At 40.8% G+C, this 66,339-nt stretch overlaps 19 protein-coding genes across 19 annotated transcripts in view; 8 read left to right on the top strand and 11 right to left on the bottom strand.

Moving 5' to 3' along the window:
* The window catches only part of V1514DRAFT_336356 (uncharacterized protein), a 2,656-nt gene extending 960 nt beyond the window's left edge, over window positions 1-1,696 (bottom strand). The window contains exon 1 of the mRNA XM_066928523.1: window positions 1-1,696. This exon is cut by the window's left edge and continues 960 nt beyond it. Coding sequence (XP_066781509.1) covers window positions 1-1,582 — 1,582 coding nt within the window. The 5' untranslated portion in view covers window positions 1,583-1,696.
* Window positions 1,697-1,925: 229 nt separating this feature from the next.
* Window positions 1,926-4,978, top strand: V1514DRAFT_354133 (P-loop containing nucleoside triphosphate hydrolase protein). The gene is made up of 2 exons (XM_066929578.1): window positions 1,926-2,730; window positions 2,796-4,978. Exons 1-2 carry the CDS (start codon window positions 1,997-1,999, stop codon window positions 4,903-4,905), a joined length of 2,844 nt encoding a protein of 947 aa, XP_066781508.1. The 5' UTR covers window positions 1,926-1,996; the 3' UTR covers window positions 4,906-4,978.
* A 223-nt stretch (window positions 4,979-5,201) lies between these two features.
* On the top strand, window positions 5,202-6,302 carry V1514DRAFT_336354 (uncharacterized protein). Its single transcript, XM_066928522.1, has 2 exons — window positions 5,202-5,478; window positions 5,534-6,302. The coding sequence occupies exons 1-2, from the start codon at window positions 5,339-5,341 to the stop codon at window positions 6,189-6,191; spliced, it is 798 nt and encodes a 265-aa protein (XP_066781507.1). The 5' UTR covers window positions 5,202-5,338; the 3' UTR covers window positions 6,192-6,302.
* A 953-nt stretch (window positions 6,303-7,255) lies between these two features.
* V1514DRAFT_284873 (glycoside hydrolase superfamily) lies at window positions 7,256-8,541 on the bottom strand (the record flags this gene model as incomplete). The annotated part of the gene is made up of 3 exons (XM_066925153.1): window positions 7,256-7,416; window positions 7,471-8,198; window positions 8,255-8,541. Coding segments are annotated over 3 exons (1,176 nt in total), but the record flags the coding sequence as incomplete, so codon positions are not given.
* A 6,322-nt stretch (window positions 8,542-14,863) lies between these two features.
* V1514DRAFT_166105 (fungal-specific transcription factor domain-containing protein) lies at window positions 14,864-18,347 on the bottom strand. Its single transcript, XM_066924548.1, has 4 exons — window positions 17,955-18,347; window positions 17,826-17,882; window positions 17,738-17,753; window positions 14,864-17,675 (listed from the first exon to the last, which is right to left on the bottom strand). The coding sequence occupies exons 1-4, from the start codon at window positions 17,975-17,977 to the stop codon at window positions 14,946-14,948; spliced, it is 2,826 nt and encodes a 941-aa protein (XP_066781505.1). The 5' UTR covers window positions 17,978-18,347; the 3' UTR covers window positions 14,864-14,945.
* V1514DRAFT_166104 (uncharacterized protein) lies at window positions 18,348-20,200 on the bottom strand. The gene has a single exon (XM_066924547.1). It carries the CDS (start codon window positions 20,159-20,161, stop codon window positions 18,719-18,721), a length of 1,443 nt encoding a protein of 480 aa, XP_066781504.1. The 5' UTR covers window positions 20,162-20,200; the 3' UTR covers window positions 18,348-18,718.
* A 4,779-nt stretch (window positions 20,201-24,979) lies between these two features.
* On the top strand, window positions 24,980-28,171 carry V1514DRAFT_321919 (fungal-specific transcription factor domain-containing protein; the record flags this gene model as incomplete). The annotated part of the gene is made up of 3 exons (XM_066926083.1): window positions 24,980-25,260; window positions 25,306-27,728; window positions 27,789-28,171. 3 exons carry the CDS (start codon window positions 24,980-24,982, stop codon window positions 28,169-28,171), a joined length of 3,087 nt encoding a protein of 1,028 aa, XP_066781503.1.
* A 1,704-nt stretch (window positions 28,172-29,875) lies between these two features.
* On the top strand, window positions 29,876-30,937 carry V1514DRAFT_336316 (uncharacterized protein; the record flags this gene model as incomplete). The annotated part of the gene is made up of 1 exon (XM_066928521.1): window positions 29,876-30,937. A coding segment is annotated over one exon (1,062 nt), but the record flags the coding sequence as incomplete, so codon positions are not given.
* Window positions 30,938-32,489: 1,552 nt separating this feature from the next.
* Window positions 32,490-35,338, bottom strand: V1514DRAFT_321917 (uncharacterized protein; the record flags this gene model as incomplete). Its single annotated transcript, XM_066926082.1, has 2 exons — window positions 32,490-35,164; window positions 35,218-35,338. 2 exons carry the CDS (start codon window positions 35,336-35,338, stop codon window positions 32,490-32,492), a joined length of 2,796 nt encoding a protein of 931 aa, XP_066781501.1.
* Window positions 35,339-36,037: 699 nt separating this feature from the next.
* Window positions 36,038-37,013, bottom strand: V1514DRAFT_336309 (mRNA splicing factor). Its single transcript, XM_066928520.1, has 2 exons — window positions 36,622-37,013; window positions 36,038-36,572 (listed from the first exon to the last, which is right to left on the bottom strand). The coding sequence occupies exons 1-2, from the start codon at window positions 36,795-36,797 to the stop codon at window positions 36,125-36,127; spliced, it is 624 nt and encodes a 207-aa protein (XP_066781500.1). The 5' UTR covers window positions 36,798-37,013; the 3' UTR covers window positions 36,038-36,124.
* Window positions 37,014-37,062: 49 nt separating this feature from the next.
* On the top strand, window positions 37,063-39,032 carry V1514DRAFT_354122 (RAM signaling pathway protein-domain-containing protein; the record flags this gene model as incomplete). The annotated part of the gene is made up of 2 exons (XM_066929577.1): window positions 37,063-38,821; window positions 38,877-39,032. Exons 1-2 carry the CDS (start codon window positions 37,214-37,216, stop codon window positions 39,030-39,032), a joined length of 1,764 nt encoding a protein of 587 aa, XP_066781499.1. The 5' UTR covers window positions 37,063-37,213.
* A 566-nt stretch (window positions 39,033-39,598) lies between these two features.
* On the top strand, window positions 39,599-41,170 carry V1514DRAFT_336304 (Adenylosuccinate synthetase). The gene is made up of 2 exons (XM_066928519.1): window positions 39,599-39,807; window positions 39,870-41,170. Exons 1-2 carry the CDS (start codon window positions 39,709-39,711, stop codon window positions 41,043-41,045), a joined length of 1,275 nt encoding a protein of 424 aa, XP_066781498.1. The 5' UTR covers window positions 39,599-39,708; the 3' UTR covers window positions 41,046-41,170.
* Window positions 41,148-43,065, top strand: V1514DRAFT_336302 (transmembrane amino acid transporter protein-domain-containing protein; the record flags this gene model as incomplete). Its single annotated transcript, XM_066928518.1, has 3 exons — window positions 41,148-41,186; window positions 41,254-41,715; window positions 41,771-43,065. Coding segments are annotated over exons 2-3 (1,480 nt in total), but the record flags the coding sequence as incomplete, so codon positions are not given.
* V1514DRAFT_165806 (AEX-3 domain-containing protein) lies at window positions 42,977-46,940 on the bottom strand. The gene is made up of 4 exons (XM_066924546.1): window positions 45,666-46,940; window positions 45,014-45,603; window positions 44,908-44,956; window positions 42,977-44,857 (listed from the first exon to the last, which is right to left on the bottom strand). Exons 1-4 carry the CDS (start codon window positions 46,851-46,853, stop codon window positions 43,124-43,126), a joined length of 3,561 nt encoding a protein of 1,186 aa, XP_066781496.1. The 5' UTR covers window positions 46,854-46,940; the 3' UTR covers window positions 42,977-43,123.
* Window positions 46,941-48,820: 1,880 nt separating this feature from the next.
* Window positions 48,821-49,486, bottom strand: V1514DRAFT_344520 (uncharacterized protein; the record flags this gene model as incomplete). The annotated part of the gene is made up of 1 exon (XM_066929194.1): window positions 48,821-49,486. One exon carries the CDS (start codon window positions 49,484-49,486, stop codon window positions 48,821-48,823), a length of 666 nt encoding a protein of 221 aa, XP_066781495.1.
* A 2,704-nt stretch (window positions 49,487-52,190) lies between these two features.
* V1514DRAFT_369452 (mediator complex subunit MED14-domain-containing protein) lies at window positions 52,191-55,727 on the bottom strand. The gene is made up of 4 exons (XM_066929946.1): window positions 54,916-55,727; window positions 54,787-54,853; window positions 54,370-54,715; window positions 52,191-54,281 (listed from the first exon to the last, which is right to left on the bottom strand). The coding sequence occupies exons 1-4, from the start codon at window positions 55,356-55,358 to the stop codon at window positions 52,402-52,404; spliced, it is 2,736 nt and encodes a 911-aa protein (XP_066781494.1). The 5' UTR covers window positions 55,359-55,727; the 3' UTR covers window positions 52,191-52,401.
* A 38-nt stretch (window positions 55,728-55,765) lies between these two features.
* V1514DRAFT_369451 (uncharacterized protein) lies at window positions 55,766-58,462 on the top strand. The gene is made up of 6 exons (XM_066929945.1): window positions 55,766-56,210; window positions 56,278-56,440; window positions 56,513-56,643; window positions 56,719-56,922; window positions 56,983-57,310; window positions 57,391-58,462. Exons 1-6 carry the CDS (start codon window positions 55,885-55,887, stop codon window positions 58,402-58,404), a joined length of 2,166 nt encoding a protein of 721 aa, XP_066781493.1. The 5' UTR covers window positions 55,766-55,884; the 3' UTR covers window positions 58,405-58,462.
* Window positions 58,463-58,514: 52 nt separating this feature from the next.
* Window positions 58,515-58,760, bottom strand: V1514DRAFT_321908 (uncharacterized protein; the record flags this gene model as incomplete). The annotated part of the gene is made up of 1 exon (XM_066926081.1): window positions 58,515-58,760. One exon carries the CDS (start codon window positions 58,758-58,760, stop codon window positions 58,515-58,517), a length of 246 nt encoding a protein of 81 aa, XP_066781492.1.
* A 3,957-nt stretch (window positions 58,761-62,717) lies between these two features.
* V1514DRAFT_336274 (hexokinase-domain-containing protein) lies at window positions 62,718-64,767 on the bottom strand. Its single transcript, XM_066928517.1, has 2 exons — window positions 64,507-64,767; window positions 62,718-64,457 (listed from the first exon to the last, which is right to left on the bottom strand). The coding sequence occupies exons 1-2, from the start codon at window positions 64,543-64,545 to the stop codon at window positions 63,015-63,017; spliced, it is 1,482 nt and encodes a 493-aa protein (XP_066781491.1). The 5' UTR covers window positions 64,546-64,767; the 3' UTR covers window positions 62,718-63,014.
* Window positions 64,768-66,339: the final 1,572 nt, after the last annotated feature.

Below are 66,339 nucleotides of genomic sequence, written 5' to 3'. Positions count from 1 at the left end.
CTGCACTAACTAAGGGTTCACCAAGCTTGAAGTAATATTCTCCCAGTGAACGCTTTGCTCCGGCGTACTTTCCTTCTTGCCAAGCCCGTTCCCAATATTCCGGCTTGCCCGTAATATCTCCAAGTACGGAAAGAGCACGAGGATTGTCAACGTGATCGGATTTAATGTAATTTTCCAACAATTCGAGTGCTTCAGATTCGGAACCTGTAGCAGCCATGCAAAGAGCGTTTTCAATTGGAAGGTCCAACCGTTCATAAATCTCCTGCGCAGATCGAATCATGCCGAGAGAAAGATATTGAGTAGCAAGTTCCATATCCATTCTCCATCTCGGAAGTAAAGGCAAAAGATAAATATATCGCAACCTTTCGGCAGCCGATGCTCCGTCTAAATCGGAATGAACCACTGACGTGGCAGCCGATGACACTCCTAGTTCATCCACCAACGATGCCAATTGCAGCACGCCACGCTCCACGGTCTTGGCAGAATTAGACTCCAACAAACTGCGATAGAACAAAGCACGAGAAAAAATGTTCCAGTTGACTGATCCAGAAGACAAGGGGCTATCGCCAGTTGTCTTGGACGATGCAATGACTCTGTTAACATAAGCCAATAGTTGTTCCGCAACCAAAGGGTTCTGTGCCGGCGAATTTGCCTTTAATCGATAAGCTGTTAAAAGTAAAATACAAGCATCCACATCAGAAAGATGAGATGGTGAATTTGGATCTTCATCTAATAACTCTGGTGGAATATTTTGTTCATCATGATTGGCTGATGTGCTTCCAACGTTGGCAAACGCTGGAGTCTCCAATAATAGTTCTGAGTTTAGTAATAACGAATTAGGCAACAATTGCTTAGCATTCAGGTCAATTTCTTTTGTCTTGGCCGCAAATGATTTCGCCAACACAACCAAGTTGGAAACTTCTCTTTGCTGGAATTTAGTGCGCTTTGCCTTGACTCCTGTAACCAGAAATTTAAATCCCGATGCTTTGGTCGCATCTTGCAAAGCTTTTTGAGTGCGAAAATCATAGGAAAAAAAAATGTTTGCTTGAGCAAGTTCCAAAAAGTATTCGGCAGCTTCACCTGGTTCTGTATCTGAAGTAGGCACGGCCGCGGCCAAGTTTTCAAAAATTTTGTCATGCAAGGTTGACGTGGGGTAGTTTAGCAAGCTCTGATGAGCCGTGTATGCACGACCAAGCCATTGATGAGTTTTTTTATTTTGTTTAACTGGCAGTGAACGCAACAACTCTAGTATGGCGATTGATAGAAGAAGAAGGTAAGGTGCCTGAGTATGAGGATATGCTTCCTCTGAGTCAACTTCAAGTTCACGAATGCATGCATTAGTAAACTCGTTTTCGGATAAATCTGATAAAGATAGTAATTTGAATGGGTCATACTTTAATTGTGGACCCGTGACGTTGATTTGCAAAAAATCATTTAACGACCGGATTGCGATCGTGTGCAACTGTTCCGGTTGCAACGCTAAATGCGAAAGCTGTGAAGTGACATGATCGCCAAACGGAATCGTTGTTTTTAGTGATACCGAGTGCAAAGATAGTAGTTCTGGTAAATCCAATTCACTCATTATTTTGATGCTCAAGTTGAATCAACTTTGAATTAATCGAATCAATCATGATTTATTATTTACTGAACGCGCTGAAAAAAATTTGATATTTCATCATGATTGAGGGGTGGGATTGGGCTGCGAAATGAAGTGTCGGATCTATCAACACAAATCTCTGAGTACTCTCAAGCCTACTTTACACAATATCTATAATATAAATTTTCACTATATTTACATTCTAATTATTTCATGCTGTGTAAATCAATATTTTAATCCTTCAAATCAAATTTCTTTGGACATCTAAACTGAGTTTTTTTTTTTGGAAGTGCGCGATGCCAGTTGGGAGTTTTCTAAAAATTTTAATCTTTCAAGCGCAAAATTTGATTCTCGACACTGCACATCCTAGTCCAACAAAAGCAGAACAAGTTGTGAGCCATGTCAGATAGTGATTCTGAATATGACATTTCAAATGCGATTGCATCATTTAGAGAACAGGTTGGTCAATCAAACCTTGACGATGAGCCCGAGAACTTTGGCGCATCAATAGCAAAGAAAAAACCATCGGCTGCGAAAAAAAAATCTCGATTTGGAGACGATTCTGATTCTGATGATGAGGATTTTTTCAAAAACTTGCCTCGTCCTTCGTCAGGTGGTGTTAGTGTTGCTGGTAATGATGGCTCAAACAAAAAAAAAATTAACCCGGGCAAGTTCAATGCTCTTGGTCTTTCGACATTACTAGTCAAGAACGTTCATCGCAAGGGTTACAATACCCCGACTCCCATCCAGCGCAAAACCATTCCGCTTGTGCTTGACGGACTTGACGTTGTTGGCATGGCTCGGACCGGATCTGGCAAAACTGCCGCTTTTGTATTGCCAATGATTGACAAGCTCAAGGCTCATTCAGCTAAAGTCGGAGCCCGTGCCGTTATTCTTTCGCCATCTCGTGAATTGGCTCTTCAAACATTAAAAGTTGTTAAAGATTTTTCAAAGGGTACAGATCTCAAATGTGTTCTTCTTGTTGGTGGTGATAGTTTAGAAGAGCAGTTTAGCTGGATGATGGGTAACCCAGATATTATCATTGCAACTCCTGGCAGATTTCTTCATTTGAAGGTGGAAATGGATCTAGATTTAAGATCGGTTGAATATATTGTATTTGATGAAGCTGATCGGTTAGTTTTTTTTTTTTTTTTTTTTTTTTAAAACGGTATTTTCAAGGACTAACTTAATATTCTAGATTATTCGAACTTGGTTTTCAAACTCAGCTTTCTTCAATTTTAGCTAATCTTCCACCCACTCGACAGACGTTATTGTTTTCTGCAACTCTTCCAAAATCACTTGTTGAGTTTGCTCGAGCTGGCTTGACCGATCCAGTTCTTGTTCGATTAGATGCGGATACAAAAGTTTCAGACGAATTAGAATTATTTTTTTTTAGTATCAAATCAGCCGAACTTGACGGCTCATTAGTATGGCTATTAAGATCGGTTATTAACATGCCAATTGCTCAAGATATGCCGCGAAGGCTGCAAGGTTGGAAATCTGATTACTCAGATGCGGAAGACGAACATAACGGCAACAACGCAGACGACGATGATAAAAAAAAGCAGTTGAAGAAGAAAAAAAAGAAAGATTTTGTGACTAAAGGTAACGAAGCAACTTCACCACATGCAACCATTATTTTCACTCAGACAAAACATCATGTGGAATACGTCACATTTTTGCTTCGCGCGTTTGGGTACGCGGTCTCGTATATTTATGGTTCACTTGATCAACATGCACGACGCGACCAACTTGCTCAGTTCCGTGCAGGATACACATCCATCCTGGTAGTTACCGACGTTGCTGCTCGTGGTATTGATATTCCAATCTTGGCTAATGTGGTTAACTATGCGTTCCCCGGATCACCCAAGGTATTCGTGCATAGGGTCGGCCGTACCGCGCGAGCCGGTAAGCGTGGTCGTGCGTTTTCATTAATTAAGGAATCAGAGCTACCATATTTGCTTGATCTCGAATTATTTTTGGGCAAACCGTTACAAGTGCCTTCCCAACTACAAGGTAAAGCTCCAGAAGAGATTGATTTTACAAAATTAATGGCCATTGGAAGTTTCCCTCGTGATGAACTTGAACGATCTTGCGAAGATGTTCAGAACGCGTTGATAAAAGATTTTGATTTGCAATCAATGTTGCAAGTCGCAGTCAAAGGAGAGAAGCTTTATTTAAAGACTCGAGGTTCGGCTTCCAAAGAGAGCGTCAAACGTGCAAAAGAAGTAGCAGCCAGAGGGTGGGATTTACTTAACCCATTATTTAACAGTCATAAATTAGTTGAAAGAGAAACCATGCTTGAAAGGTTATCCAAGTTTAGACCATCAGAAACAATTTTTGAATTAACAAGAAAAGGTGGCGTTAATGCAGAATCAAGTGCTGGTTTAATGAAACGCAGACGCATTCAAGTTGCACCTATTCAGAAACATGCCAAAAAACAAACAGAAGAAGGCATGCTTAACCACGTGGAAGACGAATTGGCTGATGACGATATTAACGGAATCAACAACGACGAGGAGCAAGCGGTTGATTTGTCTTCTGCCAACGAAGACGAAGTCAAGCAAGCATTTCGAACCGTGCCCGAGTTAAACGGTAAGCGCAAGCGTGCTGAAATTAGTTCGACATCGACCAAAAAACAAAAATCGTCCTTTAGAGATGATAGTCATTATATTTCTCACTACGCGCCTAGCGAAATGGCTCAAGATCGAGGATTTGGCGTTAATATTGGGTCTACGTCGGTTACGTCTTTTATGGATGGTGCAGCATCGGCATCATTTGATCTAGTTAATGAAGACCCGTTGAAGCAAGGATCTGGAATCATTGGCAGTAACCGTACCAAGTTTACCAAATGGGATTCAAAGAAAAAGAAATACATAACCAGGAATGCTTTTGAAGAAGATGCGACTAAAGGTGGAAAGAAGGGCAAAATGATTCGAGGCGAGAACGGTGTCAGATTACCAGCTTCGTATAAATCAGGCCGGTTCGAGAGTTGGAAAGCTGCAAACAAGAAATCAAAATCATCATTCCGGGTGGGCGATTTTGAAAATGCGGCAGATAGCATGAATTTGCCCGGCAGAGGAGAAAAAAGATATCGTCATCAGACTCAGAAGCAACCGAAAGCTGCAGATAAATATAGAGATGATTTCCGAAATCGTCAAAAGAGGGTTAACGAAGCCAAGACAAGAAACGGTGGGTTTGGAGCACAAAGCGAGCTCAAATCCACGTTCGAAATTAGGAAAGCAAGAAATCTTAAGGACAAGAGAAGAGAAAAAAATGCAAGACCAAGTAGGAAAGGTAGAAAATAATTTATTGTACATGTTTTTGCTTTTGTATTTCTTTAAATTGTTTTTCAATATACTTTTGGACAAATGAGTTTAAATTTTTTTGCACATTTTATTACTGTACCCACTACCATTTGACTTTTTTTTTGTTTTTTTTTAACTTGCATGCATAGCAAATGCTAACAGCACTTTTCAATTTTTTGAACCGGGCAATTAAAAGTTGAAATATTACATCAGCAATCACGTAATAACGTTTAAAGCCTGCCCCTGAAAATTTTGATTTGCGGATGCCGATGCTGGTTGTTGTCAATAAACCAAAAAATATATATATTTTTTTTCTGGGTTTTTTCTTGAATAATTTGTGTAGATATATATTTAGACTAAGACAAATAGATAATAAAAAGAGAAAGAAAGAAAGGAAGAAAAAAAAAACAAAATAAAAGTGAAAGTTTACAATATGTTCGCATCAGATGAAGAAGATGGTGGTGGTGATGTTGATGTTCAATTATTTCAAGAACCGGAAGGTTATTATAAACCAGAAATTCCTCCATCGTTTGATTCATATGATCGAATTCCTAAACTTGTTAAACAGGGAGAGTAAGTTGATTTTTTTTTTTAAACTGCCTGGTGATTTTATTAATTGATTCAATAGGCCTTCAAGGATTACGCTTAGGTTAGTTGGCAAGTCACCATTATGGGGTCATTTATTATGGAATGCTTCAAAAGCTAGTGCCAATTATTTAGATCGTCATGGTGCGGAATTAATTTTAAACAAGAACGTGCTTGAAGTTGGTGCCGGTGCCGGATTGCCGTCGTTTATAAGTGGCATTAACGGCGCCAGCAAGGTCGTGATTACTGACTATCCGGAACCGGAATTACTTGAAAATATTCAGTACAATGTTGATCATGCACTCGGTGACTATGGCATTGGAGTATTTAACGTGGCAGGGTACGTATGGGGCGATGACGTGACCACAATCACGAAGCCATATCTGGATCAGGCAGCTGACGGGTTTGATTTAATAATCTTGTCCGACGTTGTGTTTAATCATTCCGAACATGACAAGTTATTAAAAACATGTACCAACGCATTATCACGTTCAAACAAGCAGGCCAAAATTTTTGTCGTGTTTACGCCTCACCGGCCTTGGTTGTTTGATCGAGACTTGCAATTTTTTGAACTTGCGAAATCGTCGTATGGATTCAAGGTTGAAAAATTATTTGAAGAAAAATGGAAGCCCATGTTTGAAGAAGATGAAGAAACAAAAGAATTACGGAGTATGGTATTTGGTTATTACTTGTATTTTTAAAAAAAAATGCAAAAAAATTGTTCGTTATATTCGAGAACACAAAGAGTCTCGTTTTAGTAATATGTACAAAAGAAGAAACAAAATAAATAAAATCAATCAAAGCATCGCAAATGTCATAAATATCGTTCATACATAATCGTAAATCATTAAAAAAAAAAAAAATGCAAGTACCCAAAAACAGAATCAAAATTTTTTTTTGTTTCCCCAAACTACCGGCCCTTAAATAATTTTAACCAAAATGTTGAACTTTTAAAAAAAAAAATTCAATTCTAAAATCCATTTCTGCGCCTATGGTTATGATGACGATGACGATGACGAGTGACTGAGGATTGTCGCTTAACCTTTGATGAAGTGGCGGTTCCAAATATTCTAGCCACGTCATCCTCGGTATCACAAGTAACGATAACAAGTTGCTCGTCACCATTAGGTAAGGCAGTGCAAATCGTGTCCAATGGGCATTCGAACGTGATCCAAACCGAATTGTCGCACTTGGCAAACTTGCCCTGCACGCATGCGATTGCGCCCTGAGAGCAAGCAGCAGTCGAGGTTATGGTCTTGAAATATTCATTTTGGCATGCCGCATATGCCGTGCCGGTTAACGCAGAGCAATCCGGCACGTTAGTATTGGAATCATCATTAACCACAGTCACGTTTGAGTCGGTAATGGATGACGAAGCCGCGGCAGCTTGCGAGGTCGATGTGGTGAATGAGGCAGCGGCCACCACGCTGGACACAAGTGTAGATAACACCGGCGCTGGCGATGACGTGAATGCGACGTGTGGAACGGTTGAGTAATATGTGACGGTTTGGTATTGAAATTCAGTCGCGGTCACGAAATAGCTGTTTTGGATGGTAACAGTCGATGTCCAGGGGTCGAGCGACGTAGATGATGCCGATACTGACGAGGACGAAAACGAAGACGAGGAAGAAGTAAAACCTGCAGCTTCAGCAATCACGGCAGTAGTAGGATTCAAAATTGGAGTCGAAACCTGAACTGGTGCGGTAGTTGGCACGATAACGGATGCCAGTGATGTGGTCCAACCAGCTTGTTGCGTGGGTTGAGCAGATGACGGAGTCGCAACAGGAACGTCGGTGACTACAGACGCAGCAACAGCAACAGCCACGGCCGAAGTTGGAACTGCAGTCACGTAAAGATTTTGGAATCCAAAAGATGATGTACCACCGATTGAGGTAATAGACTCAACGGTTGCAGCAGCAGCAGCTGCTGCTGCTGCAGTGACAGTTGAAGTAACAGCATCCGCATCGGCAACAAACCCACCGCCTAATGAGCTCGAAACTTGAGTGTTTGAAGATGAAGTAGATGACGAAGATGAAATTCCGGCCAACACAGACTTAATATCGGTAATGAAATTGTTTGCATCAACCTGATTAGTGAACGCTTGAGATGCATCCCAAATCATGACGCCTCCCAAGTTAGACTTGTCAGTAATTGCACCAATCAATGTTCCCAACACATCAGGCGTCACGTAGCCGGAACCAGCAGCCGAACTCGATCCAGGAACGCCAACGTATAACTTTACATTTTTATTTTGTGACGTGGAATCAACCCAGGCTTGCCAATCAGAGTCATAATTAAATTGGGCCTGATTATTAACGCCACAGTAGTTGTTGTAAAACTGAATAAACACGAAATCAAAATAAGCGTTATCCAACGCGTCGCCAACCGATGCATCAGGGAACGGGCATTGCGGGGCAGCTGATACGTAGTAAGTACCAGAGGATGAGGCATAGTATTGACGTAATTTGGTAACCAGCGCAGCATAACCGATCGAATTGCCGTTTTCAATATCCAAATCGAATCCGTCCACGACCGAGTCACCAAACGGACGGTTAACCGAAGCCGACGTGTCTGCGCCGAACGTTTGCCAAAGCGTTGTGGCAAACGATTCTGCTTCCGAATCAGACGTGAAACCGTATGATCCCGCAGCACCACCAAGCGAAAGCAAAACTTTCTTTCCAGCATTTTGGCAGGTTTTAATGTCTTGTCTGTTCAAAGATATTAGACCACAACAGGGAAATCATATACATGTATAGGAACATACGCAATTTGATCACATTGAAGTAAATCAGTTCCAGAAAATGTGCTAGTACAAGCACTGGCAAAATTAACAACCGGCGAATTATCGGATCCGAAAAAAGTAGTCAAAAATGAAAGCACCACGATGTCGACATTATCGCTTGCACAGTAATAAGCCAATGACTCCTGAGAACCAGCAGAAGCTTGACCCCAATATACAACCACGTTATCAGATGACGAATCTGAATAAGCAGCAACCCAATGAGTAAGTGAAAGTAATAATGAAAAGAATGTGAGCAAAAACAGCCTCATGATTTGAATTGGGTCGGTTTTTGATGATTTAAGAATACTATGCAATCTGCAGGAACGGCAAACCAAAAAAAAAAAAAAGACCGAGCGAATGCGTTTGACTACAACCGAACAAATAGAAAATAATCAAAGCAAAGGGACCTTGGGCCCCTTTTAACAAAATAGGTCCGAACGGCTTTGAACATGATTCGAAATAAGACAGGGGGTTTGAGCAAGTAACCGGTTAATCGTGAGAAATTATTTTTATGGTTCGAAGCAGGGGTTGTAACGCGATCCCGTAAGTGGGTAGTAAAACATTCCAACCACCGCGTCAAGGGGGTCAAAGCAGAACTCAAATGGACTGACTCTTGTGTTTTTTTTTATTCAGCTACTCCGGTCGCAACACGGACAAGCGTTTGAAATTTTTTAAAATTAAAAGCGTGTCAATTAATTCCATTTGTTTGTAAAACAGAAAACCAAGTTGGATTTTGAATCAGTTTTGGCCCCAGTGAAACGGGAAACGTGACAGGGGCAAAAAAAAAAAAAACGTTTAACTTTGATTGAATTTACACATTTTTGAGTTCAGTATATTAAAGCGGCTAAAAGCAGTGTAAGAAATGAGTCGGTTTGTTTTCGTTTTGACACGTTCATGTTGTGCGTCGCGCGTCGCGTGGCGCGTTGTGACGTACAAACGCGCACGCGCAAGAAACGCGTAACGAACGCGTTATGTTTATGAGCGTGACTACAACTTAGCTGTTAGGCATGAGCCTGGGAAAGATAAACCGATTGCTTTAAATGAATCGATGCCTGCGTTCCTCCGCCTGATTGGATGAAAGCGGTCTATAATGACAGAACTGTTGAAAATCGCCCGTCAAACCGATGACAAATGCTCACAGTAGTGCTATACTGATTATCTGCATGTATCTCATACGGTACGACAAGTCCATGGTACGATTGCCACATACGTTGATTTCCGGCCTACGCTAGATTTTTTCCAATTTTAAAATTCATGCCCCTTTTATAACGTCCAATACAAGGGACACTCACACGCGACGTAGCTGAGGTGAAAGCCAGAAAAATGTCTTTTTAACAACCGTTTTCACATTATTATCTATTTGTACGTAATATATATTATTCTTACTATAGTCTACCTGGACTATCGCCCGGCTTTATATGAGTACTCATATGCACGATCAAAGGAATCAAAACCGGCCCCGTCGAAGGCGAGTAGTTCGCTAAGGTCTTTAAATACATGATGCAGCATGAACTTGGCACGGCAATATTTCATATAATCGGGGTCGGTAGGCGTTGACGAGTAGCGCGGACAGAAACGGATGACATGTTTCGGGCCAGTGTATGGTCTGTAACTGTATATGCTGTACTGTTCAACCAACTCCAACAGAGTCATCCCCGCTTTTTCAGGCCGTATCGCCGGACGCAAGACTTTCCACCACGAAGCCAGGCAGTATCAAGATCAGCTTCTTAAAAGTCGATGGGCTTGGCCTGGGCCTCGAATGGACGGCAATCAAGGGTCAAACGAACGCCAAGCAAGATATGACAGGCCTCCTGGGCAGACACATCACGCTGACCGGGGTTCTTGCGGACAGCAGACAAAGCCGGATCATTGGGGTTAAGGGGATCGCTAAACTTGGATACTATTTCTTTAACATGGGCCGACTGCTTCTCGGGCTTGGAAACAGTACTTGACGAGATAGTTTAAGAGGGCCTGCATGCTGATACTGGGCTGAATATCAAAGTGGGACCATCCAAGCGAAAATAATGGCTGTGTTATGCGGCTACACCAATTCGTTATACCGTTTCGCTGCAAACCGACCCCGACCCTTGATAGACTTGTTGACGGAAGCATGGTCGGCCACAGGGCGCGGATAGCCAGACCGTCACTCGTTGGTCTGGGGGTTCGTTCGCGAGCAGTACGGCTTGTGGAGACATGTAGGCCGAGTTGTGAACCATGTGAAACGGCAGTGAGACTGGTTTCTAGCGTCTGCAGGACGACTCGGATTCGGGTTGTTCCGCGGTGATGACCTGAGACCCGGTACTTAGAAAACGCGGCCCTGGACTCGTTTGATGAAATGTTCATAGGCGGAGCACCCCTCGACCTAGAGAATGTAACGGCGACGGCGGAACGATAACGAGACAATAGAATAAAACGATACGAGAGCACGACACGGTAAGTAATGAACAACAGTTTATGAACGATAAACAAATAACTTATTACTTGACGACAAAACAAATGAACAAACAACCATTCTTATATTTCTTTACTCCTCCACTTCTCCATTCCTCCGTTCCACTTTGCCACTTGCCCACGTGTACGCCCAATGTGAGTCATTTCATGCATTTTTGGCTCATGCATGGTGATGTCATGACTTGGCCTAAAGTCGGCAATAGTTTCCATGTTTGTTACAGAGAATGCAATCGACGTGAGCACTGCAGCGAGACTGCCACTCGTACCGATAGTAAAAGAGCTTAACGTTAAGCAGGGGCGTTAAGACCTTTTCCAGTACCAGTTTCCAGCGTATTGCAGAAAGGACCCGTGCCTTGAATATTATTGGCCTGCTTATATACATTTCGCAGCAGAGGGTCCTCAGACTGCAACGGCAGACGCTTGACCAGAACCTCGGCGTCGAGGGCAACAACATCTGGGTGCGACCGTAGCCAATAACGACTACCACTGAACGCCATGGATCAAAGCCGGAGGTTGTAGAGGGCAAATCGCCATCGCGGATGACGACCGAATCTGCCGCCCTTATATCGCATCGCATGCACAGCATGCTCCGGCGTCGTGACTGTGATATCGCGACACTCCTTCAAGTCAGCAGCACCGGTTGAATAGCAAAGCAGGGAATGCCGCAGAGAGGAGGCGCGTCGATCTGCCGAGGACATTCAGCGGTTGCGATCGTATAAAGGGCACGTGAACAACAACACCTGCGCAAAAGCTCTTCAAGACGCTCAGTCTCATCCGCACGTAGATTAAAAACAACAGATTGCGAGGCAAAAACTGACGGGTGTCAGGATCGTCACTTACACTCGTGGCCGTAAGCAGAGCGTCATCGACTTCATTGGTCAGCACAATTGGGACAGCAGAAAAAAAATCACCACCATCCTGCTGAGTCAGGTTGAGAAGGAACTCTAGGTGCATCTGCAGGGGTGAAGGTAAAGTCGAGACTGCGGGGTGCGACACCCGGAAAAAGTAAAAGGAGAATAACAAATTATTATTTTTATCATCATCATCATCATCATCATCATCATTACTTGCAATATTTCCAGTGTGTAATCACAGTGATGGCCAAAGCCCATGTAGGTGATGAAAATAAGGTGTTGCAATCCATTTCAGACTGAACCATCTAAAAAATGAACCTCATTATTATATATTATCCAGCTTTCCTACTTTATGCACAGTCATGTACCGCCAAATATGTTACGTGGTCACGTATTCATGCGCAACCAGATAATGTCTTCCAATGCGCCTAACTAGAAATTATCTAATCCAATGACTTGCAGATTGCACGTTGTCCCAACTCGAGTAGCACATACATGTACAAAGATGTCGCAGATTTGTTATTCAATTGGTATAAATCGCTAGAACTGTTTCGATAATTTTGAGATTTTTGCTCGATACCGTCGACCGTATCGTGTAAAAATTATCGGCCACGTTAAATCAAGCCGGTCGACGATATCGCATCATCAAACCCATCATGACCAGCCAACATAGAACAGCCAGCCCTATTAAAAATTTCTCGGTTTAAAACAATAAAATTTTAAAAAAATAACATTTTTTTTTTTTTTTTTTTTAGCAAGAGCCAGATTGCCTTAGCAAAAAGTGATATTGAATGTTTTATGTTTTTTGTCTTGTCGCGTTGTTTTCACGTTTTGCTCCCAGACAAAACGAAAACGCGCACAATGCTTTCTTTCTTGTCGGGCATCCTAAGTTTAGTTCACATTACGTTCACACAGTCACATACCAGCAGCGTGATCTTACATTAAACTAAATAGCCGTGGCAAAAATATTCATGCTTTCTGTCACTTCGGGCTGCGGCTTTGGCTTTGGATGTAATGCTACGTCTACTTCATAACGTGGCCGTCCTTCCTCGAATATGCAACTGAGTAACTTTCCGTCGCAGATCAAACAGCTCTTTGTCCAAATTATTATGGTCAAATGTGTTTCAAACTCCTATTTTGCCTGAAAGAATGGAAGCGGCCAAATGCGCTCCATTCAGCAAGTCGGAGACAGTACGTCACGCACCTTGCTTTATTCTGTAATTATCTATAACTAACTCATTTGTTTTAGAATAAAACAGAAAAACAGCCATTTGCAATGCAAAAAGCGAATGCTGTCTAATTTGGACAAAGAGCTGTTTGATCTGCGACGGAGAGCTACTCAGTTGCCATATGAGAGAAGCACGGGTTACGTTATGAAGTAGACATGGCATTACATCCAAAGCCAAAGCCGCAGCCCGAAGTGACAGAAAGCATGAATATATTTGCCACGGCTATTTATTTGGCTCTTCAACTCATTCAAACATGTAATGGCATTCGTCCATGTCGTGATTAACATTAAATAACTTGTTACGAGTTGACGAAATCGTACGTAATCATTGCAGAGAAAGCATGGCTTTTCCATGTGAGGAGTGGGCCAGCAAATGGGAAGATTACGAATGTGAAATTTGCAAGAAAAAATGTCGAGATTCGTCAAACACGTGAAGACATGTTTACCATTGTTGCAAAAACCAACCATGGTTAGCATTGGGGTTTTGCCATTGTTCGCTGATTGCATCGAAGATCCTTGCAATCCCTCACGGACACGAGGAGCCGCGATTGCAACAACAACAACAACAATAGAACAATAACGATTCTCTATCATATGATAGCGTGGTCGAAGCAAAACAATTTGGATTTGATTGATTTATTGCGTGAATGCGATCGGACGTACAAGAAGTTTTGTGCGTTCGGACGGGTCTACATGTGATAGATTAGATGTGTTTTTGGCGCGAATAGAACCCCGACTTAATGGATTGCCGCCGTTTAGTTAGAGAGTTTTGTGCTGAACGACATGGCATATTATGATTGCATTTCATTGTGGGATTACTTACACCACGATGTTGTTTTAGATATGTACGTGACCCCGTCTGTTGTGGTAATTTAAAATAGAGACTAGACAATGGATGCAAAAGTGGGGTGATTTTAGAAAGTTCAGCCATTTATTAAAACAATGGCGGGCCCGGGTCAAGATTTTCGCTCAAAATTACCAGTTGCGGTGAATGCGCAAAGTGATTTTCGGGTCAGGGTGTACAGCTCAAGAGATGCCAGGATTTCACAGCGTGTCTGCTGATTATGAGACGGATCATATTATCTCGAATCAAGCTCTCAATCATGCACCCGCCGAACTTAACCGATTCAAGACTGGCAATGTTACCCTCCCAGTCCTGGTGAGGTTATTAAAAACGACTACTTGCCGTCGCCGTTGTTTCTCGAGGTTTTGGCATCCCGAACGTGACCGGCATGATGGATTACTGTATACCGTTAATTCACAGAAACTTTCAAGCCAATCATGAGATTGCTGTCAGGATGGCCAAATTGCGGCAACATGGGCAAAAAAATAGATGCATGTGTTTTGACGTCGAACACAAGTGCTTCTACACGTTTTCGCCTTCATCATGTGGTGTTTTGAGCGCGTGCATGCTCACCAACCAAGCACACTCTGCCAACTCGGCTTGTTTGACCCGCAACGTTGCACATCGGGCAAGCATCTTATTAATTTTTGACAGCATTTTAGATCAGCAAATCTATCTTGCACGCCCATCTCTCGAAACATAATGAGTATTGATTGTCAAAATTGCTTGCCTTTTTTTGTGCAAACAAAAAATTTGTCTGAAAAAAACGCAATTGATGACTGGTTATTATCTTGCGATGTTGTCAGTTTTTTTTTTAAAAAGAGTCAAGCCAGACATGAAACGGGCCAAAACAAAACTTTCAAGGATAATTTATACCAAAACCGGGTTTCAATTCTGCAAATCAACTTTTGGGCTTTTCGTCGGCCCGGACACTTCAAATTTTAGTTTATATTTTTTTTTTAAATTTTTGATATACCCTTGGCGTTCGCGCGTTGTTTATATTTCTGTGTGTGATTAAAGTAAGTTTGAACGAACCTCGTTCTATTAATCGTATTTTTTTTTTAAAAGTAATCAAATCATCAACCAAAAAACTCATAAAAGCAAGAAAAAAAAAGCATGAAATAAAAGACATGATCAACCTCGACTCCCTCAACCCATAATACACATTGCCTTTTCCATATTACAACCAACACTCCTTGTCGCCTTGTGTTCCAATTGCCTGATTTTTTTTTTACTAAATAATCCCCGTAAAAATACAAATACAAATACAAAAAAGAAAAAAAAAAAATAAAAAATTCAAACTTTAGAAGACACCTTGGTTTTCTGTTCCGTAAGCCAACTCATGGCATCCCATTTGGACGCAGTAACTAATGGCTCATGAACAGGTGATAATGATGATACCTTGGACTTGAGATTTAATGATGATGATGATGATGATGAAGATGATGATGATGATGATGATGATGTTGCTGTTTTTGCTGTTACTTGTCCCTGCTGGTCGTGATTGATACTAGGCGGCGTGATTGATTCAGCCGTGGATTCGCTACTTGAAAATAAATCTTCCCACCACATGTTCCATGAATCATCATTGTTAGCTGACGTGGTAGAAGTGCTAGCCACACTGGGCGCGCTGTGCGTGCTAGCGATGGATGAACAGCAAGCCTGCTGCTGCTGCTGTTGATGATGATGATCTGGAGAAACGGCGGCTTGCGGTGGCGTTTTTATGGCGGCGTCGTAATTCCCATTAATTGATAATGCCCTGTAAATCTCTGCCGAGGTATTGCTAAACAAGTCCGAAACGGTCGCCATCACGTCTGAAGTTGCCATCGGAACGCTGGCCGTGCTCTTACTGTTGGCACAATGGGAATGATGATCATCATGATGATTGTGGATTGGTCCCACGCTTCTGTCCATCAAAGCAAACAACGATTCCAGTTCCGTGTCATGATGTTCGGACAAGTCAGCACCGCAAACGGTGGCACGTCGAGATGATGACAACACGGAAGAATTTCGATATTGCAATTGCTGGTGTTGTGCGATTGCCCATTGCAAAACGTCGCTATCGGGCGATTGAACGCATGATGCCGGCATGTGTGGAATCATCATGGCTGCCCGGGTTTCATCTTCCTTTTTGATTGTGACGTTAGCGGTTTGTTGTTGATGTTGTTGTTGTTGGTCTGGCTTATCCAAGTTATTCACAACAGACGATTCCATTTCAAGAACCGAATAACAAATTTTTTCAAACACTTTGTAATCACTCAGCGGAACTCCCGGACGACCATCAATCCTGTCAAGACACTTGCGAATAATAGCCCGAGTGTCCCGGACAAGCCCGCCTGTCTTGGGGTAATCCATGCCGTTAAACAATACCAACAAGCCGCAATCCAACACACACTTGGCCTCGTTCAAGCACATGGTCCATGAAATGGCATGAGATTTCATATGACTTGATAACCAAATAATATTTTTGGCCGAATCAATGGCGGCCAAGATGGATGCCGAACTTTTTGTCCTGTCTTGATCCGTGGTTGGCATGACGGGCCGATGAATTTGAATTCGGGCTAGGTGATAAACCAAAAAAAGTAACGGAGCCCGGGCATGCAAATTTGCAGAATTCACATGAGGTGATCCATTAACCAAATCAAATTTTAAATGTGGTGCCAATTCTTTCCTCCAATCGTCTAGCTTGTCTTCAAGTTCAAACACGGTACGGTACGGACGACAAGGTGACGTGATTGGAGCATAAATGTCATCAATCACGCATGTCAGCACGCGACTAAACTTGAATAATGCTAACGAAGCCGACAATTTTGTAAAAGAACCAGGTGGCACGGCAAGAATGGCGGTTTCGGTCAAAAATTCGTCATCCACGTCGGCGGGATAAGCACAAGTAATGTGGTCATCACGAATGATTGAGGGCAATCCCATTACCATGGACGAAAAACGGTCCAACACGTACACGATCCAAAACAACCTGAGCCTCATTTCGTTTTCAAGAATGCTGTTGATCGACACTAAACTCCTGTGTGACCGGTTCAATCCAAGACGAAGCGCCATGCCGGTAGACTGCATTTTAAACTGCCACATGTCAGAATACTGGCCGGCGCAAAACATGTCAAGTTCGGCCAGCACGATTGATTGCAATGTTGTGAGTGAATTGCGATGCTGGATGGTGGATAACAATCGCCTCCAATGTCGCTCGTAGGCAGGATGAGCATCAGTAGCGCCAGATATTAGCAAGTGACGAGAGGCAATATCAAGCACGAGATAGAGTTGAACGAGAAATTCTTCCCTGCCCAGCAAGGTTGAAGCATTAAACGCCTTTTCGTAATCAGTCATGAACGTTGGCATGTGTAAAATTGGGAACAACGGATGCCAATCCTTGAAAAAAAAATTTACCAATTGGTCGGTGAGAAACCTTGGAGGGAGTGCAGGTAAAGATGGTGACGATGATGATGACGATGATGGCATGTCAAAATAATATCGAGGCAAGGCCGATGATAAGTCAACAGTTTTGTAGAGGCTGCCAGCAAGCGAGGCAAGCGAGGCAAGCGAGGCAAGCGAGCCAGGTTTTGATGAAATCTTGTCTTGAAAAATCTCGACAAACGCGCGACCTGACGACGCGCCTTCAAACGTGCCATCAATGTTAAGCTTGCGTAGTTCGTGAACGGTAAAAGTTTCGTTATCATCAGAATCACATTCGATATTATGGAATCTGATTGGTGATGGCTCCCTCGACCGATGACGATGCAGGCGCTTGCGATTAGAAGAGTACACGGTTAACGGAGCAGCCGGAGCGGATGGTGATAATGAATCGACCCGGGACAAGAGCTCCATTTTATCATCTTGAATGTCAAGCTGGTCCTTTAGTTTTTTGTTTTCGTCTTCAAGTTGCCTGATGTGGTCTTCAAGTGATTCAGTATAACCACGAGGATAAGCTCGTCGAGAGAGCTTATCCGAAGTTTTGCATTCAAACCCAACATTTTGACATTGCGTGCAGCAAGGACGTTTGCCATCGCATCGAATCTAAAAAAAATGATTAGACAAATTGTAAAATAAATTGTCTTTATCTTGAACAAACTGCGTACTTTTTTACTGCGACACCTATAAAAAATTTGCATGTTAGTTTTTAAAGTTGTGTTGTATATGTATATATGTATATATGTATGTGCATACCGATCACAGGCCTGAGCGATGCGGCCAATTTGTGAACCGGGTGGCTTTATCATTTTCCTGAACAACAAAATCAAGGGTTAGCGGCATTCGGAAGCGGTGCAGAGCATTGATGAACGCAAAAGAACTCACCAAGCTTGCGCGCCGTCAGGCATGATTACGAATATTCTTAAAAAAAAAAAATAAAGTATGCAAAATTCGAAAAATACCAAATACAAAAACCGTAGTTATTTAATCTGTGGTCGGGCGTTGGTTCTTGAAGTAAACCAGTGCCAAATGGTCAAAACAGTGAATGCATGCAATATATATATATATGTACATGGAACGAATATGAAAAGACGCCCCGCCGCCTCCGCCAAAAAAAGAAAAAAAAGCAAAAGTCTGGGGAATTGCACTTTTACGTAATCGGAGCCAGTTTGATTCGCTGCCCCCAAAAAAAAGCATCGGCGGCGTCGATCCGCTAGGCCGCCCCGCCGACACTTGTTATGTAATACACACACGCCCCCCTGCCGGTTCCGTTCGTGCAACCACCACGTACAAACAAGATACGCCACCTTCATGCTACTCGAGCTACTATCATCCATTAACCACATGCACATGTTATCGCTCGTTCATGTAATTTGTCGTCGTTGTCGTCGTCGTTGTCGTGTGCCCTTGCGGAACCCTCCGCGCCATCTGGGGTGTGGGGTAACAGCCCAAACTTTACTTTGAGTTAGAGTTTGATTATGTCCGATAACTCTATTCGCCAGGCCAAATGCGTGGCTCACGTGACAGCTGGCATTGACTAAACACTACAACATGGCAGCTGATGACTTGGCTCGGCGATAACGACGGCCAAGCTTATAGTATTACATAACGTATTATTTGTACAATGCGGAGAACCAAGCAAGTCACGGCTAGCGAATGTCGGTTCCTGGCTCGTCATGATCGTCAACTGATGATCCGTGGCCGCGCAGGTACACCTGCACGGTGGCAGACTGCACCAGCTCGTCCCGCTGCCGGTCGAGTTCACGCCCGACCGTGTTCAACACGTGCGCCTCGCGTTGCCGCAACCTCAGCACCACGTCGTCGTCGTCATCATCATCATCGCGGTATCCCGCTTCCACATCAACCGCCTCAGCACGGGCGAGCCGGTCCAGCCAAACGTCAATCATGTTCCGCACAATCACGACCCGGCGCAACTCGTACACGTCCGCCATTTGCGCCTGCAAGCTGTGCCTGACCGCGCGCACCAGGTCTGCGCCGGTCGCGTGCACGGCCGTCGTGCCGGCCACGACAACTTCAACCGTGCGCGTGCCATCAACGTCCTGCGCAACCTGCACCCGCACGCCGTCTTCCTCGGTGGCGGCAAGCAGCCACGTAAACTCGCATTCCCATGATGCCCGTCCCTGGTCATCAACACCTAGCTCAATCAATGCGCGCTTGCCGTACGCCCGTTCCTTAACCTTGCCCACAACGTCATCGTCATCAAGCACGACCCGTGTCCGGATCGAATCATGCTCCGGCTCAGGTTCCACGAATCCGTAGTTGAACAAAATCTCCCCCGTGCTCCGGTCACGGCCATACGAAATCTTAATTTCTTGACCACTTTCGATCGAGCTCGAAACAAGTTCAAGCCGCACGTCTTGGTTTGTGATTTCATACTTTGCCGTCACGTCGGCCGTGTTGGTCGCATGATTGGCAAAATCAATCACGGGCACGACACCGACCGCAACTGACTCGCTAGTCTCAGACACCAAAACCTGCATCGATCGTGACGACACGATAAAATCAGCCACCACGTATTCTTCAAACCTGACATGCTCGCCAAAACTGTCTTCAAACACTTGTTGAAACCGATCAAACTCTTCAGCCAACACGGTACGCTTAGCAACCACGGCTTCATAAATCGACGTCCCGTACAACCTGGCAATTTTTTCATCCGACCATGCCACCGGCGTCGTGGCAATTCGCGGCAGCCCCGCAAAATATGGTGCAAACACTGCCTGCGGGCCGGCTCCTCGCACCGGATTGGCAAACTCATGCAACCCAAACACGAAAAACCTGACGATTTTCTCTCGCCCGCTTAAGCCGCTAATATCAATCAATCGATTAAAACTCGTACTGTACGCTAACCCATAATCCGTCACCATCTCAGCACTGATGATCATGTTTCGCGGTACCGAAATCAACGTCACCGGTTCTTCATCCTCATCCTGCTGCTTTTCACTAATCTCAATCCGATCGTTGGCGAAAATCCCCAATCCTGAATTTTCTGACTGTTTTATTGCCACTGAATTAATTATGATTCCATTGGTTTTTGCCCATAATTGTAAATTAGTTGCAAAATCTGTTGCCATTGTTTAAATTCCCCCGACTTCAATACAAAAATCGCGCTTATGCCCCCGTCCAAAGGTTTCGGATAAATTGAAATAATACCTTTAACTGACAATTCCGGGTAACAAAATTGCGGGAACGGGTTTCCAAATTTCATGACGATCAATCAACTGAATCTATTACCAAATTAAAACATCTCTCGTTTATCGAGTCACTACAACTACAATTTTTTTTTAATAATACAATTTATTCAACAAACAAACAAACCTTCAGAATATTTCACTAAAACACACATCAACAACGCCACAACATTAAAAAAATCAAAATAAAAATGCAGGGTTTCTCTCTGGAGGGGATTCCACGGAGGAACAAAAATGATATTTAAAAAAAAACACAAAAACAGAAATAGAAATAGAAACAGAAACATAAGGTATATAAAAAATAAAAAAAACAATAAACTAAATTTTGAGGTTTTCTCAATGCGGCCGCAATTTCATTACTTTGCACATCACCGCACGGGTAATTAATTCTGCGCGCATCTTGGCCGGCCGCATTATTATAATAATCCATCTCTGAACTTTCTAAATCACCCCACTGTTGCATCCATTTTCTAGTCTCTATTTTAAATTGCCACAACAGACGGGTCACGTACATGTCCAAAACGAGTCCAAGGTGTGCTTAATCCCAACCCCGACTCCGAAAGTGAGACCGGCGGGCACGCTCGGGTAATATAAAATGGCATTTTGTGCGAGTTGGCAAACTGGCTGGGAGCAAAACGTGTAAACAAACCACGCAACAACGCAATAAACAAACATTCAACAATGCCGCTCATGGCAATTGTGCCAAGCTGGCTCTTGTCAATTCTCATTCCATTAATATCAAATAGAAGAAGATGGACGTTAATTGAGTCACCGTGTGGTGGTGGACATGATGCTATATGAATAAAGAAATTGTGTAATAGCGTAGGGGAATTTGCAGCCTTTTAATTGTAATTTATTTATATAGATGAATACAATAACTGTATGCCAAACCAGTTAGTCTTAATTAGGATGACGAACTGAGCATACTAGGGAAACGTTCCTTTTACAGGTATTTCTTTACGAACTTGGACGGGAAACAACTACGATTACTGCGTTCACCTAAAACGTATATCATTCAACGTCTCATCCGCTAGCTAACATTTATTGATTTGCAAAATTAATTAATAATTTTATCTATTCAATATTGATTGCCAGTCAGTTTTTTTTTTTTCTTTTCTAAAAAAATAGCTTTTACAGTTACGTAGTTAAGAAATAATCAGGGGAACATTTTCTAAAGTGTAAAAACGCACGGAGCTTTTTTCCCTAAACAGTTTTCCCTTCCTCACCCATTCATTACCTTCATCCACGGAATAATGGTAAGCTTTTTCAAATCAAAATGCAAGTTACGTGCTCAAAATAACTGTTTTTAACAGCTTTTTTTTTGAAGGAATCGGCGAACTTCATGTGCTTTCCGGCAAGCTTTGCACATAATACTTGAAGTGTGCATTGAATTCGGGCAGAGCACGAAACAATATATATTTTAACACAGAATTCAAAGTGGAGGTATATTTATGTTGATTTAAATTGAACAAATGGTTAACCGAAATTATAGGTTGTAATGCTTTGGCCGCCAAAAGCGAAAAGTGATTGATTTTATGATTGCTCCTGCTACGTTGACTTGAATTTGGTCGTCAAGCGCGTAGCAGGGGAAGACACAAGTTTGGACACGGTTTGCCGAGGTAATGACGGCGCCCAATTCAAGTTAACGTAGAGCATAAAATTGATTACTTTGACACGGCGCCGTCATTACCTCGACAAACCGTGTCCAAACTTGTCTTTCTGCCAGCTACGCGCTTGACGACCAAATTCAAGTCGACGTATTGGACACGGTTTGTCGAGGTAATGACGGCGCCGTGTGGGGGTCATATGCGATATTTCTCCAGTGACGACCTTGAAAGTTAGACTCATCATAGTCGATTTTCTGTTTCAAGATCAAAGTATGAGTGTGGATAAAAGTGCATTTGTTTTGGCCGCAATTAGCCGAGGTAATGTACGACACTGCGACCAAGCGATTAAAACAGACACTGTGTACGTTGTTGACAGTTGCGTGCAAAAACTATCTAGCGGCGAGCTTAGCGATCGACGTAATAAAATTTCGGTACCTTGGTTTCCGTTGTTTGTTTAGATTTATATTTTTTGTTTTTCTTCTGTGGATTCCATATATTTTTGGATCCCAGGTACATATTTTTACGTACATTGATCAAAATTGTGCACGACTATGGCTCCAGTTGCAAGGAATGACATCGCCATGATCTTACTTTGTAATAGGCTTCTCCGTGTGACAAATTTTTATGTTTGGATATCCGATGCATACTACATAATATTGCTTGTGGACGCTGTTACTTAAAAAAAGGTGAGTAGAAATTGTATGTTTTTTTCATGACGTAGCTGACCGTGTTCGAGAACCTGGAGGTTACTCTTTAATTTTTACTTTCCAAAAACTGTCGATATGCCTTACTTTGGCATGATTTGCCCCTTTAGAATTAATTACCCTTCTCGGATCGGATGTTCTAGTTATAGACAGGGCATGCTCGGTTTTGGATCAGTCGAAGTTGCTTCGGCGTTGAAATCGGGTATCCAATGTATTTTTGGGGTGCGAGCAATGAAAATGTATAAATGATGAGAATGAGCAATATTCGTATTCATGGTCAAAGTATTGATATACAAGCCGAGCATATTTTGATCACGGTTAACCGAAGTAATGCACAGTGACCGAGATCAGATACAAATGTGTTCTGTAGGTCATGATGAGGTATGGCGCATGTTGTTGGTAGCAGACGTGCCTGGGGGAGGGTTTACACGTTGGCGTACATGGGCGATCTTCAGTTATCGATTTTGTTTTTCTTACTCAAGATTAAAAGTATCGGTGTGTAACACAAGTACATTTTGGTGACGGTCGGCCGAAGTGATGCCAGCCGCGTGGTCTACCAAGCATAGCCTATTTGGTCATACAAGACATGGCGTACATTGCTGGAAGTTGAAGTGCCTTCGGGGGGAGGGTTCACACATCAACGTGGATATGCAAGAAATTTCCATCTTTCGATTATTGGTCATCGGCACTCGGAGGATGCGAAAATGATGATGACCATACCAGTATTTGAACGGGTTGTTATTTGATTTACTGATCAGGTATGGAGTATAAGGTGCCTAAAAATCGGATGATTGTACTAATTTTTAACTAAACTAACCAGAATAGGGAACTTGGACCATAAGATATAGGACTTTGTGTGCGCCTATCATTGATCTAGTAGTGTCATTGCACAGAGATAAACGAAAATGCGATACCACAATGACGTATTACGAGTAATATCGTCGAGTGGACAATGGATATTTTTGCATTTTTATATTAGTCAGCACATACTGAAAAATTGCCGAATGTTTAGTTTAGTATTACGTTTTCGATATCATGATTTATCGGTCAGATTTTCTGCAAGGTATACCTTAAACGACACCAAGTCATGATTGTACTATATCAGAGGTATATTAATGACCGGGGGGTAGTGACGTTAAGACAGTGTGTTATTATAGTTTTAAAAAGAAAAAGAAAAAGAAAAAGAAAAAGGCTAGTTATGAATCTGAGTCGGTGGTCGTGATATTTGATAGGAAAGCTGGATGACTGTATTTGGAAAACGCGGGTCACGGCTGTGGTGTATATGGCTGGAGATCTTTGCAGTACTGGGGCGTATCTGTGCAATTTCTTGTATGAGTTGACGGCTTTAAAATGTTCTGCTATCCTATTTTACTGAAGGAATTTTCGACACTGGCTATGGTGTATTGAAATCACGGGGTTAGTTCCCAAAGTTTGCGGTCAAAATCTTGATTTGCGGAGATGAAGTCATTGAGGGCTATGAGATGTGTGAAGTAAAACTTTCAGAGGAAATACATTGAAATAACTAACTTAAATGTTTGCACGTAAGTCGCGGTTTTTGGCATCTAAGGCACCCATTAACCAAACTCGAGCTGAACCCGAAATATGTATCGATTCAGTCATTACTTGAATTTGATGCATATATATATCTTGTATTTTGACAACAGCTATGGGTATCTAAACATTTGCGCACTCGGGGTCGGGACCAATAATTATAATTATTAATCTACTTCGATGTTTAACTCGCGTTTGGTTTAATTAAAGGAAAAAAAGAAATTTTTTTTTTTTGAATGGCTAATCTAGTAGGTATAAAGATGGCGATCAATCAATGACTGAATCTCCACGTTTAATTAGTTATGGAAAGTATTTTGGGCAATTTAATTAACAGTCAAAGTTAAAATGTGCTTTGTTTTTTTTTTATCTTAAAAAAAGTACAATAAATGCCCCTGATGTGTATTATCTATCTATAACATGAAAATAAGGATTTTCTCTGGGAGTTGGAAAAAATAAAGAAACAGGTAGAGAGTTCAAGAAAGAAACCTGTAAAACTGTAAAATAAAATTTAAAAACAGACACAAACATGACAAAAAAATGTATACCGATTCACGATAACTACAAAGCAATTTTTTTTTATTATACAGTTTATTCAATAAACAAACAAACAAACAAACAAACAAACAAACAAACAGAATATTTCATTATGACACACCCAAAATTTTTGCTTGAATATAAATGGACTGTACGTTCAATATAATAATAGGTTAATATGCTCTAGTTATCTATTATAACCACAGCCAAAACTCTATTTCAAATCAACTCTTAAGCTGCGTTCCCGTTCCCGAACAACTGGCCGCTATTCATTCGTAGTCTGAACCGTCTCTTTCACAAATAAAATGAAAACTGAAAAGGATGCTACTAATCGGTTAGTGAAACGAAGTAGCGAAACTAAGTTGTTTCGGGATAATGTTGTTCATCCTAAACAGATTTCAAATGTGTCGAATGGTTCCGGTTCAGCGCCGACACACCTAATCAGAACTATATCTGCTTGCTTTCGGTGTCGGTCGCGCAAAACTAAATGCGATCAAAAGTTTCCTTCTTGTTCTTCGTGTCAAAAAGCCGGAGTCGAGTGCGTGGGTTTAGATGCGGCAACTGGTAGAGAGATTCCGCGAAGGTTGTACACTTTGCTCAATTATATTTTTGTGCGCTAACATTTTATTAGTTACGTGTCTCATCTTGAAGACCGTGTTGCATTTTTAGAAATCCAGCTGCAAAACAATGGAATTCCGGTTGATACTACACCAATATTACCTCATGTACGTGCTCTGGCCGATGTTGAAAATCTAAGCAATGATTCACTTGCAGCAGGCCCGGCAAATTCAACTACATTTTCCCCATCGCAGGATTTATCGGATAATGGCGTAGCGATAGAAAAAGGGGTCAACTCGGTTGTTTCTACGGTTGGATTAGTTGCAAGCAGTAGTAACCTGAGCTCGTTGTCATTCTTGGGATTGTCATCTGGTATATCATTTGCAAGGCTTATGTTTGCTGCAGTTAAAATGCGTGGCCAAGATCTTCCTTCCACTGCGATGTCGATTGCTTCGTCTGAACAACCTGATATGACTTTGCAACGCCAACAACATTCAGTACAGCCTGCAGGCTTACCTTCGAAAGAAGTTGCTGAGACTTTACTGGAGACGTTCTTTAATCAAGCAAACGCGCAAATTCCAATTTTTCATAGAGACGATTTTATAAAAGCGTATTTTGAACCTGTTTATGGCGAGTACTCTTCACAGGTAAAGCTTGCCAATCTTAATGACGTACGCCATAATTCTGCATCTCCTGCTTCAACAGGATCCACTCCGCTCAATTCAAGCAGTTCATCTTTTTCTTTTTTTATTAAGCCAGAACATTCTAGTGAACACGACAAAGATAAATCATCAGAAGAAAAAAATGCTAAAAGTTCAACTCCAGAGCTGAAACGAGCATATTATTTTCTTCATTTGATGTTTGCAATCGGTGTTGCCGTTCATCAACAGAAATATCCTGTTCTTTTATGTGAATCGTATCATGCCGCAGCAACGAAATACGCGGAATCTGCTTTTGCATCTCCGAATCGATTGGAGAGTCTTCAAGGTATACTTTTACTGGCTTTATACTCAATTATGCGACCGGCTGTTCCTGGTGTATGGTATGTGCTTGGAGTTGCTCTTCGACTTTGCGTCGACCTTGGACTGCACGTCGAAGGTGGAGTAAAAACTTGGAGCGGGTCGAAAAATGGAAAAGACGAAACTATGATTGATGCAAGAACGCTTGATCTTCGAAGAAGGTTGTTTTGGTGTACATATGCCATGGACCGACAGGTTTGCGTGTATCTTGGGCGGCCTTTTGGTATTCCTGATAATTTTATTAAAGTGCCATTCCCATGTGATTTAGATGACGTTTTTATTACTTTTGAAGGAATAGCGACTCCACCAGATAGCACGCCTCCGTCTTACAAACAAGTAGCTGTTCATATATTTCAAATCAGGAGACTTCAATCGGAAATACAGACAATTTTATATGAACGAGCAGAACTTCCTCGAAGGTTTTCAAGTCTCAGGGAATGGCAAACAAATATGTCTATCAGGTTGGAGGAATGGCATAGATCGTGTCCAAAATCGTCAAAGGACATGAATTGCAATTTTAATTTGTCATTTTTAGACATTAATTTTCATCAAACGAGACTACTGCTTCATGGTATATGTCCAGCCATTCCTCGGCCATCAATTGAAGCGTTTTTCATTATTGCAGACGCATCAGAGAAAGTTATTAGGGCTTATCAGCAACTACATGGTGAGAAGAATATTAATTATACTTGGATGGCCGTACATACGTTGTTCATGGCTGGTACTTCATATTTATATTGTTTATACCATTCAAAAGAAGTTCGTTCTTTAACAAGAATGGATGCTATTGATTTTCATACAATGGCATGTATTCATGTTCTAACAGCTATGGTTGATAAATGTGATGCCGCTGCTGCATGCCGAGATACATTCGAGCTTCTTACTGCCGCAATTTTAAGAATGTGCTATAATGAAAAGGTCGCTAGCGGAGAAATTGTTTCAACATCACAGGATTTAAAGTCAAAAAGTAGTCAAATGACAACCCCACCTGTGCCGCCATTAGTTTCACCTCCTGCAAAACGTCGAAAGTTCACGTCTGATTTTTCTGCTCAAGTCGATACCCCTCAGAATATTTTAAAAGCCTTTCCTGGATTCGAAGGCATGTCTAATTGCATTTCACCTACATCTACATGCTCTTCTGCAATGGATAATTCGATTCCCATGCCAAGATCGCAAGTCAATGCAGACTTAGTTATTGGTCAGGATTCTTCTACTCAGGCTGTGGAACCTGGCCTTTCACCTTTTGCATCATTTGAATCTAATACACTGCAATGGATGACGAATATGGAGCCAGATCTTGATCAAATTTTTAAAACTGTTGCAGAAATTCAATCTGTGCCACCTATGTATGGAAATTTTACTCATCCAATCGCCTATTCTGGAAACGTTTCAGGAAATACACAAGGCGGTGGTTACGCATATCAATTTAGTCCAAGTTCTGTCATACAATCACAATTTACATTGCGTGATGAGAACGGTATGTCATATAAAGTAATTTTTTTGCGCGTTATTAGAATTAATTTATTTTTAATTTTAGGTAAACCTAATGGCGTGGTCTCCCCTCGATCGGAAGCCACTGTATTTCCAGTGTCTAATTCAGCGACTGTCACACCGCAACAACATAATCTTGTGTTTGATAACAAGTCACCGTCATCCGTAAGTATGCCAGTTAATGCGGCTTCACAAGTATCTATCGATGACGAATACGATGGGCAACGAATTTATGAGATGATGTATGAGCTACCTTCTGCTTCTATTTGGGAGCAATTTTTTGCTGTTCCTGGCAATTCTGCCTATGCGGCATTTCCAGCAATTTCTGGCTTGGGTTCTTTGCAAAATAATTCGACTCCTGTACAAAGTTCAAAGCTTACAAACAGAGCTGTATCGTCCGAAACGCAGTATGGAGCACGTCATAACTAAGCTTGCTGGTACTGGCGAAGGCAAAATAAAAGAATTTGTGGTATGTATGTATTGTACTGGTGTTATACATCTGATGATGTATTTGTTTGAAGGTTTTTTATTTTTATTTTTTTTATTTTTTTTTTCATATTGAAACTACTTTGGAGTTTGGCGTGTTTTATTATCATTAAATATTTAATGGGGTTTCATATCTTGGTGGTTATTCATTACATATGGAGAGTGGGAATTGAGTGGATCGGTTATAACTTTTTGAGGAGGCAAAGACTTTTATATATGATATATATTATTATAGACTTACCCAGCCTCGAAATTTATTTAATGTATGTACAAATGCCTAATTACACATATTTACAAAGATTTTTATCAACAAGAAGTTTGTTCGTAGTTAACAAAAAAATATCGAAAATGTACTATATATATGGCTAATATTAAATATAAGAATTGAGAGCTTAATTAATTAATTTTTTCTTTTTTTTTTTTTTTTTTTTTAATTCGAATTCTGACACCCTTATGGTCATTGGTGTCATAATGAACTGAAACAGGTCAATAAATCTAAAAATATTGTCCCACAAAGCTCGACTCCGTTGGTATAATCCAAATATAGATCAGCGAACGCGACCGACTGGTTGTCCAAGAAATGAGCCAGGTCATCCGTAAAGGTCCAGGTAGAATTCCATATTCATGTTACTGTTCGAACGTGGGACCAAATTAGATAGATTTATTACTAGGCTTTGTTCTTTATGGATTTTATCGTGGGAGATTGGTCGGTGTTGTATAGTGTCAAAAGAGTTTATTATAGTTTACATTTTAAAGAGTGATTAAAAGGTATATGCAGAATCGAATTGTGTCATCCATCGTAAATATGAATTTGCTTGTAAAAAATTACCATGCAGTTATGTTATATATTAGAATGAAAATCATGAACGCCGATCCATACTTTACCCAGGTCTTTTAAAAATTCACTTCCCCTGTTTAAACGAAGACTCTAGCCTACCAGATGATATTGATGAGATTGTTGTTGGTGCTGCCTGCCATCAATATAATTTATATATCTGAAAAATATGAAAGCGGTGAAATGGATGCGCTGGCGTATTTGCAATCTACATATTCATGGATCAGTGAGAGATGATACCGAAATGTAATGAAGTATTATTTTTTTTTCATTTTTTATTTTTATTTTTATATTTATTTATTTATTCAAATAAGCGTCGTTTATTGGCTTTATCGCTTGTGACGCTACATTCTACCACCAGTAAACAAATTTGTCGCTAATTTATTCTATGGGCTATATATCAACATTTTTCGTAAAAAAAAATTATGTAATCTCTTGACAAAGAATTAATTGGTATCAGGGTATCGTTAAAATAATGTAATGCATGTGAATGCGGCAAAATTAACAAAATGACTGACTGACTGACTGCTGGTCCGGATCAAAATTTACATCTGCGCGCATTAATGAGCAAGACGCTGTGCCCCCAAAATTCCTTCCCTACAACAGATCATCAATACCTAAATCATCATCACCATCATCATTCCTGAAAAAGAAAAAAAACTTCTAATTTTGTAAGCAAGACTTGTTATGAATTGACACAAATAATTAACTTCTCGGTTTTTTTCAAGTTGAAAGAAATAATGGAAAAACTGGTTAAAGCGCTGGACGCGGTCATTAATAACCCATCCAGTCTCGACAGGATTCCTGTTTTCATGCAAGTGAACAAACACGTCGACATTCCTGACAAGAAAAAAAATCGTCATTGGACGAAAAGGGTCTGGAACAAGGTCGTTTCGTCTCACGCGCACAAACCATCGACAACCCAGCAATCCACCTGCTCCGCCGTGCATGAAGCCGTTGTTGAAAATACCACCACCGTCGTGACTCACGCCATGTTCGTGAACGAAGTGTTAAGACTTCGAAATGCCTGCCAGAAAAGACGCCGCATTCCCTTCATTCGGTCTTTTAATTTCGAAAGCAACGAACCTAATGGCAAAATGACTGGCGGGGATATCGACACTGTTGACAACGACAGTGAAAAAGCTAAAGAAGTGTTAAGAATTCGAAATGCTTGCCAAAAAAAACGCTACATTCCCAACATTCGGTTTTTTAAATTCGAAAGCGACGAACCTAATGACCAAATGACTGGCGGGGATATTGACGCTGACCAAACTTTTATAGATCTCGAATACGATCCCAAACAATTGTTGACTTTCAGTTTGAACATGCTTGAAGAGCCAACCATAATCATGCATCGTGATAGTTACAGTAGTCTTGCAATGAACAATAATTCCGAAATGCTTGGTCCGTCGCGGTCTATTGAAACTCCGGACAGTGTCGCGAGCACGGCTGGACATCCTGTCTACACAAGCTCGGAGAACAGTTCGGACTGGATCGTTGCTTCGTCACGTCGTCGTACAGAAATCATAAAAACCTATCAGCGTATTATTAAAAACCTTTCGAATGACCTACAAAGCACGGAAAGGGAAAAGAAATCCAACCGTCAGAAACGATCGAACTTGAAGCCCAGGGTGCCATCTCGTCCGCTAGCAAATGTCAACAAACATGTGTACACGTCAGTCCCTGTTACAAGTTCGAATAATTTAGAGAACGCAACTGAAGTCGATACGTTCCCAAACGTAAAGGGAAGTTCCGACAGCTGCGACCTTTTCACTGCACGCCGGTTGGAAATCATGACGCAGTTTCGGCGTATCATTGACAACCTTCAGGAACCAACGTCCGTCAAAAGTGTCAAAAAACGGCCCAAGCGCCCCAAGCGTTCAAACTTGAAGCCGAATCGTCTGAAATCAAATGTGAATAAAAATTCGTACAAACGAGACCGGTCATTGTCGGCTTCAAGTTGGAACAGCGTGGAAACCACAACCGGACTGTATATGTTCTCAAGCGCAAAGAACAGTTCCGACGGCCTTAATCTTCCGTCACCACGTCAATTAAATATCTTGACAAAGTTTTGGCGTGTTGTCGACAGCTTTCGACAGCCGGCCACCGTCAAAAGTACCGAGAACCAGTCGATGCGCAGCAATCAGAAGAACAGTGTCAATACACGCTTATACACGCGTGCGCGTTCATTGTCTGCCGCAAGTTGGAATAGCTTGGAGAGCAGGTCTGGAGTATATGTGTTTCCCAACGTCAACCATAGTTCTGACAGTGTCGACGATTCGTCATTTCGTCGCCGTTCCAATATAACCAAAACATTCACGCAAATTATTTTAAAGTGGTGTAAAATTTTGAACAAATCACATGGTTATAAGCAAATGGCCTTTGAAATTGATCATAACCGGTCATGGGTTGATCGTCGTGGTCGTGGTCGTGGTCGTCGTCATTCAAGTCAAAAATAGAGGACAAGAAAATCAGCAGCTGTCATTCGCCGGGTCTTGTACTCGCGTGTGAGCACGTCACGTGCAATATGAGAACTTGGACTAAAGTCAGCAACAGAACAACAAATCAACAGTTTAGTCAAATTAGGCAATTATTGAGATTGAACAGCTATCAGAAAGGAATATGTTTTGGACAATTGTGTATATTATTTGTTGAATCCATGCTGAATTGGACGAACAAGGTAAGAAATTAACGTTATATCAAGCGAATTGGAATTTGCTAACGTATGAGACTATGTGGTTCATAGACCATGAACCAACAGATAGTCGAGAAGCCAAGGTTCCAGACCAATGTTTCAGATTGTTTCACGTTGAATTGTATGAACAATTGATGTGTCGTTTCCCCCCGGCATCATTCACCGTTCCAATGGCAAGCCATCCCCCCGCACTGGCTTGCCATATGCTTTTCACGTGATTACAGAATCAGGAAGAAAACCGTCAAATTGGTTCATGGCATGAAGGATTAGAAGATACCCGACTAAGCATGGGCTGTGAAATGGAACAAAGAAAACCACACAAGTGGCGAAGCGTTTTCCGATTACGATACCGTTGAGTTTTACTAAGGAATTGTCTGCCTGACTGTTTATTTGTTGTTACTGTCGTTGTTACTGCCGTTGCTATTGTTGCTGTTGTCGTTGCTGTTGTCGTTGTCATTGTTGTTCTTGTTCTTGTTGTTGTCTTTATTGGTACTATCGCTTTGGTACTTCTTTTTTTGTTTTCATCTGCTACCCGTACTCAATGTGGTACAAGTTGGGGTTTCTTTTTGGACGGTCGACAAGTGGCCTTATATTATTATACTGATATCATGAGAATTTTTTTTTAAATGCTGGAAAACCGGAGTTGTAAACGTTCAATCAATGCCAGGCATTTTTCTTTTCTCTTGTCAATAAATTTCAATGGGTTTAGTAAAAAAAAAAACTCCCCAGTTTCACGATAAAATTGTCTCGACTTCTAACAAGTTCATAAATAGTTTGTTTTCCTCTTCATTTAAGTCGTTTGGTTTGAGATAACCCTTTTCCGAGAAATTGCCAAATGCGTGAACTTGGTGCACACTTTTAACATTCAACAAAGTGCGTTCGGCAAGACCTAGTTTGGTTCGAAGTCGCAACAATCTGGATGCCCGAATCTGGACCTGTTTTTGTGCTTCAATTGCGCTTTGTCTTTCAGAAGAGAAAAATGGGTGAAGACCGCTACTTATTCGTTTGGCAAACGCAAGATGCCGTTGTTCCCAAGTTTCTTGACCATACAGAATTAACCTACAATCCATATACCACCATAGCCTGATGTTCCAATAATGTGCAACCTCATTTCGAAGATATTCAGACCGATCACGTATGTAAGCTATTTGTTTGTCATCTAAATCTGGTATGTTGTCAATAAGCTCGCCGGCTAATAATCGTGCGGCCGATCGAAGTTGTCCGTATAACGAATCGCCTTCGTATCCCTCCCAAACTGTATTTTGAAGCGCAGCAGTAAATTTTTCTGCATCGAGTATCTGTCGCGCAGATAAACTCAATCGTTTTTTTGCAATGGCATATCTGACATGCTGCTTTCCTTGAGAAAGAATATCTTGAATAGTCTGTGTAGCAATAACTCTGCGCCGTTCACGCAGCGTATTTCGCAAAACGAGAATAAGTCTAGCACAGTGAAACCGCACATCCCAGTCATCAGATGAAGTGAGTGATTGGAGAAGACCAAATGCACTTTGAAGTAGTCGTCTAGTAAATACTATTCGTGGTTCACCTAATGCTTCTCGTTCTGCCACAAATGAAATTAAAGCATATTCAGGCCGATTAGATGCAAGCGCTGATAGCTGAAATCTTTCGTATACTCTGCGTTCTAGCGGTATTCTATTTTGAAACACTGCTAAAAGAGGGCCATATAAGCCACGGGAAATAAATGATAGCAAAAGAAATGACTGAAAAGAGTCAGAAACTGTGATTCCAATCGCAGGAAGCCGGTCTAGTAACTGCATCACAGAACGAAGTCCTGGAATAACAAAATTTGTCCCATTTTCCACATTTATGGCTCCCAAAGAATTATTATTATCAACTTGTTTGTTAAGAAGGTTTTGGACTATCGTGCGAATAAAATATTCCAAATTCTTCGAACTTAAACGATTTCGTAAATGTCGTAACCCATTTATTATAACTGGGATATTATCTAGCTCAGTATTGATGCCCTTATCAGCTACAGATTTGAAGATATCTAGTAATTGATGCTTGTTGAACAAGCTGCCGTATCGATCGATGATTTTGCCGATATTTTGATTTTCTTCTTCTGACAATAAACTGGCAAGTTCAGACGTAGCTTTCTTGCTAAATTGGTGCTTTGAACCATGCACAGCCATAATTAAGTTCTCAACCACTCTAAACCTTTTCTTCCCTGTATCAATGGACTGTCTAATGCTAGAACTAATTAAGTAGAGCAATTCTGATGCCTGTTTCCTTCGCATCCAATCAAATTTTTCGCAAACTTGTTGGGGTGCGTTATCATCTTCGAGTAAAGTAACTTCCATTGTTTTAACTAGCTCACTGGGCGTGTCAATATCAGGTGCACTTCTATATATCTGGTTCAAACTCTTCAAATCTTTAAGTTCGAGTGCTCGATTAACAAAAGCCCTATAGACTTTGGAAGTCACCGCGTTCGATTCTGATATTTTGACATCATCGATATTATCCTTTAAGCTTAGCGGCCGACCATATAAAATTGCTTTCCAAACTACTATTAGTGTGTCGTGTGAAGTGACGGATGCCAAAGGGATAAGAATATCTGGTGAAAGTTTTTCTTTGCGATTGGCACGTGTCTGGCTGGATTGAATTATTAAAGACAACAATCCGGCAAGGTTCGAAATAAAATCTGGCGAATGAAGTGGCTTTGAGACTTTAATACTGTTTACGGTATTATTAATAATAGTGCCCAATGCAATTTCAATACCCCTAAAGTAACCGTGACCTAGCCAAAAGAGAATTCCTTCATCGTATTCCAATTGCACGCAAAGATGCAGAATTACACCACGCGTCGATTCCTCACTTCTAATTAGAGACAAATATGACGCATCATTCTGCAGACTCTTCACTTGCTTTATATTGAGCCGGAGCATCTCAGCCTCTCTGGTTGCTTTCTCGATTAGTGACTGGGCTGTGATTTTATCAAAGTTAATAAACTTAAAAAGCCTTGAGTCTGAATTTTGTTTGAATCTCAGTACCAGGTCATTGACCAAAACCCTACCAAACTCGAAGTTATTTGACAAGATTGAACCACGAATGATGTCGAGCAATGTGAGATCTGGAAAAGGCATTACTTCGATTAAACTTTTAATGAGAATATCTTGAGCGTCAAAAAAACTGAGATATCGAACAGCAATTTTGACGATATCAGCATGCATGGAATGCTGGTATAGATGCTGAAAAAGCAATTGCAACAAATGTACGCTGGGTGCTTCCATTATAGAAATGGTTCTGAGCATGTTCTCAAGTTCGGTACGAGTCAAATGCGGTTCCATTAATTGAATTCGAGCGTTGACTAATCCTGCGTGCTGAGTAGCTACTGAAGATACATCAAACTGATTGGCATATACGCCCATCATTGACTTCAAATTTTCTTTTCAACAAATAAATCAGTACCATTTGCTACATTAAAATACTTCATCTTACCTTTAATCGATTCCACTCTTTCTTTTCTATCGATAGCCTGTCGAAACGCATCCATCTTACTGCTGTTCTCTGTAGAGCTCTTTTTTGCTTTTGTGGGACCGATATTGTCGTTCGGCGGCATTTGAACAAATGTAGGCATAAAACTTGCCAAGTAAGCTTCCGCCTTTTCAAGTATTTCATCGACTTTACGACGAACTAATTGAGACCCATGGTTATCATTTTTTTTGAATTGATTTTGTTTTTGAAAAAAAAAATTTTTTTTTGGCATGTTCTTATTGGACTCTAAATCCCTTGTGCGATGGAAAAACCGAGAAAGTAGCAAATTTCCAATTTCATCGCCAATCCAGACAGTTGAATTTAACCCTGTTCCATGTAACCGGCATATTTTGTAGCTTTTTGAAATCTGAGGCCTCCTAGATGAGGATGTTGAAGACGCATCCTGGAGTGCCCGCGTGCATCGTTGTCTCTGGTTACAAGAACTTAAGAAGGATTGTTTCATTGAATAGAATTATTTGAGTGCAATGCAACATAATCGCATAAATTGGCTGCTGTTGTGACAATTGTATCCGGTTGAGGGTCTGTCGTGGTAGTAAATTTGTTTAAATTGCAGATGGACGCGGGTTGATTTATGTATCTTGAAAAACAAAATTCTTCAAAGAATTATAACAATATTGATAACACAGCATCCGGTCAACAAATTATGTTGACTTTAATATGTTTACAAGACCTTGTACTTTTTTAAAACATTATTATTTCTTATAATATACGTCATATTAACAAACTGATCAGCCTACGTAGTCTATACGAACTAGGGCCATGGTGTTTTAATATGAAAATTTATTATATCAAAAATAAAGACGAGTGCAATAAAAAATTAAGCGTATTGTATAAATACAGGTTCATCGTTTTATGCTCGTTCCTCCTCTTCCCGCTGATCAACTGCTTTGCTTAGATCAATCCCAGCCGGAACCGAGTCAACCTTGGTGTTTTTTATTCTCTCTCTCACGATTCTGTTAATCGCAACATCCGTTTGACGTTGTAGCATGTCAAGCTGGCTTTGTATTTGCCTTTTTAAATCCCAATTTGCTCTTTTTGGTTGTAGTGTTGTAATATCAAGCTCTTCATCGCCTTCGTCTTGTTCGCCTTCTTTCTTTTCCGCTTGTTCTTCACGTTCTAATATACTGCTACCATCGTCGACTATAGAGCTAGAATTAACGCTGTCCTTAGAAATGGACTGTTCAATTCTAGCTGCTTCTTGCTCAACCGTAGGAACATCTAATGTTGCAGTAGGAGGCTCAAAGAAACCTTGCTTAGGAGCTCGCGTTTCTGGATCATAATTTCGCCGAATGAAAATGCTAATTAATGTTAGTCGATTGTTATATGAAAATGTATGTGTTAACATACGATTCAGCGCCGCTGTCGGCCTCTTCTTTGCTGTTGTCGGCCGTTTTGGAATCGGACTCATGCACAACACCTTGCTCCGTCCCCTCTGAACCACCTTCGGGACGTTTTCGTTTGAGGTTTCGAAGCTGAGCTAGTCGTTCTTTTCGTGATAAAGCTTGCAAATCTAACGAAGACATTGTAGGTAGGAAGAAGCTTTTTAGTGAGGTGACCTCTTAAAAAGTCGTCGACAACCGAGAAATAATAATGGCAGGCGACAGTTATTGGTTGTGAAATGTAACAAAAATCAATATTATAACCAAATTAGACCGTATTGATTTCGTTAACAATCGCTTGAAGCATTAATATCTGTAATAAATAACTATAGACGAGCTACCGTCGTTGCTCGTTTTGACATCAGCCTCACATATATATGCGCGCAGTTTAATTGATTTCATTCCACAACGCAGTGTCTACGACCCAGATTTTATTCTACAATTCAGGCGATATTTGGTGTCAAAATAGTGTTAATCTGAGTTGATTGCTACACAGGAGATTGATATTTCTTATTTAGTTCGTGCGCTAGACTGTAACCAGCGTCGCCGATCACGACGACATGTCATTTCTATCGGCAGGATCAGAACCTATCGAGAGGTCTCGCAGCAATAGTGAGTCTGTAATAAACGCTTCAATACGATCAGCCAGGCGAATGGGATTTGTGGTGAGGAGAACTGGCGATCTTTCTACTGTCGCTGAATCGGCCGGTAAACGTAATGCTGCTGGAGCACCGCAGCTTCCAGTGTTGAATTTTACAAGTCTGGGCATTAATGGGCCAACCAATGGGAATTCAAGTACTACAAATATCAGCCCACCTTTGGATCAACCCAACCGCAGAAGGAGCCATGCCAGAGGCGTATCTCACGATTCGATAATGGACTACCCAGACTTAATCAGTAATAACGCACCACCGCGCACAACAACAACAACAACAACAACAACAGAAGCATCAACCAAAATATCGACATCGAATGCTTCAACGACACATCATTCGAACAAAGAAGTCCCGGACAAGTCAGAAAGACATTCTTCAACCAGTAATACACGTAATGAGTCGGAAGCGCTACCTAATGCTTACTTTCGTCGGTTGTCAGTGCTTCAAGAGCAAATTTCGCCCACAACAGCTACATTTTCTAATGCCGTAACCTCTACTCATATTGTTGAATCTGCACGCGGTGTACTGTTTTCCGTATCTCAGGTGTTACCAGCAGTCAAACAATATCTAGTTTTTTGCGATGATAGGAAGCTCACGGGGACGTTGGGGGGGATTTTATATAATACAAAACTTCATATCGACACATTAATCCGTGCACTGGACAGATATGATTCGATTTTAGCTCCTGCTATGATTAATAGTAGCAGTGCTGCTAACGCTCGTCGACCAGGGACTGCAGCTTTATCTGCAGCAGTTGATCATATTGTGCAAGCGACATTGGCTTGTATAGCTGCATTACGGCATGTGATATCAATAATGCATGCTAACATTAAAACTATAACCGCAAGAGCCGAAGTCCGTCATACGCGTGCTTTTTTTATGCTTATGTATGGAACACTAGCGGAAATTAACAATTGTTGGAATTCGTTGGTTCCAGCTTTAGTCGAAAGTCGCGCGTCGCCCGCTGCGTATTTACGATCAGGAACAATTACTGCGATTTCAGCATCTGGTCCATCATCGCAGTCATCTACAAAACCTCCAGAATCAATTCAACCACTTTCTCTGCCTCTCTCTCTTCCGACACCTTCACTGTGGCCACAGGCAACCAAACCGGTCGGCATCCCAGCCACTCCTCTTTCTGCGGTTGTAAGCAGCCCAGGCTTGTTTTTGCCTTCAGGATTGTCAAGTCCGATGACAGCAACAATGTCGACCCCGAGTACGGAAAATGGCCCGTTTTCGTTTAACTTCCCTGCGGAGCCGTCTGCAGTGGACGATGAGCTGTTTCAAAAGATCAGCATTGCAACCTCAGCAGCCCTCAATGTTTTGAACGTGATACACGAGGGAATTTCAAAGCCATCGTATGAGAATGATTTAAGAATACGTGAGCTATCAGGCATGTGTGATGTCGGGTTGGAGGTTACAAGTAGACTTCGTGTTCGACTGAAGACCATACGAGAAGCAGATGATGCCGAGCGAGGAAGATTTGGAGACGAAACAAATTCGTTTGTTAAGGTAAGATTATAAGCAAGCAAAACCAAACCACGAAACCCCATTAATAGACATCTAGGTTGTGATAAACATTTTAGAATTTACAAAGACGATAATGAATGAATACCCATTTTTGCATGAAGCTAGGCCAGCTCTGTCGACTCTTACTAGAATGACAAAAGAGGTCTTGACGGTGACACTTAAACCTGCGGAGAAACCGTCTACTGCAGTCTGACGGTAAGCACCGGAGCGTGACACCGATGACATAGCATTATATGGACAATTACATGGCGTTTTATTTTGTGTAAATTAATTTGTAAATACGTTCAACATATTATTTTTATTTTATTCTATTGTACACAACACCATCATAAAAGTAAAACCGAATGTGGCCCACGAGCGAACCAGCCCTGGAAGTCGCGTAAACGCTTAGTCACAGGCCTGGATTATATTAAGCGAAGGCAGAATGGTCTACGTCTGGCCATTTATGCGATTAATTCGAACAGAACAAATGTAAAACATCGAATTCGCTTGGTATTCCAGACGGGTTATATATGTAAATGTAAGTAAGGAAAGAAAAAAAACATCGACAAACGGGAACTTTGGTGTTAAAAACATAAAAGTCAGGGGGTTGAGCAAACTAGGGCTAAGGTTAGGGTGATGAAAAAATTTCTCCTTTCGTCGCTGCCATGAGGGAGGCCGGGTAAGCGTGTTAAGATTACTCTTAACCAATAATTAATTAAACAGACAAAAAATATAAAGACCGGGCATGTCCTGCTGAATACCAAATTTTACAATCGCGATGCCGCTGGCCCTCACTACATATTTTGCCCCATTTTCTAGCAAATTATTATTGAACTCGAAGACAAAAATCTTCTGGTCATTAAAATCTCAATTGAATATTACCTAGGATGGCTACCGTTGTTATTGGCGCCCAGTGGGGTGACGAAGGAAAAGGAAAACTTGTCGATATATTGTGCGACCAAATCGATGTCTGCGCTCGCTGCCAGGTATGCATTATTGCCTCTTGTCACAGTGCAAGTCGGGTAGTTTGCTAATAGTGATTCATTAGGGCGGTGATAATGCTGGACACACCATCGTTGTGAATGGCGTGGCTTATGACTTCCATATGCTGCCTTCGGGTCTGGTGAACCCCAATTGCGTTAACCTCATCGGCTCAGGTGTGGTGCTTTACATTCCTGGATTTTTCAAAGAGCTTAAGGCCATTGAGGACAAGGGAATTTCTGCAGATGGCCGTCTTTTTGTGTCATCTCGTTCGCATCTTGTTTTCGATGTTCACCAGATTGCTGATGGTCTGCATGAGGCCGAGCTCTCCGCTGGCGCCATTGGAACTACTCGCAGAGGAATCGGCCCAGCTTATGCTACAAAGGCTACGCGATCTGGAATCCGTGTGCATCATCTTGTTTCTCAAGAAGAAGGTGCTTGGGAGGAGTTTGAGCAACGTTTCCGCTCTCTCGTTGCCTCTTTCAGAAAACGTTACGGCGACTTTGAATATGACATTGACGCTGAACTTGTGCGTTACAAAGAACTTGCTGATAAGATTCGTCCTTATGTTATTGATGCAATTTCCTTCGTGCACGATTCATTAGATTCTAACAAGAGAATCCTTATTGAAGGCGCCAACGCTCTCATGCTCGACCTTGACTTTGGTACTTATCCTTATGTCACTTCCAGCAATACCTCCATCGGTGGTGTTCTGACTGGTCTTGGAATTCCTCCAACCAAGATCAGCAAAGTCATTGGTGTAGTTAAGGCTTACACCACGCGCGTTGGTGCTGGTCCTTTCGCTACCGAACAACTGAACGAGGTTGGTGAACATTTGCAGACTGTCGGTGCCGAATATGGCGTTACCACCGGTCGTAAGCGGAGGTGTGGCTGGCTTGATCTCGTTGTTGTCAAGTACTCTGCCCGTATTAATGGGTTTACTTCGATTAATATCACCAAGCTCGACGTTCTTGATTCTTTAAAAGACATCAAAGTTGGCGTTGCTTACAAGTATGATGGTAAGCGTCTCACTTCTTTCCCAGAAGACCTTAGAGTGGTTGACCGGGTTGAGGTTGAGTACGTTACGTTGAAGGGTTGGAATACCGATATTTCGAAGATCAGCAAGTATGAAGATCTTCCTGTTGAGGCTAAGGAATACTTGAAGTTTATTGAAGAGTACGTTGGGGTTTCGGTCAACTATATTGGCGTTGGCCCAGGCAGGGCATCTTTAATCACCAAGTAATAGACTGTCAACGTTGTGTTGAACTAGATATGCAGCTTTTTTTTTTTTTTTTTGCCATAGAATTTAAACTTTATTAAATTGGTTGTAATGTATATCTTTGAACAATTATATTTTTGCAAAAATTTTGGTCCATTTGAACATGTAGGTAATTTTACGGTGTTGAATGGTGCCGGCGATGTTAATAAAAAGATAAAACTAACTGTTGCAGCGCAAACCTCTCCTTCACGTCAAACGGAAGAATCGGCATGCACGCTCGCAAGTCAACATCCGAGCAGCCCATGCTGTCTCATGAACTAAATCATTCCGCCTTTTCAGTGACAAGTTCTATTTCGGATGACGATGGCGACTTGCGACCGTACTCACTTGACGAGCATGATCCGGCGCGTTTGGCCGCGGCTGAAGACGAGTTTATTTCACCACATGAAGGATTGCTGTCTCGAATAGAAGCACCGGCGGTTGTCCTTGCTGAAGCAACAGATTCTTTTGATGGCGACTTGCCTGGGATGGAAATTGAAAAGAAAAATGGCATGAAAATGGCATTCATGAACATGGCAAACAGTATTATAGGTGCTGGTATTATAGGCCAACCGTACGCAATACTTCAATGTGGACTGGCCACAGGAGTAATTTTATTAATAACATTGACATTTGTTATTGACTGGACAATTCGGTATGTCAAACAGTGCTTTTTTTTTGATTTAAATTTTACTAATCACGGTTTTCAGATTAATGGTAGTTAATGCAAAACTTAGCGGCACAAACTCATATCAAGCGACCGTGTCCGCTTGTTTTGGAAAACCTGGTTACCTTGCTATTTCACTTGCTCAAGGCCTGTTTGCGTTTGGTGGTTCAGTTGCGTTCACCGTGATTATTGGAGATACAATTCCGCATGTTATCGCAGCCTTGTTTCCGTCAATCGACAACGTGCCCGTTCTGTCATTGCTTGTACATAGAGTCCCGGTCATGGTGTTTTGCGTACTATTTATTTCATTCCCACTAGCATTAAGTAGAAGTATCGCAAATCTGGCAAAGGCGTCCCTTCTCGCATTGATTAGCATGTTTGTCATTTTAGTGTCAGTCGTGGTTGAAGGATTCAAAACTGCTTCCAACGATCGCGGATCATTTTCAACCCCTTTATTGACGATTAATAGTGGAGTTTTTCAAGGCATTGGCGTGATCTCCTTTGCGTTTGTTTGTCATCATAATTCACTGCTTATTTACGGTGCCTTGAAAAAACCCACCATGGATAGGTTTGCTACGGTCACACACTGGAGTACCGGTGTATCCATGCTGGCATGCATGGTTCTTGCGCTTGCTGGATTTCTCACATTTAGAGATCACACTGAGGGAAACGTACTCAACAATTTCTCGCCTGACAATGTCGTGATCAATATTGCCAGGTTCTGCTTTGGGTTTAACATGCTGACAACATTTCCTCTTGAAATTTTTGTGTGCAGAGAAGTAATTCTGGATTATGTTCATAGTCTTTCGGGAAACACCGGCGGGCAATCTTCAGAATTTGCGCACCGAACTACAACCGCGTTGTTAACCTTGGCCGTACTCCTTGTTGCGTTGACTACGGACTCACTTGGAATAGTTCTTGAAGTAGTCGGGTCAACATCTGCTTGCATGCTTGCATACATTTTACCTCCATTGTGTTATTTAAAATTAACCTATGGTAAAGGATGGAAACAAAAATTTGGACCAATCACTTGCGTGATTTTTGGTATTACTGTCATGATCGTTTCAACCACACTTTCCATCGTCAAGGTCTTTGTAGAGTAACCGGGGCAACACTAAATTTTTCTTTTTTTTTTTTTTCTTTTTTTTTTTTTGGAGATGTATTATACCGTTGGGCGTTTCTTTTCGTGGTAAGTTATAGAGTCGAGTATAAGTTTAAAGTTTTTGGTGTTTGCATTTTAGTTACATGTATTGGTCTAATTACATGTTTATTAGTTAATTAAACGAGAAAAAAAAAAAAATAACACACACACATACTAAACTCCAACCAATATCATGATGCAAAGTTTTTTAACACAAGCAATGTACAAATAAGAAAAATCAAAACGTAATTCAGTTTACAAAAGACCAGGTACAGGCTTACGTTGCACGTTGCGCTTGACTTGTTGTCTGCCTGGCCTCGCAGCCTTGCACAAGTCCAACACGTCACGATCAAGCCTGGCCGGCCATCTTCCAAAAGGCCAAGATTTGACTTGCGACTTGACTGCTGCAAAATATGCATCGTTTGTCGTACGTGAAACCAATTCAGTAGTTTTCCAACTAATTGGAATTTCTAAAAACTGAAGACCATTCTCATCAGATCTATTTTTGGTTGCCTTGACCAATCTTGAAGCTTTCCCTCTTTTGCGCTTACCGTAAACAATTTCGTCAAAAACTCGGAGATGCGCGGCTGCTTCACGATGTGATTCAACACTATTGATAAATTCAACACCAGCCTGAGTATTTAATATAAATCTTAAATATGGCAGTTGATCCTTAGGACGAGAATTTAAAAACTCCTTGCTTTCAAACTTGAAAAATTTGCCACCGGTGAGTGAACCCCCTGTGGAAGATATGGATGTTCGGTATTTGCGATAGTTTAAAAACATGCTCGACATTGCTTTAACGAACGCGACTCGAACTCGATCACGATGAAAACACGTAGGCAAACATGGCAGCGCAAGCGCTGGCAAGCACTTTGAATGACTGTAAAGCGAGCAAGAGGAACATTTTAACAAAACTTCGCCATGTAAAACTTCAAAACATACCGCACAGGGCGATGATGACGAGGTGCCAGTACTAGATCTTAAAATATGACCCTCAATCACCTCACAATGCATTTGTGATGATACTGGAGGACTCTGGTTTATGGAAAGACCTTCAGATATTGACAATGAAGAACGATTCGCAGAAAAATCAGAAATATTATCAGCACTAGATATTAATGTCTCGGTCGTAGGCGAAGTAATACTGACGGGTGAAGTAGATTCCAAATTTTGAACACTTGCATTGTTTATTTTATGGCCTGGAGCAAATGAAAGAGACGCATTCTTGTTTCTTAAATTAGAAGCAAAGCTTTGAATACCAGATTTAGAAGCACTCTTAATATGCTGAATACTAGATCGTCGATTGTGCTTAGATGGAATTGAAGGTACAACAATTTCTGGACCTTGTAATTCTGGTTTACTTGCAATCTGCCTTGGTTGAGTATTATATGCAAACGCGTTTAAAATTGGACATGAAACATTAGGATCAGCAATTCTAAAACTTGATGAGTTTTCACTGACAAGCTTGAAAATTCCATCGTGTGGTGGATCATTAGAAAGTAATGATGAATCCGGCATAACGAAAGAGTCATGGGGAAATGTTTGCAAATAATATGCAGGTGTTCCATAAGGTATGTTAAATGGATGCGAGTGTAATGGAGCTGCAAGAAGTAAAAGATTTTGCAACTTGTTGCGAATGCTGGTCGGTAGCAATGGCGGAGTCGATGAACTGTCAACAGTATTCGCATCCAGGTCGCACAAAACAAAGTCATCATCTGGTAAATCAAGGTCTAATGATGTTCGATGAAGTCCAATGATAAATGGAACTGGCATCCCAAGACAACCAGACAGTCGTTGTGGTAACACTGGAATAAATACTGATTGCCACTTAAACGGATAAATAAGGGAAACAATTGCTTGCGAGCAAGATGCAAGAAGGCTAAGATCCTTTGAAACAAGTACTATTCGACCTTCCGCCAGTACTGCTTCAAAGAGTTCAATTATTGCCTTGACACCAAGGCATCGGAAAAGGGGATATAGATCATTCTAAAAAAATAACGTGAGTTAACATACTTGGACGAGCGCAATAGACTTACATTACGCGACATTGGGAGCTCATTTGGTGCGTTGTTTCTCGCATAAAGCCTATAAAAATTAATCAATATCCGCAAATGTTTAATGTTAATCTGATTATCAACATACGATAGCTGTCCAATGTTAACCTTGAGTTGGACATCGTCGGTTAAAATTGGTGGGTCGACCAATAATTGAGCAACCGCATATTCCATCGGGATTCTTTTGAGCACGCCATCGTACAATTTTGGATTCGCGGTAATCTCGGGATGAAGAAGCGCTTTAAGCCATTCTAATCTGAACGAGCTCCCGCACTCATCTCTAGAAATTAAGCCATATACTCTGGGAACCCACATGGCAAAATCTTCTGAAACTCCCCCAATCTTACTTGCGACCCCACGGCGAACCGGCTTTAGCAAATCAACAATAATTTTTATACGTTCTTCCGTTTCGGTAATCTGTTCATTGAATGATTTACGCGATTGAATATCGCCAGAGTCCAGATTCGACAACGATTCTAATAATTCAGACAAGATAGTTCGCTGTGAAGCAAGACGAACCCCCAAATCTTTTGCAAAATCCCGTTCTGATTCAGACATGTGCGTATTTCGCCATTGTTCACACAATAGTTCAACCACGGCTGCTATTTTATTAGGCACCGGAACCCAAACAGTAATACAAGTTCCAAATCGATGGTCACCATCTTGATTTGTCATAACCTAGATACTTATGTTTTAGTATATTGTAAATTCAATTTACATTGTATCTTTTGTATACTTACAAAATCATGCCAAGTTGACCTAGGCCTCGAATCTGCCAGTTTGATCTGGATGTCGCTAGGAAACGCAAACATGGGTACATAATCTGGCAGGCCACCTCGCTGACTTCTCAAATCCTCTTCATGCGGGAAAACGTCTAAAAGTGCTGGGTCTAGCTTTCGCTCGAGTGGATGCATATCTGTAGAATAAACAATTGGTTCAGGTGACGGTATTACTGAGTCGTAGTTTGAAATTTTTCGAGCATGACCGGACTCTCTTCTGTCCAAATTCATTGTCTTTTTTAATTTTGATGCCTCCGCGCGACGTACATTAAAATTACGCCGAAGAGGAGAAGGAGGTGAAGAATGAACGCTCGAGTTTGATTCTGAAAATCGGGATTGCGGTGTCTGCGGACTACGCGGTGTCTTGGGAGTCGAAAATTCGCTGGATTCATGGAGATGTGAATTATCAAGTGCGGTAGAAATCGTTAGGGCCACGCGATGTGCACTTGCGAGTGGATCCAAAGGAACTTCTGAAAGTGATTCAGTAACCTGTTTTTTAAAAAATTGAGACTTGTGGTCAGTTTCTGAAATCAAGGATGGCGGAGCATTAGGCGATTTTTCCAAGATATTAGATTTAACTTCAAGCACATGAAAGCCTGGGAGTAACTTTGCAGAACCTGATTTGTTATTTTCAACTGCTTTTGTAGTAGAACTATTCGGCAGAGCAGCATTCTCCAGCAAAAAAAAGGCGTTACGGTCAGTGTCAGTGTCGGGTTCAGTTTCAACATCAGAGACTGAGGCTGAAACCGTCCCTGTAAGCCGCGACAATCTTCGTTGGGAGCTTTTCAAAGGCACCGGTGGAGGTTTAGGTGACGCTGGTGATTCAGTAATCTGTATTCCACTGCTTGGTGCAATTGAATCGTCGGTAATTGGTTTTATTGCCGACCCGTTGTCCTCAGGGGTTGCTGCAGGTTCCCCTGTAGCTGGCGTCAATGACTCGGATTTGATTACACCGTGTTCTGACTTTGGTTGTTCAGTACTTTGATTTTTAAATTGGTCATCAAAAACGTTAAGTTCAACTTCATCCACGCCAGCGATGAAAAAAAAATCTGCTATAGGGGGCGGCTGCTTGGGCAATTGAAAGCCGCCAAACCTGGCCTCTGGCGACGATGACGCAGATGTCGCTGACGGAGCGTCAGGCACGATCATATTAAACTGCACAAGGGAGCTTTTAACCACACCCTCAAGCCAAAGCAAGACATAAAACAAGACTCCGAAAAAAATATCGAGACGTATTAATATTTCGAATATATGAGAAATTCAAGAGCTAAAGAGCGCTAATCGTGGGTTATGAAATAAAGCAAAAGTTAAACTTTTGATTTATTTAATCAACTTCAGATAGAATTCGTTCGGGTTTCTCGTTTATATCCCAATGAAAACGAAGAAAACAGACGAATGAGTTGGGCCATAAACTGCACAACGTAGAGTATTGCAATGTCAACCAACAAGGAAGACATAAATATTTACATACTATGGACTCATTTTTTTGTATATGTGTGCAATACAGTTGGAGAAATATATATATAATATGGAACGCTGCCACTTTGCACGTGACCCATGATGTGTGACAGGGTACGATCCCCTTGTACACAATAATATGTAATATCTTACGTAAGTTAGGTAGCGAGCCAAATGGCACGGCGGCTATGCTTAACCGGCTCTCCATAAAGAGAGGCATCGCCACTTCTTCTACTTATTGAACGTTGTCGGTCCGACACGCTGAATACATAAGAATAGAATGTAAACCAAAACTATATCGGTCCGATTAGGCTCTTCCCTTAATTGTTACATAATGTTACTAATTGATTATTACTTTTTAAATGACTTTTGATATTTCGATTAAAAATTTCTTTTTTTTCCATATTGCAATTGATTATCACGATCAGGCGAAAGCACGACTATAAGGTATCCTGAACAGTCCTAACCGACTATGAATAGTATGGTGTAGGCCAAAAAATAGCAGTAAAAGCAAACTTTCGTACTGAATCGCTAGCCAGAATTAAGTTCTAAAGTTTTCAAAAAAAGATGCAGGGTTACGATCGTCCCCGCGGTATCATTTAGCGTGCAAGGTCCAGATTTTCGTTCTCACGGACGTCCACATTGTTAATGCACGAATTTATTGAGGCGCATGTTCTTTCATTTCAACCATCCTTAAATTTTTCCTGCTGCTACGCATTCGACACCTTTCTGAACTCCACCGTCACAGTCAAACATAATACCCGGCACGTTCACCATTTAACCCGTATTCAGGGCAGGCCATGGTCAGCAAAAAATTGTCCGACAACTGGCACAGGCTATTTTCCGTTCAGCCGGATGTGGTGAGTCAGTCACAAAATCACCACATTGGCTTTATTGACGGTTTTTTAAAATATATATATATATATTTATACCAAAATTTAAAAGAGTACTCAATAAGCACATTTTTAGTCTAAATCCTGATCCCTGAACTAGTAATAAAAGATATTTCAAACTTTTATAATTATATAGCGTCAACTGAAAACATAACCAATATACATTCCGCATTACTCAACAACAGGCTACTCGACTGCAACAAATTACATCAATGTACTTTCATATTGAACACGCGTTTCGTTCAGTCAACGGAACAGGAGAATTTTTTTTGAATGGCTAATCTAGTAGGAATCAAGATGGCGATCAGTCAATAATGAATCGTTCAATTTATTATACAATTTATTATGAACAATCTAAATAACATTCAAAATTAAAACACATGTCGTTTATCGAGTCACTACTCCAACTACATTTTTTTTTAATAATACAATTTATTTAACAAACAGACAAACATTCAGAATATTTCACTAAAACACACATCAACAATGCCACAGCATTAAACAAGCCGTTATAAAAAAAAATAAATATAAAACTGCAGGTTTTCTCTCTGGGGGGGATTCCACAGGCAACAAAGAGAAAAATGATATTTTTTTAAAAAAAAAACACCGAAACAGAAACAGAAATAAAAATAGAAACAGAAACAGAAACAGAAGTAAAAACAAAATTAGAAACAAAAATATAAGATATATAAAAAATAAAAAAAAACAATGAACTAAAGTTTGAGGTATTCTCAATGCGGCCGACGAAGCCCATTGATTGCAGAATTAGCCCGACTTGGTACCGGTATCCTTGATCCTTGAAGGTTTCGTTCGCCCCTTCATGTCTGGCTTGACTTTTTTAAGCCTGACAACATCTTCGAACAAGGTCAATTTCATTACTTTGCACATCACCGCACGGGTAATTCTGCGCGCGTCTTGGCCGGCCGCATTATTATAATAATCCATCTCTGAACTTTCTAAATCACCCCACTGTTGCATCCATTTTCTAGTCTCTATTTTAAATTGCCACAACAGACGGGTCACGTACATGTCCAAAACGAGTCCAAGGTGTGCGTAATCCCATAATGAAATGCAATCATAATATGCTATGTCGTTCAGCACAAACTCTCGAACCAACGGCGGCAATCCACCAAGTCGGGGTTCTATTCGCGCTAAAAACAGATCTAATCTATCGCATGTAGACCCGTCCGAACGCACAAACTTCTTGTACGTCCGGTCGCACTCACGCACTAAATCAATCAAATTCCAATTTTTTGCTTCGACCACGCTATCATATGATAGAGAATCATTATTGTTTGGTTGTTGCTGTTGTTTTTCTGGTTGTGAACGCGGCTCCTCGCGCACGCGAGGGATTGCACTAGTTTCAGTACAATCGGCGAGTAATGGCAAAAGGCCAGTGGAAACATTTGTTGATTGCTGCTGTTGTTGCATTCGCGGCTCCTCGTGTACGCGAGGAATTGCACTAGTTTTAGTACAATCGGCGAGTAATGGCAGAAAGCGAATTTCAGCCTTTGATGATGGATACGGCGTTTCATCGGGTTGAGAAATCTCGATATTTGCGTTGCATATCGAGATTTCTCAACCCGATGAAACGCCGCATCCATCATCAAAGGCTGAAATTGGCGCTTTTCCATTAAACGCTGATTGGGCTGAAAGTAGTGCAATCATTTGCAAACACGAGGAGCCGCAGTCGCAAAAATTGCAAAAACCGACCACGGTTAACATTGGCTTTTTGCCATTACTCGCCGATTGTACTGAAACTAGTGCAATCCCTTGCAAACACGAGGAGCCACAGTCGCAACATTTGCAAAAACCGACCACGGTTAACATTGGCTTTTTGCCATTAACTGCTGATTGGGCTGAAAATAGTCCAATCGGCTTTCTGTGCTATTATGAGGTACAACCTTGTCAATTCGTCCTTGTATTGAGAAAGTCTTAAATAAACTTCCTTTTTCATTTCGTCATCTAATGACGAAGGCTTTGCGACGTTGTCGACATTGGTAGTGGGTTTCTACATTAACAAATTAGTTAATGTTATCACGACATAGACGAATACCATTTCATGTTTGAATAGGTTGAGCCAACTAAACAGCCTAGCAAATATATTGCTTCTGTCACGCGTCTGCGGCTCTGGCGTTGGAGGCAATACCACGTCTACTTCATAACGTAGCCGTCCTTCTCTAATATGCAACTGAGTAACTTTCCGTCGCAGATCAAAGAGCTTTTGTCTAAATTAAACAGCATTTGCTTTTTGCGTTGCACATAACTGGTTTTTTTTTTTTTTCTAAAATAAATGAGTTAGTTATATATGCAAGAATAAAGCAAGGTGCCTGACGTAATGTCTCCTCCGACTTGCTAAATGGAGAGCATTTGGCCGCTTCCATTTTGTCACGCATAATAAATGAGTTGCAAACACTTTGACCATATTTTTTTTTAATTTAGGACTACGCTGCTGGTATGTGAGTGTGCGAGCGTAATGTTAAACTTGGACAATGGAGAAGAAAGAAAGGCGGGCGGGCGTGGGCGATATAATGGCATTGTGCGCGTGTTTGGTGCGAGTAAAACCTGTAAACACGCGACAATGCCAAAAATAAAAAACGAAAATGTAGCAAATTAAATCAAAAAAAAAAAAAAAGTTATGTGCATACTGTGCAGAACCGGGGGTAAAGATAGTGATGAAGATCCTTCAGAACAGTTATAGTTAATTTATTATTGTACTGGTTTATAGTCCGAATAACAGCTGCCCTCTCAAGTCCGCCAGCGTTTCCAGAATACAAGCTATACTTCACATATAACTCATACCCTTGCATCTACATCCATCCTGTAACAATCCTTTGCCGCAGTTTACCCTGCTACCAGAGGTTACCCGGTGTGGGGTCCTTTGCGCGTCACACATACCTGATTTTTCAATGGTGTTGCATACGATGATGGTACCAATTAAAATTTGTACTAATCGCATTGTAAATGCACGTTGCCATGGAAACGACAGAATACAAGCGCGCGCTCGCGTTTCCTGAATCCGGATGTAACGCACCAGGACCTGAATACTGTATACACGATCCAAATAAAAGACGTTATTTGTTTAAAATATAAATCCTATTCATGTCCCTTGATTATTAGTATTTAATACATTGCTGAGTTATTAATTTTTTCTATTGTTTTTTAGCTATACGTGTCAATTACATAACATCCCGCGACCTCAAGCACTTACGTCACGCCATGTCGCATTTATGCCAACCTCAGTTGCTCGATTAACTGTCAGCCAAGTGTCAAGCCTGACCAGGAGAAAAGAGTGTTTGTCTGTAGCTATCAGTACATTCCCAAGCCATGAATCCTCAAACACTGTGCACTGAGTTCTCATTTTGATGCGCGGTGATGGCCCGCCGGTTGCTGTCTCGCAGATGTCATGGCTCGACATTATCTGAGGAGGCAATTTGAGGCTGGGCACGAACATGTTTTCCATATCAATTATGAGGACTTCACCTTTTTTCGTGTTATTTCGCCTATCCTTTTGAGATAGATATTATAGCTTTTTATTTTCTGATTTGCCTTGCTTTGTTTAGTTGCGTTGTGTGTTGTTCCTTTCTGTTTTCATAATAAAAAAACTAGTATAACAATATTGCAATTATAAAAAGATTGGCATATAAATCAAACCAGTCTCGGCTGAAATAAGACAAAAAAATGTACCAGAATAATGTGGAAACGAAATAATCGAGATTAAACAAACAGATAACAACAAAGCAAAACGTAGCAAAACGAAGCAAATATTAAAAAACTATATATATACATATTGATATGACTCAGGCACTTTATTCACAATCTCAAATGACTAGTTTGAATTGTCTCCAGTCTTTTGGAATTGAGAATGAAGCCTTTTTTGGCATTAATTTCGATTGTCTCATTGTATGTGCAAGAATAATATTTTTATTTACTCAAAGCCCATGCAATTTTTCACGATATGATATATTTAATATATATCGTGTTAATGAAATATAGATAAAAAATAAACTTGTCATTGCCGTAGATTATTTAATATATCTCAAGCAATCTGCGACCAATGCTCGATGCAAATTTCTAAATTTCAATGCTCGATAATTTGTCTACATATTTCTATTTATTGTTATTGCATACCTACCCCATTATGATCTATAGTATATTGTTCAAACTTTTTTATATGTACATTAAACCACAACATTTCTTAATAATTTATTATTGTACATAAATAAAATTACAAATAACTTTACATATTTATCATACTATCCAAAAAAAAAAAAAATAGGAAAAAAAAACGCCCTTGTATCGGCCATCAATCTCGTATATTACACACGTTTTTTTTGTTCTCCTAGTTACTGCGAAACAATTTTGTGCACCTTCATCAGCGTCTCTCCTGCAGTCGCAATCTCGCACGCGACGCCGCTACCCAAGCCATACACTCCTTTCGCGCTGGTCGCCCATATAGAAGAGCATGCGGCGACAGCATTATACGCTTGATGATGTTTCTGATTTTGACCTTTACCATCAGCTGCTGCATCGGATATATATATCATTTTCTTGTTTGCCTTGTTCATGATCTGAATATCGATCGCTCTAGAAATGCTCGCATACACGATTCGAAACCGCGTTGCGCTGCGTGGCAGCACAATGACGTCGTCAGATTCGATCGCTGCCGCTACTCTTAATATGGGCGTGGTCGCGGAAAGTAGTACCAAAACTGATGATAACCCTTGGCTGTCAAGTTCATCTTGCAAAAAATATTGAATTCGTCGATGCGGATTGTTTGCACCAAGCGACAATGTCAGTGATGGGGTCTGCGAGGTCTTATTGTCTTGGTTGCTTGTCGTCTCTGCCGTTGAATTAAACGATATAGTCATGCGTAACTCGGGAGCATAAAAAAAAGAGATATTTGATAACGTGATCTCATCAAGTTCAAGCTCAAATTTTTGAACTGTCTTGATAAACGATACCACTCGCCTGATCGTGCTCAGTCTTTCCAATATTTGCGGAAGCACATTAGATGCTGGCCGGGCTGGTACTTTAAGTGCAAAAACTCCTTTGGCCGCGTCCAAGACCATGTCGGAAAGTTCGCTGGCCGGAACTGATTTTAATGCTGCAGATTGCTCTATCTCGCCATGTAACACGACCAAAGCGCCATATCCATCCTTACCTTCGTCGTCGCCCGGAGTAACGTACTTCAATTTAAATAATGACTTGCTCCATGACAACTTGGTAATCGCAGAGGGATCGAATTCAAGAGAAGGCAACGATGAGTCCTCATTCACCGTCACGTCTTGGAACTTTATCTCACGCTCTCTCAAACCTTCCGCTATGATGTGGAACGTTATTCGTGCAGAAACATTTTCAGCCAAGCTACCAAGTTTTCCTGGAGTGTAAATAACTTCAAGTGCATCTGAATCAATCGCTTCGTTATATCCAATCGTCCATCCTCCTTCCACCGGTATCAGTTCGCTAATCCAAAACTTAACCGAGCTGTCTTGAATGGCCAATGCAAGGAACCATCCGATAGGCCATTCTTTCCTCTTAAACATACTCAATTGACGCAATCCTGCGCCATATTTTTGCCTCGTATCGTCTGCTCTTAAATTTGAAATTTTGACAACATCCCATTTCGATTTGCCAATTAATTCTTCAATCTCCCTGGCCATAATCAAATGCCGCAAACTTATAATTATTCCAACCACGGATTTTAACTCTGATTGCAAATTTATAGCCTTTTCAGCTGATGCTAATAAGTCATTTTTTCCAGTAAGTACTATGCGGCCTGTTAAATGTTCCACGATCAAGAAAGTCGTCAAGCTTGACGTAAATGTAAGCTTCAGTTTTCTGTCACTTATAAGCGTAATCAAGCCTGGGATATTTTTTGAAATCGCCGTAGACGTGTACATTGTATATATTGAATCAATAAGATGCTGAGTGTGAAACGTAATAATTTGTGACAAAATCTTTTGCGCGGACACGTCTGACTGATCGATTGAAAATACCTGTGCGCGCTCATCCTTGGGAATCCACCGCATGCCAAGAATTTTTGATTGCAAAATACCGATTTCAACCGCTGTTTTAGTGACGGATTGATCAGGCCAGTATTGAAGTGCAATCATCTGCTTCTCTGGGAAAAAGTTTACCGATAATGCACCAGTCCAAATGTTGTTAGCTAAGCTAATGAACTGTTTATGTAACAAGAAAAGTTTAAACGAAAGCGTAAAGTTATCTAAAAACAGTTAGCTACCGCATGCCCAGCCCAAAAGAAAAAAAAAAAAAAAAAAAAAAAAAAAAACCTCAATAATTCTATTACATACGAAGATATTCATAAAGTGCTGACAAATTCTTATTAACCAAAATTTCATTCCCTATCCTTTCGATATTCGCTCTTATGGCTCCAGTTACTTCTGAAATAGGTTTAAACGTAAACCGGAAATCAATCACGAAAAACTGAGAATTTAAATCATCGTCGGCAATGCCCAAATCAATTTCAAATTCGCTTTTAACCTTAAACGTAACCCTGCCGTTCGCAATCGTGTAATTTTGAAACGTGATTGGGATCGAATCTGAAAGTGCAAGTCGTAGTGATAGCAGCACGTTTAAGTCATGAAGAGCATCAAGGATCTGTTGCGGTGATAATGGTTTAGGCTCAGCATAATTAAACTACTCAAATGAATAATACCATTAGCACTTTCCCCGATAAAAACAACATTTAAATTTGATTTGACACATACTGATGATAGCCTTGGTTTGCCCAGTACAAAGACTTCCAACGCAGTAGCGATATCAGGGTTCCGCAGTCTTCAATTTTTAAAAAAACAGGTTAGCTGAAAAAGAACAAAATACCATCATCTTGTTTATACCTCGCAGTACCAAGATCCTGTCGCACGCTTTGCAGTGCCCAAACAACGTTTGAAAAACAATTTTTTTGACCATTCAACCAAGACACGACATCGATAACTTTAGAAAGATCTCTTGTACTTTTTGACCATTGCGTTAATACCAAAAGCTTAATAAATTGCTGTCGAGTATGTACCAGAAAATTTAAAAACTTTCGCTTCTTGGTACTATCATTTGCAGCCGGTAGGGTTTCTAAAATATTGACAAGCTCGGCGTACGTGTGTCGAACCAGTCGTGTCACGATTAACGAAAGCGGGAGGAAATTTTGGCCAATGTGCGGAATCAGAGGTGGCGGGTTGGTTATGTTGTCGAGAACTGTCCCGGGCCCAGTTATAAGAGCAGCGGGCTTGACCACTAGAGCTGGTTCAATCTGCAAGGCAGGTTGTTCGTCTTGTTGCATGCTCATTGCGATACCTCAGCTTCAAGACAGGCGCTTGAGCGCCAACCTTGACTTTGTTCCCTAAACCGTTCGAGTCCTTAAAGTCGTTTGATGCCGATATTATAAACGAGTAATGATCTGAAAGTCCGAGCTATAATTGTAAAACTTGCTACTCGCCATGTAAAAAAAAAAAATTCTTCTCCTTCTATAAATCTTGCAAAGCAAATTTTTTTCAATACAAAAAAAAACCCAATCAGGTGAACAAAAAGCTCAATCAATACTATATTACCGACAATTAAGTCTGTTAGGCGACGATGATCAACCTCCCAGAATTTGTAAAAAGAGCATCCCCTTTCGTCAGGGATAGGGGTTTGCAGCGTGAACTGACTTGACTAAAGAAGCAACGCGCAATATTATATTGTAAAATTTGGACTATGAAAAACAACTGATTGGAAAAAGCGCCAACTATTGATTAGAGAAGAGAATAAAAGACAGAGAGGATATTGGTAGAAGGGCAATACTGGCTATTGAGCAAAGCAAAGTTAAAGAATAAATGGCAGCGCCCTTATCCGTAGAGCAACAGCTTGAGCAATTGAATGCTGCAAAAGGCCTGGTGCTGCAAGACGCAACGTTCTATCCTCGAGTCATTCGTGGCATTTTGCCAATTGCCCGACGCCAAGATCCTCAACTTCGATTATGGTGTGCCAATTTTTTAGCTGACGGATTCTCTTCACAAGAAGTTCGCGGGTCAGAGAAAGAAGCACTCGCGTTAGAGTGCTTGGACACGGTCTACATTATGTTTGACGATGCTGATCCCAAAATTTTGAAGAATTTGATTCAATGTGCCGCTTCCCTTTATCCACTTGTATTTAAGCATGTGTATGTTTAACAGGTTCTTTATTTATTTTATTTTTTTGGTCATTACAAATTGCTGAAATGGGTTTAGGTGTGCGGATCGCGAGGACAGTCAGGCTTGGAACCAAATATCTTCCATCAAGTCACGCATCCTGCAACTATGGGATTCAAGTACTGTTGGTGTTCAACTTGCTTCAATCAAGTTTGTTCAGCGAGTTGTGTCTGTTCAGACTCCAGGAACCAAAGATCCTCGAGTATGTACCTTCCTTTTAACTGTTGCTCATTTTTTTTTTTTTTTTTTGCTAATCTGCTAACCTCATACTCAGCTTGCTGATGAGAACGATGTGTCACTAACATTGGTTCCTATGAACCACAAAGTCCTTACAATACCCGTCCTGGAAGCAGAAGCTCAAGGAGTCCTGGATCGACTACTGACCGTATTTTATGATGAAAACATGTGAGATCTCTCCAGTCACAGCTAAACAATATCGTAGAACATGAATCAGCTAACCAAATTTTTGATATTTTGAAGAAATGAGACAACCGTTACGGCAACTATTGCTACTTGCGGTGTTCTCATTAAGACCCGGTCCACGATTTCAAGCAAGATTCTTAACCGAATACTGTCATTTAATCCATTGAATGCAAAATATAAATCAGCTGATTATTATCGGATTCGTCTCGAAGTAAGATATATTGAAAAAAGTTTACGGATATTACTTGGCAATTTGTTAAAGTGAGTCTATCATTATTATCATTTTTATTACTCTTTGTTTTTATATTGACATTATTTAAGAATTTCAAGTATTCAAAATCAGTTTGGTTCACGAATACAACAATACCTGACGCAGCTGGTTCAAGCTAAATCTCTTACTGTGGATGAATTAGTCAGGAAAAGAACAGTATCAGAACCAGCCAATAACGATTCTGCGATTAAGAAACAACGTACTGAAGTGATATCAGATGCTAATGCGCTTTCTTATTCGACTTTGTTCACGCTTATTGATTCAAATCTTCCGATTGCCCAGTTTGATGTTCAAAGGTTATCGGCTGATATTATCGCTGACATCGCACTGGCAGGTGTAGCCGCTGTCGATATCAACCGACTGAAAGCTGCGATAGATGTATGTAGTTTTGTCTTTTTTTTTTTTTTTTTTTTGTTTTTTGTTTTTTGGGAAGCGGTATATCTAATTTGCAATTTCAGATTGTTAGAAAGAGATATATTGCTGTACATGCACGCCCCAAGATTATCAAGTTACAGGAAAATGAACAGATCTTGAAAGCAGTTTCTATTCCTCTTGCGAGTTTGGTGGCAACGCAGGCACGTGTTGAAGAAGAGGAGGATGATGACTATGAACCGGATTATGAGTATGAACCTACTATCGAACCGACAACTAATTATGCAGCTACGTCATCGCTTACTCAGGATAGGCAAGTAGATGATCAAGGGTATAGTGAAGATGAAGGCGATGATTATATTGAAGCGTCTATTGACGGAGGCAAATTGACGTTACCAGCAACAAAGATATTAACGACCGAGGAAAGATATGTGTTTTTTCAAGAAGTCGTGGAGCGAATATTTAATATTTCTCAAGTATTTGAAACCACATATTTTACCGATCCAAAGTCAAATTCAGGCAAAGATATAGGAGAAGTGAGAAATGTTCCAAATGGTGGTGACATTTGGATTGTTTTGCTTAGCCGGTTGAGTACACGAGGACTTCCAGACTTGGTGGAAAATGAAGACAAGGAAGGGACGACGGAAAGTGTAAATCAAAAAATGATTCAGATAATACGCGAGAAACTTTTCGCATACATCATGGAAGATTTCAAAAGTCGGGTGGATGCTGCCGTGATATGGTTGAGTGAGGAATGGTACAGTGATAAATTGCGAGTTCAAGCATCGGCAAGTTCTGAGAATGAGTCAGTTGAGGAGTCAGATATCAAGCCAACATCTCAGTACATTTTCTGGACCACAAAGATTTTAGATGGCATCATTCCATTTCTGGATGCAAATGATAAAGTCTTTTTGCGGTTTTTGTCAGATTTGCCAGAACTTACTCCAAGCATGATATTAAAATTAAGGTCTTTATGTACTGACCCGGTTCGAGCAAAGCTTGGCTTATTGTCCGTGAAATATTTGATGAAGCTTAGGCCACCAGTGAAGAAGTATTGTGAGCAATTACTGGAATCATTAAAGGCGAATGATAACAATTAGACTAGCAAATAAACATTCAAATTGTAAAATAGCTTCGAAATAAAAGGAAAAATTAGTAGTGTAGAGATTTATATTTCTTCTGTCATGATTATTTTGCATGTAGTTTATTACTATATAGGTGTGAAACCTTCCGCAATCGTCTCTTTAGGGTCTTGATCTTTGAACAACCATACTAGAACAGATCCCACTGCAATAAGACCGACAACATAACCAACAATCCGTCTCACCGGTCGATTGTTTATAAAGTCAAGAACCGTGGTCGGCCCGCGGTTTCTTGCCCCACCATAAAACCCATATGACGACGAACCAGAATTATACGCCTGTGATGGCCTAAAGTAAGAATCGCGACTGGACATTACTAATTGACAAATTTGTTAGTAAAACGATTTTTTGTAAAACGCTAATATCTTACTGGTTGCAACTATAGTTCTGATGCCAAAATTGGAGGGTCGCAATATGCAACGCGTCAACACAAAAACATTGGAGCATCGAATAACTAGTTGAAAAAGTAAATTCAAGCAACCAACACGTAAGCGGGCACGTGATAAAACAACGTAATTCGATTAACTAATTTACACGTGACTTTTACAATTACTAATAGATTATTTTATTTATTTCTTCTCAACTCCATTGCATTAATCGTCTTCTATTGAATTTTGAAATTACTATGACGGAAAAATTATATTGCAGTAGTTGTTCCCAATTTCAGGTAGCTGAGGACTTTGGGAAGAAAAAGAATGGGAAGCATTACAAAACCTGCAACCGACACAACAAAAAGCGCTCGCTCCCATTCGATGATTGGAATGGTTTTATTAAGCTTTTGAAAAATTGGAAAAAAGCGGTATGTAGCTTTGAGACGCATACATAGCGACACTTCTAACATTGTTTTCAGGGCGAAAATGAGATATTTGACGGGCAATTTACATTCAGTTTGGATGCTTTACCTGTCCAATTTGGGTTGCTATCTATTTCACGAATTTCTGAAGATGACGGGAATAATGACGACTCTAGCGCGTCTGTTAGGACTGAGATGAATGCGGCGATGCAAGAGCTGACTAAGATCATTTGGAAGGCAGGAGGATTTCGCTTCCGCCACATAAGCACCACTTTTTCAAGCTTTAGATATCATTACCAATGCTCTCAGGATTTGAAGAATGTGAAAGAGTATCAGTCTAAGGTAAATGCTGAGAAGCAGCGGGATGGCACACGCATGAAACGATTTTCATGCGAAAGTAAACTAAGTATACGATGCTGCTCAAATCGAACACTCGACCTTTTAATTCATCATAAATGGCATAAGCCTTATGAAGACATTGAACTTGTGCCAATGGTACGGGAGTTTATACAGTCACAGGTGTCAACCAAGACCCCATCCGAAATCTATCGGGAAGTTCGATTTCTGCCCGAAGCTAAAGCTGTGACAAGACATCAAGTCTATTATCTTTGGAAGCAGGCTAATAGTGACTTCAGCAGTCAGACGCAGATCTGTTAATTGGCGACTTGCGAGATGACGCTGAAAAGTCGACAACAGAGTCGTTCAAGAGTAGTTTGGAGATTGATAGTGGGGAAGATGAAAATAGTGATAGTGATGAGTTGTCCATACAAGCTAAAGTAGAAAAATTTCGCAAAGTGGAGCAAGATGTCGTGGAGATTTTTGAGGATCAATGATCGAAAGGCAATCTCAAATTTATAGAACGACTTTTGGCTACTCGTGAGATATATCGAGTTTTATTGGACGAAATTAAGAGCCGTTCAAATAGAAGGAACATGCTCCACACTTGGGGTAAGTATAGACATCCTGCGACATTGTTTCTGTCTTAAAAATTATTATAATAATTTATATTAATAATTTATATAATTTGTACTATTTTTTAAAAAAAACGTCAAGTGCATGTCACGACTAGGCTTTTCGGTTAGCTAAAGCACCAGCGGCACATCAGTGCGCAAATGTTTAGATACTACATATGGCTGTTGTCAAAATACAAGATATATATATCTCCAACAATTTAAGTAATTACTGAATGATTATTGCTAGTAACACTCGATACATATTTTGGGTTCAGCTCGAGCTCGAGTTTGGTTAATGGGTGCCTTAGATGCCAAACACCTCGACTTACGTGCAAACCTTTAAGCTAGTTATTTCAATGTATTTCATCTGAAAGTTTTACTTCACTTAAAACTAGTTACAATCTAGTTAAAACCTTGAGCTACTTTATTTGGAGGAAGAATAGTATTTAGTACACATCTCATAGTCCTCAATGAATTCAACTCAAAAGACTCATGTAAAAAATTCTTCCAACCCATGATCGCCCGCAAATCAAGATTTTGACCGCAAACTTTGGGAACTAACCCCGTGAGTTCAATACACCATCGCCAGTGTCGAAAATTCCTTCAGTAAAATAGGATAGCAGACCATTTTAAAGCCGTCAACTCATACAAGAAATTGCACAGACACCCCCCAGTACTGCAAAGATATCCAGCCATATACACCATAGCCGTGACCCGCGTTTTCCAAATACAGTCATCCAACTTTCCTATTAAATATCGCGACCACCGACTCAGATTCATAACTAGCCTTTTTCTTTTTCTTTTTCTTTTTAAAAATATAATAACGCATTCTGCCATAACGTCACTACCCCCCTCTCATGAATATACCTCTGCTATAGTACAATCATGACTTGGTATCGTTTTAAGGTATAGTTTGCAGAAAATCTGATGGATAAGATAAATCATGATATCGAAAACTTAATAATAAACTAAACATTCGGCAATTCTTCTGTATGTGCCAGCTAAATATATAAACGCAAAAATATCCATAGTACACTCGACAATATTTCTCGTAATAATTGTGACCTTATGATCAAGTTCCCCGTTCTGGTTAGTTAATGTAATCATCCCATTTTTAGGCACCTTATACTCCACACCTGATCAGTAAATCTGATAACAACCCGTTCAAACAATGGCATGTCCATCGTAATTTTGACATCCTCCGAGCGCCGATGACCAAGAATCAAACGATGGACGATGGACTTTCTTGCATATCTACGTTGACGTGTGAACCCTCCCCCCGAAGGCACTTCAACTTTCAGCAACATGCGCCATGTACTAATAATCAAACACGTCGATGTCCCTTCAACCAATCGTGACCAAAACGTGCACGACTGACAAGCGTATAGCTTATGATATTTCACTGGTTATTGCCCACACAGCTACGAGCCACAGCTGATTGACACGAACTGGTAACGACAAATGAAGATATTGTTCGCCGAGAGCACGAGAAGAACCATAGTCAAAAACCCAAGCAGTAAGTGTGAGGGTCAAAGCATCAATGATTGCCTGGAGCCATGGCTCAACATTCGAGAAATCCCGGTGAAGACAAAAAAGAGTGACGAAGCTGAGCATTGACATGTCCTGCAACTGATCACGACAGTCAGCGGACGACGAGTGAGAGCTTGGTCGAAACCATAGATTAGCTGATGCAGATGCAAGGGTAGACGTGGAAAGGAGACGCCTGCAGAAGAAAATATCCGCAATGTGAGGAGTCAGACGTCGGTGGTGTCGGTAGGCGTCTCAGGCAATTACTCAGGGGAGTGCTGTGTGTACTGCATGATCAAAAAACGAAAGAAACAAGCGACGTTGCCGGTGTGCAAGGGAAGCGAAGGCTCATAACCTATTGCTTAATTTTCGATGATAAATTTATCATAGGCTCAACCTCAGCTTATATATAAATGTACAGTACTAAACCCTAACCACTCTTATCCAACCACGCTTAGTCCAACAGAGTCTAACAATTTCATTTAGAGTGTAGAAGTTATTCTTGTACGAAAAGAAAAAAAAAATTGACTGAAAATCGATATATTAATGAATTTTGTGAGTTAAGAAATACTAACTAGCGGTTGACAGGTTTAATGGGATACGTTTCATAAGGCTGTTCACGATATGATATCGTCAAGATTTTGCCTTACCGTCGACCGTATCGTATAAGCCAAATTAAAGCAATAATTATCGTCTATAATCGTTTTAAATGCAACAACAACTCGACCACAATAGCTTATGCAGTTTAGGGTCCTTGATATGAACTTCGCTTTGGTTACAAAAGTACACGTTCTTAATATTAAAAACTCGAGCCTGCCTATCACTAGCGACATCCCGGATTTGCCCATAGTCAATTTCCTAAAATTATATATAACTTGGCCCGGTAATTATTAAAAAATAAAATAAAATAATGGTAATTATATATTCCGCAATGTGTCAGGGTTGGGGTTGGGTGTCTAAATCAATGACTATGTTGATGACTTAACTCATGGTGGATCTTTTTTGTTTGGTATAGGGGAGGGCTTCTGCCGTAATAGATGCACAATTGTACTCACCCACAAAATCATACCTAGGACTAACCCTTTTACATTTCCTAACTAACTATTTTACATACATATAACATGTAAATTTTCTAATAAATATTATCCGACTAAAAATACCTTAACAGTAATGAAGGTTAGATAGCAAGTACCAGACCTACTATTTATAATGATAACCCAAATTTATACTTCCATTCAGATCGTTGTAACTTTTTAATATTTTAATACGTTGCATGGCTCAGATAATTTTTAAAATTAAAGGTTCAATCCTTTCAAATATCTCCTTTCGCCATCAGCAGTCATACCAACAGAACCACCATTCTGAATCCTCTTCAGAGTCAATGCAGCAATCAGAGCAGCACCAACACCACTACCATCTTCAGCAGGCTGCACCTTAATAGGATTCTCTTCAAGAGTCCCTTCCCAGTCAAAAATTTCTTTGAGTGCTTGGGCCCCACGTTCAGGAAAGTGCGGGTACTTATTGAAAACGGACCCATCTGCTCCCACATGACACTTCTTGAGGCCTATTTTCTGCGCAATAGCAGCAACGCCACAAGCAGACAAGCGTGCCGCTCGAGTTCCAATGAGTTCCGCTAGTCGCCGGATGAGCTTTCTCTCTGGCTCTGTGGTTTGAATGCCAAACTTAGACTGAAAGAGGTCTTCAACCTCAGTTAAATTCTCAAAAGGATCTTCTTCTATTTGAGAAAGAAATGAAGCATCCAAAGAATAAGCTTCTTTCAAATTCTCCACGCCTTGTCCTTCAAATATGAAGCCTTGATTGACCAAATCCAGTATAACCAATCTTTGAATTTCTCCCAAATAAAGACCAGCAATAATTTTTTCAAAAGCCTGCTGGTTGGGGCGCGGTGAGTCATTATCAATTTGAATATCGTATGCTGTTCGAGGAAGGATGTTGTGCTCGTTATCGAAAGCACCCCATTCACAGTTGATGGCTATAGGAGTTTCAGGATCAAGGTCGACAAGTCCTTCCAACTTGGGGATATTCTTGACATAATCAAAATACGCGGCATTACATCCAGTGCCAAAGATGACACCCATTTGGGTTTCAGGATCGGTATAATTAGAAGCCACCATCGTGCCGGTAGTATCATTAATAAGCGCAGTAACCTTAATCGGCACTTTTTTTCGTTGCAGAGCTGCCTCAAGCATAGGCTGCACGTCTTTGCCTTCGACTCCATCTATGTCGAATCCTTTAGTCCATCGCTGTAGAATTCCATTGTTGATTTTAGTCTGGGAACAAGGATAGCTGAATGTGAAACCCAGGTGGAACTCGTGAGATTCTTCGTTGGGATGATGAGCTTTCAGGAAAGCTGACAAGCAGTCTGCAATATAATCCCATAACTGTTCACTTGTACCGGTTTTCATATCAGGCGGCATGTGATACTTGGATTGCACAATGTCAAAGTCTCTGTTACCGAGAAGCGTGATTTCACAAACTCTAAGGTTAGTACCACCCATATCCAGAGCCAAAAATGCGCCTTTTTCAGTTCCAGTGGGCAAATCCATGACCCAAGTGGGAATCATAGGAATGCTACCTCCTTCCTTAGATAAGCCTTTTTCAAGCTCAGATACAAAATGAGCTACAATGGCCTTCAACTTCTGCGTATCGACAGTAAAAAGCTTCTCCAACTGAGATATTTGTTCAAGTAAATCACGCGGAACATCTGCCAAAGATCCCTATTTGAAAGTCAGAATCAGAAAACTTTTTTGGATTGGAAAATCATACTTTACGAGAAGGCGGCTTCTTAGGTCCCAAATGAACCATGTTATCTACCTATTTCTAGAGGTTATATACTGAAAGTCTATTCTGAAATAGCTGCTGCTTAGTGAGATTGAACAGTGGAAATTGGAAATGTGGAAGGCGGAAGGTTGAAGGGTTCGATGGGAAAAAAAAAAAAAAGACGCCGGTCATGAGGACAGGTGGAGGAGGACAGTGCTCAGCATTATTTAACTAACTATAAACTACATGTGCCTACGTACTTTATAGGTAAGCGCGGCAACAAGATTTTCCGTAAGGCGCATACCGGAATAAGTACCAGAACGGCGTTTTCAAATGCGCATCGCACAACTAATCGGGAAAGTTAAGCACGCTTTTACATTTCTTGTGCGTTTTGAGCAATCTTCTAGTTTTAGAAAATCGCATGGGTCAAGTTTAAATTAACGTCATTGTTTTTGTGGAAATTTTACTGATGGTTTTTTTTTTTTTTTTTTTTTTTTTTGATATAAAAGAGGCGCAATTGTGGAGTAACTGGCTGCTGCTTTAACTGATTGATTGATCGCGGATCCGCAGTTGCTTTATACTCGATTGATTATCACACACACAGAGAACGTAGTCAGCTAAAACTTATGCCAAAGTTACATTCCGTAGATCTTCTTCAAAAAAGGAGCCTTGCGGCTCCCGGTATATATTATACTACTAAAAAATGAACACCAAACTCGTAGAAATTTATAGGAAAACAGAAAAAATAAGTAAAAGCACAGAATAAGAGTAAGATGAAAAATGGAAAACAAAAGTAAGCACAGCAAAAGCAAAAAAACAAATTACTTACGTAACCGTTTGTCATGTATTTTTTTAAGACTTCATATATTATATCCATTTAAAGAAAACAATGCTACAGGAAAATATTTTTGTAAGTATACAAAAACCTGTTTCAAGACTACTAGACTAGGAAATTACATGATTAAGCCATATTTACAATTCAAACATATCACTGGCCTTGTGATAAATCCGTTTCACTTCCGCCGACCATTTGACCTCTGGCATAGCCTCTGGTGCTATCCGACTAAACGTTTGTTTTTTTCTGGATGTTCATACGAAATATACGTATCTGACGTATAGTTCCGTCTGGGTTCGTTTTGTGGTTTTTGATTATTGGAGATGAGGTAAAACGCAGCAAAGCAAACCCTTAGCCACTGCGCCAATTGCGCCTGAATGATTAATTCTTATTGACGCAGCCTAAAGCTTGATGTGCACTTACGCCAACGTCGCTCACCTTCTCTCGTTAAATCACGCTCCTACGTCTTCTCGATTCAGTGCGGATTGACTACTAAATCATAGTTTGGCAGCTCTTCCGGATCCATCACAATGCACGCTTTGTCAAGCTGGCCTCGACACCCAGCAACACAGGTTCTACCATCATCGCGCCCCTCTGGGGATCGTGGTCTCTCCAGGAGGTTATGGCGGGTCCTCTCGATATCGGACGTGCGCGGTATCATGCTACGATCGTTACCGCCGTACAAAATCTCCATATCTCTAGACGCAGGTACCCATCCCAAAGCGATCCAGCCCAGGACGTTAGATGGTTTCAGGATCTGTTTACACGCGCCGCAGCGGCACTCGTCTGCGATTAATGGTGATCGTTTTGTGTTTTCATTATAATGTTTAAAAAAAAAAAAAAAAAATCCCTGTTGTCGTCTTTGTATCGGATATTTTGCTTCTCTCTTCATCTTTCTTATATTTTCTGTTTCTTCGCTCCGTTACACCATTCTTGGTTTACTTTCGTTTGTCTCAATTTGTTCTTGATTTCCTCCTACACTAAGTAGTCAATACCACATAGGG

This window comes from Lipomyces japonicus (genome assembly GCF_038497905.1).
Source record: "Lipomyces japonicus strain CBS 7319 unplaced genomic scaffold V1514scaffold_48, whole genome shotgun sequence".
NCBI classification, from domain to species: domain Eukaryota; kingdom Fungi; phylum Ascomycota; class Lipomycetes; order Lipomycetales; family Lipomycetaceae; genus Lipomyces; species Lipomyces japonicus.
Note: the sequence above shows the minus strand (reverse complement) of the source record. Positions and strands in the feature narration are given on the sequence as shown.

Coding starts and splice junctions, on each gene's coding strand:
- V1514DRAFT_336309 (XM_066928520.1), bottom strand. CDS start 36,797: ATGTCTTCGTTAGATTTGCAAGCTTTATCACGAAAAGAACGACTAGCT. Junction 36,573..36,621: donor GCCGACAGCGGCGCTGAATC/GTATGTTAACAC, acceptor AACATTAATTAG/CATTTTCATTCGGCGAAATT.
- V1514DRAFT_166104 (XM_066924547.1), bottom strand. CDS start 20,161: ATGGCAACAGATTTTGCAACTAATTTACAATTATGGGCAAAAACCAAT.
- V1514DRAFT_165806 (XM_066924546.1), bottom strand. CDS start 46,853: ATGATCGTGCCTGACGCTCCGTCAGCGACATCTGCGTCATCGTCGCCA. Junction 45,604..45,665: donor GGTCAACTTGGCATGATTTT/GTAAGTATACAA, acceptor ATAAGTATCTAG/GTTATGACAAATCAAGATGG. Junction 44,957..45,013: donor GTTAACATTGGACAGCTATC/GTATGTTGATAA, acceptor TAATTTTTATAG/GCTTTATGCGAGAAACAACG.
- V1514DRAFT_369452 (XM_066929946.1), bottom strand. CDS start 55,358: ATGAGCATGCAACAAGACGAACAACCTGCCTTGCAGATTGAACCAGCT. Junction 54,854..54,915: donor CAGGATCTTGGTACTGCGAG/GTATAAACAAGA, acceptor TAAAAATTGAAG/ACTGCGGAACCCTGATATCG. Junction 54,282..54,369: donor AGCACTTTATGAATATCTTC/GTATGTAATAGA, acceptor AACTGTTTTTAG/ATAACTTTACGCTTTCGTTT.
- V1514DRAFT_166105 (XM_066924548.1), bottom strand. CDS start 17,977: ATGCCTGACGGCGCGCAAGCTTG. Junction 17,883..17,954: donor CCTGACGGCGCGCAAGCTTG/GTGAGTTCTTTT, acceptor TTTGTTGTTCAG/GAAAATGATAAAGCCACCCG.
- V1514DRAFT_354133 (XM_066929578.1), top strand. CDS start 1,997: ATGTCAGATAGTGATTCTGAATATGACATTTCAAATGCGATTGCATCA. Junction 2,731..2,795: donor GTATTTGATGAAGCTGATCG/GTTAGTTTTTTT, acceptor TTAATATTCTAG/ATTATTCGAACTTGGTTTTC.
- V1514DRAFT_336354 (XM_066928522.1), top strand. CDS start 5,339: ATGTTCGCATCAGATGAAGAAGATGGTGGTGGTGATGTTGATGTTCAA. Junction 5,479..5,533: donor AAACTTGTTAAACAGGGAGA/GTAAGTTGATTT, acceptor TTGATTCAATAG/GCCTTCAAGGATTACGCTTA.
- V1514DRAFT_336304 (XM_066928519.1), top strand. CDS start 39,709: ATGGCTACCGTTGTTATTGGCGCCCAGTGGGGTGACGAAGGAAAAGGA. Junction 39,808..39,869: donor ATGTCTGCGCTCGCTGCCAG/GTATGCATTATT, acceptor GTGATTCATTAG/GGCGGTGATAATGCTGGACA.
- V1514DRAFT_336274 (XM_066928517.1), bottom strand. CDS start 64,545: ATGGTTCATTTGGGACCTAAGAAGCCGCCTTCTCGTAAA. Junction 64,458..64,506: donor AGAAGCCGCCTTCTCGTAAA/GTATGATTTTCC, acceptor ACTTTCAAATAG/GGATCTTTGGCAGATGTTCC.
- V1514DRAFT_369451 (XM_066929945.1), top strand. CDS start 55,885: ATGGCAGCGCCCTTATCCGTAGAGCAACAGCTTGAGCAATTGAATGCT. Junction 56,211..56,277: donor CCACTTGTATTTAAGCATGT/GTATGTTTAACA, acceptor AAATGGGTTTAG/GTGTGCGGATCGCGAGGACA. Junction 56,644..56,718: donor GTATTTTATGATGAAAACAT/GTGAGATCTCTC, acceptor GATATTTTGAAG/AAATGAGACAACCGTTACGG.